This window comes from Rissa tridactyla, chromosome 5, assembly GCF_028500815.1.
Source record: "Rissa tridactyla isolate bRisTri1 chromosome 5, bRisTri1.patW.cur.20221130, whole genome shotgun sequence".
Lineage (NCBI taxonomy): Eukaryota > Metazoa > Chordata > Aves > Charadriiformes > Laridae > Rissa > Rissa tridactyla.
This window is the reverse complement of record NC_071470.1, coordinates 38,316,670-38,379,210: the sequence shown is the minus strand read 5'-3', so window position 1 is coordinate 38,379,210 and position 62,541 is coordinate 38,316,670. Positions and strand designations below refer to the sequence as shown.

General features: G+C 49.6%; 2 protein-coding genes across 10 annotated transcripts; one reads left to right on the top strand and one right to left on the bottom strand.

Moving 5' to 3' along the window:
- Positions 1-2,027: 2,027 nt before the first annotated feature.
- PANK2 (pantothenate kinase 2) lies at positions 2,028-21,275 on the top strand. Of its 4 annotated transcripts, none has more exons than XM_054202615.1 (7): positions 2,028-2,314; positions 11,984-12,336; positions 13,428-13,681; positions 14,706-14,882; positions 15,133-15,256; positions 17,121-17,246; positions 17,706-21,275. In XM_054202615.1, exons 1-7 carry the CDS (start codon positions 2,077-2,079, stop codon positions 17,754-17,756), a joined length of 1,323 nt encoding a protein of 440 aa, XP_054058590.1. In that variant the 5' UTR covers positions 2,028-2,076; the 3' UTR covers positions 17,757-21,275. The 4 variants fall into 4 exon arrangements, with proteins under 4 accessions (XP_054058590.1, XP_054058592.1, XP_054058591.1 ...); XM_054202617.1 differs by lacking the exon at positions 2,028-2,314 and adding an exon at positions 3,658-4,597; XM_054202616.1 differs by lacking the exon at positions 2,028-2,314 and adding an exon at positions 10,674-10,936.
- Positions 21,276-22,805: 1,530 nt separating this feature from the next.
- RNF24 (ring finger protein 24) lies at positions 22,806-55,077 on the bottom strand. Of its 6 annotated transcripts, XM_054203394.1 has the most exons (8): positions 55,009-55,077; positions 49,849-53,997; positions 47,352-47,434; positions 36,687-36,836; positions 30,078-30,120; positions 29,043-29,084; positions 25,975-26,054; positions 22,806-24,589 (listed from the first exon to the last, which is right to left on the bottom strand). In XM_054203394.1, the coding sequence occupies exons 4-8, from the start codon at positions 36,827-36,829 to the stop codon at positions 24,451-24,453; spliced, it is 447 nt and encodes a 148-aa protein (XP_054059369.1). In that variant the 5' UTR covers positions 36,830-36,836; positions 47,352-47,434; positions 49,849-53,997; positions 55,009-55,077; the 3' UTR covers positions 22,806-24,450. The 6 variants fall into 6 exon arrangements, with proteins under 6 accessions (XP_054059369.1, XP_054059373.1, XP_054059368.1 ...); XM_054203398.1 differs by lacking the exon at positions 49,849-53,997 and having other exon boundaries at positions 55,009-55,070; XM_054203393.1 differs by lacking the exon at positions 55,009-55,077 and having other exon boundaries at positions 49,849-54,870.
- Positions 55,078-62,541: the final 7,464 nt, after the last annotated feature.

Here is a 62,541-nt window from a genome sequence, read left to right as displayed (position 1 = left end):
AGCAGCATGATGGAAACAGCCCTTTTCAGTAGTGTTATGTGCCCTCTCCACGCTGCCTCTTACAGAAGAGGCTCCCAAGGGCTCTGCTGTGCGTTCACAGCTGAGACAGCCTGCTAGCTCTCCTCGCTTTCTGCTTTCCCAGCTAGAACTCTTGATGTACAACCCAGGTATATGAAACACACTCAGGGCTCAGTATTGACAGTGCTCTGAACTTCAGGCAGCAAAGCTCAGTGAGTTGTTTTTAACAAAATGAGGCCAACACTTTTATGAAGAAGGGTTATTTTTATTCAGTGAGGTTATGCTTATCTTATATTGGTACCAACATCATTTATATGCTTCCTGCACTTGCCCAACAGGATATTAAAATTATACAGATGAAATTTGACCCATCTCTTTGTCCTGTTTTCACCACAACAACCATAATTCAGCAAATTCTTACTGAAATTATTACACCTTTTTTGAATGTCAGTGGCTTATCCCTTTGGTATCGAATTAATGCCTGAGGATTGCGGTGAGCTGAGATTAATGCAATGCAGGTGAAGAGCACCATGGGTCACTGGGTTGCAGTTCCACGCTTGACTGTGCTCTAGGTATGTTAGACATCAATTATCATTCCACCTAGGAACCTCCATTGTGTTACAACAGGAGGTGTTATGGCATAATAGAGCCTGGCAGTCTGTTTTCCTCTTGAATGTCATGCTGTTGCTTGCTGCTTGCACCCTGTTTATGGTCACCTCAATTTTTCTGCTGCCTGGATGGCTTCTGCTGTAGTTGTTAGCATAGCATTGATAAACGTAGGGAGAGAGTTTAAAGAACAGGGTACATCAGCACTTAATTTACATCACAACTTAAATTACGTTGTGATTTGTAGGGGAGCTGGATTGGGTTGGATTGGGTCAGATGTATCCCAAATCCTTGACCCTTGTTTCTTTGTCTCTCCTTCTCAGTCTCCTGTCTTGGTTCCCATTTTGTTGTGACCGTCCTTTCTACTGCGCTTGCAAGATCTTTGGAGAACTCGAGTGTTTCCATCTGCCCTCACTGGAAGAGGGGGTTTGGATCCAGTCTGATCTCTGAGGCCTTGTGAAGGGGAACGGGACTTCTTTCTGCTGTCTGTCTGTCTGTTCCTCTGCAGGAGGGAAACCTTAGCTCTCCCCAACAAGGCCGGAGCCCTACTAGTCCAGGATGTGTTGAGCTCAGAAACATCTGATGCTGTTTTACTTCATGTTAGTGTCCTCATTGCAGCCCAGAGAGGCAGCCTCCCAAGACGAGTCTTTCCAGCATGGCTATGGGACGGAACGTCCTCACGGGCAGCATCAGCAGTGACAGTCTGGAGCTCCCCAGAGATGACTAACGAAGGAGGAGTTGGAGAGTTTTAGGTGGGGAACGGGGTCTACGCCCCAGGCCTACATGGCCTAAATGGTTCTGCCACCCCTTGGGGTGGCGGAGGCCCTGTGGTGCAGGCCCGACGTGGTGGGGGGCTGCGGAGCCGTCGCTCCGTGAGGGGATGAAGAAGGCCCCGCTATTTGCATATGCAAATAGTATGCAAATAAGCCCCCCCGCGCGGCCCAGCCCAACTGGGCCTACTGCGGTCTTCCTTACGGCCCCCTCCTGCGTTGCCATAGTTACCCGGCCTGTCAATCAGCCAGCCTTCTCCCGCCCCGACCGGGCAGCCGCATCACATCATTGGATAGCTGTCGCGTCATTCTCTTCCCAAAGGAAAACTATAGGCCAACGCTGCCGCATATCGGCCCGCCCCCGCGGGCGCCTGAATCCCCGTCCGTGCCGCGATCATGCATTCGGATTGGGTAGCCGTGCTTGTCACTCTCCGCGCCCGAGCGCGGGGGGAGGGCCTGGCGCCCCGCTTGCCCTCCAATCCCTCTCTCCCATTGGCGGAGCCGCTTGTCTTTCCGTGCGGCGGAGGGCGCGGATTGGGGGGTGGATGGGGGGGGGCCGCCGGGGCCGGGGGCGCGCGCGGCGCGCGGGGGGCCGTTTGGCGCAAGCGCGCTGCGAGGCGGTGGCTGCGGCGGTGGTGGCGGCTGCGGGGAGCGCGGCGCGGCGCGGCGGGGCGGGCGGCCCATGGGGCCGGGCCGCGCTGCGGGGATGGAGCCGCTGCGCAACGGCGGCGGCGCGGAGGAGCAGGAGGAGAAGAAGGAGAAGCCTCGGCGGAGGCCGGGGGCAGAGGGGGCCGGACCCCCGCGGCGGCGCAGCAGCGGCGCCACGGCGGGCGTTGACAGCACGGCGGGGCCGCAGCCCCGCGAACGGGGCGGCTCCGTCAGCCGCCAGCGGCGGGACTCGGTCCGCAAGAACCGCCCGCGTGAGTGCGGCGGGGAGCGGGGGGTGAACGAACGGGGGGGTGGTGGGGGGTGTCTGCGGCGGGGGCGGGGCTTGGAGGGGCGGGGCCGAGGGGGCGGGGCCGAGGGAGGGGTTTAGAGGGTGTCAGTGGGGAAGGGGCGCGGTCGGGGAGGTGGAATTATGCTAATGAGCCGGAGTGGGGCGGGGCTTGGATGGGTGGGGCCGGCAGGGGGCGGGGCCAGGCGGGCGGGGTGGGGCGGGGGGAAGGGGCCCAGGGTGCTCAGTTTGGGGACACCACCGTGGGGGTGGTGCATTGTCCTGCGTGGCCAGTTCTGGGAGAGGCCGGCGGGGACGTGGTGGGGCGAGGAGGCGCCTGGTGGGGCAGGAGGCAGAGGCTGGGGACCTTGGGCTGAGGGGGAGGGAAGGTCGCTGGCAGGGACACGGGGTGAGGAAAAGGAGGCAGAAGGACAGATGGAGGGTCCGGGGCGTGCAGCCAGAGCCAGGGGGTGATGGCGGCACGTCTGGGCTGGTAACTGGTGGGAGAAAAGCAATGAAGAGCAAAGAGAAGGGTGTAAATTTGGGTAGGGGGGAGCCCTGCGGGTTTGGCAGGGACCGGGCACAGACCCAACCAGGCTTTGTAAGGCAAAAAACCATCCCCTGAACCACGTTTTTAAATGCCGTATGGGGAGCGGTCTGTGGAGCGAGTTAGGCGCAAAATGGATGTCAGCCTTCATTTTGGCAGCAGCAGGAGCTGCCGCTCAGGTGGCTGTGGCTGGTGACTTCCTTCAGCCATGTCTGAAGTGGAACCGAGTGACTGTTTCATTACTCGCGCTGGAGCCCTTCCAGTTGGAAGGAAATTGCCATCCCCGGAAAATGAAATAGCGTCAATGTGGTTCCCCGTTACCTGCGCAGCTATTAAAGGACATTAGCAAATGAGTCCAGGAATCACAATTGTCCTGCATCTCCTAGCAAGACTTGGTTTGTTGGCTGGCAGTGCTGAGATGCTATATTTACCATAGTAATGTAATGTTTTAAATAGTATTCTTTCTGGGTTTTTTGGTTGCTAGAAAAAAAGGAAGCTTCTCTTTTGCCCTTAGTGTGAAAAATAGGAATTAGATCTTAAAAGACTTTCAGAGACATTTGCTGGACAGGATGCTGCTTGTGTTACTAATTTGAGGCAAGTGCAGCTCGGCAATGCTAACGTAGCGTCAGCGTGGCTGTGCGAACCTGTTCCCTTCGCCTCTCCCCTCCTTCCGTTGCCAGATCGTGCTGGATTACAGGAGTGATCCTGCACCAGGAAATGATTGTCGAGTTAATGTTGAATAACTGAGGTAATTGAGGGTTTTTCTGCTTACCCAAGAATTAATAGGATGGAAGAGAAATTTAGTAGGGGGGTGTAATGACACTAGCAGTGGTGAGCATCCTTGTGATTTAGATGCGGCAAAACCAGCTTTGTATGTGAAAGTCTGCTTGTGTGGCTATCATCGTGAGGAAATCACAGCAAAACATACCAATGGGATCTGTGGGGTTGTTAATTAGAGACATGCTAGTTAGTAGGTTGCAGCTAGCTGTAGGGAAACGAAGGAGATCTCCGGCGTGAAAATTAGGGTGGACTTAGATGGAGCTATCCATTAGGTGATAATACTCTCCTGCCTTGCTTGAGGGCAGTTTCTGTGTCTTCTATGGAAAATTTAGTTCAAAGTTGGGCATTAAGGTTCTGGTTTGCTATGGTAAAGTTCAATGCAGAGACTGGTGTGGGATACTTCTAAGAAAACAGGTGTTCTGGCAGCTTCCACGACAAGATTTGGGTCGAGTCTGGAAGGTCAGCAGAGTACAATTCGGGATTACGATGTAGCCTGTATTTCCTAAGTGATTTTTGTGTTAATTGGAAGAAAAATATGCTTGAGCGAGTACATCCCTTAATAGGGAAAACGTCTGATGTCAGAGTAAATTACGTTTTGAAGTTAAAATGCTCGATCCCACATTAAGGAAGATTCAAGCAAGCCTAAATGAAAGCAAACCGCTTAATGGGCGTATGATCAAAAATGTCCTACTTTAGCTCCCACTTGTCTGCTGCTGGTATGTGGCAAACAAGCTCGGTGACCTTGAGGCTTGTCTTGCTGCCTGTGCTGGCAGATGCCCTGGCAGATGAGCCCCGCTTCCCCAGGAATGAAAGGATTTCAGCGGGCTGTGGTTCAAGCTCGTGATCTTTCTTCCTCCGTAGTCGTCTGCCTGGACCAGCAATGTGTGGCGAGGACTGTTTCACTGCGGAGATCAGGGAAGGTCTGAGACTGAGGGGACTCAGGTCAGGTTGGATATATCAGAAATAACCCCACCTCCAGCAGTACAATCGATGTCCAAGCTGTGTGCTTTTGTGCGTCTCGGGCTATTAAATGTTTCTTGGTGCACTTCATAGGAACTGAAAGGCTTTATCGCAGACGCCGTGATTTTCAGTGTGCCACAGGCAAAAGGAGAAGAAGTCAAGGACGCTGTTGCTCTCAGAAGGGAGTGAGGAGTGTCCTTGAAAATGTTGTGAAGGAGAGATTTGTTGAAGTTCCGAGCTGCTTTGGTCTATTATGTTGGTGAAGAGGAGCTTGACAGGATTATTAGTACAGGCAGAAAATGCTTTATCAGCTCTAGAGACTACAGAAGAATTCCTTTCTGGTAATGAATTATCGGAACCATTATTGAAATCTACACTTAAAAACTGGACTGGAAATTCCCCAGATGAGCAAAGAGGATATTCACGTTTACATTTACTGTAACGTAATTGTGGGATACCAAATGGCATGCTGTGGGTAGGTTTAAGTGCCAGGCATAAAACCGATGATGATCAGATCGTAATGAGCAGGGGAATATTTTGTTGTAATGAATATTCCTTATGATAAGAGAAATAGGTCAGCGATTCAGTTCATCGGCTTCCTTCCTTTTCCCCTTCCCCCAGCCTCTCCTAGCTCTCCTGTGCTGCTGTACTGCTTTTCATGGAAACCTGGTTTCCTTGGTAGAGATGAGTTTAGGTTATTTCCCTGGGTAACAAAGTATGCTTCTCCTTTCTGTAGCCTGTTTGTTAGTTCTCTGAAGAAAAAAAAAAAAAAAAAAAAAGGCTTGTTTCGATGTTTTTGCTGGGCATCACCCATAATGTTTTACTGTTTGACAAAAGGGGAGGGAAAGTAAGTTACATAAAGTGTGTTTGTATTGTAGGCTATTCATGAATTCCAAAATAAAACCGATACCTAAAATGTCAAGAAGAACATCCTGCAAATAGTTTCTAAAAATGTATGCATGTGTGGTTTAAAAAAAAAAAAAAGAGACCCCCCCCCCAACAAAAACCACGTCCTCATCCTTTCTGTAGTCCTTTCAACGGATTTTTTTTTTTTTTTCTAAGTTTCGGTATCTTCTGCCAGAATTATGGAAAGGCATAATGTATGCATGGCTTTAAATTCTTAATATACACATTATCCAAGTAGAGGAACAAATAAAAGACTGTTTTGGCAGCTCTTTTGCAGTATAAAATTTAATCTTTGATTTTTTTAAATACCTTTTTATGTTTTGGAATTGTGTATGAAATGTGAATTCCTAGCAGAGCCTATTTTTAGAGATGGAAGGATATGTAGACTTAGTGTCGCTTTATGTTAAATGCTGATGAATGTTTTTTTCCCCATCTCCAAGTTTTTCATCGTGGTATAACACTATTAAAATATAACATTGAGTATTGTGGAGTAAGTGTAGAGATGCTGTCGTATGCTCAACTAAATCCTCAGTCTTCATTGCTCCTCTGCAGGCAGTTCTTTTAGCTTCTGGTATAATTGGCTCCTAACTTAAGGATCAGTCTGAAATACTACTTGAGCTGCTTGTCATATGAAGAAAATCCGCCGTGGAGATCTTTAATTATATCGCCTCTTTCATCTTGACACTTCTGTAGCTTTCGAAATAAGTCTGTTGAGGTTTGGTTGGTTTTTTTTTTTATTTATATAGTGTCCAGTTTTATAAAGTAATTTACATAACAAATAAAGTCGTCGTATTTTTCTTGCCCCAAAGAGCTTACAGTCTAACTCTAAAAGGGATTTGAAGATGAAGGGAGGGTGGCAGGGCTCTTGCTGTGGTAACACATAGTATCCTTGAGCTTTTCTGTGTGTGAGGTTATTCAGTGCTAGCTGATAGCCCTTAGTTTTGTTTGCAGGCTGCTCTTTTGTTTGTTGTTGGCGTATCCATAGATTAGCCCATTAGAAGAAGGTTTATTTTCAAGGCAAAGAGCTGTCTGTAAATTGTGGATGTGAAAATGTACGTATAGAGCTACTTTTTAAAAGCATCTGTGCTATGAGAAAACAATATTTTGTCAGGCCAAAAGATAAAGAAATTTTTTCTTGGAAAAAAATTGCTTTAAGATACTTTATAACTGCTGTTGCAGTGTGTTGCATTAGGGAGCAAGTGAAAATACGGCTCGTGGTTGTGTGCCTGATCTGCTGAGCGGTGCCATGTTCCATAAGTCACCTTCTTTGTATCCCTGCTACTTTTCACACTGAATACTGTTGGATATAATTTTTTGTCTTACACAATGTTTGAGAGTGGGGTTATTGGCTGTCATTGTGCTAACAGAGTAAATATAGAGTTTCTTCAAGGAAAAAGGCTGTAGAAGGTTTTGAATGGAGAGCAGTTCTGGTTTTGAGAAGAGGATTTCCTGCCTTTCTTGTGAATGTCCAAATACCCAGGGAGAAAGTAAACACTTCCCAGACGGTCACAGAATCACAGAACAGTTTGAGTTGGAAGGGACCTTTAAAGGTCATCTAGTCCAACCCCCCTGCAATGAGCAGGGACGTCTTCAACTAGATCGGGTTGCTCAAAGTCCAGTCCAACCTGACCTTGAATGTTTCCAGGGATGAGGTATCTACAGCCTCTCTGGGCAACCTGGTCCAGTGTTTCACCACCATCATTGTAAAAAATGTCTTCCTTCTATCTAGTCTGAATCTGCCCTCTTTTAGTTTAAAACCATTACCCCTTGTCCTATCACAGGCGCTACTAAAAAGTCTGTCCCAGCCCCAAGTGCTGGGTGAGAGGAGAGTCCAGAGCTTCACACTGTGATGCTCTTCCATGATCTGCCTGTGGGTTTCTCATCCTCCCTGTCGTTCTCTGGCTGTTGAGCGCTTGGAAAGGACAGAAGTGCGAGGCTCTTCCCCAGCAGGGAGGTGGTGAAGAGAGGCAGTGTTTGCATTTTTTGCCTTGGCCATTAAAGCTGGCATCTTCTTGCGCCGGTTATTTCAGCAGAACCTTCTGATGGGGAAAAATCAGCCTCTGGGCTGCCCAAAGGCTCCTGGATGCCACCAGCTCTCACCCTGCTCTAGGTCTGCTGTCTTCTGCAGCGACTTTTTTGGAAAAAAATGCTTTAGAGGCTTAAAAGGGAGAGATCTTTGGATGGCTTTCAACTGCACTGTAGATGTTGGGAAAAAATCAGTGTTTTAAGAGAAATCTCAGTAGCAGATGGTGATGGCATTCATCCAGGAGAGCTTCCTCCTTCCTTCCTTTGAAGGCATGGATTTTTCTAGTTCTCAGATATGGAAGAGCTGTCGCTGCCCTGCATGTTCGTGTTGGCTGACTTCCTGCAAGTGTAAGAAAAAAAAAACATTTCTCCATGTCGTTGAAATAATTTCCTCCTCTTTTTTGTGTGTGCCACACCCCTTTCCTACAAAAATGGGTTTATAGGGGAAGTTTTTTTCATGCCCCAGATCAAGCGCTGTGTGTGGGTTTTACTGCACGGAGAATCCTTTAAGATATGTTAGAGAAGTACTTAATTTTGAGCCAGCACGCTTCTTCCTTGGATTCTTAACCTGTGGCTGGGATGTATATAATGAGAGATCCATAATTAAGAATCGTTTGGTTCAAGTTAATTACTGTAATAGGCTATCTTTTAGAATTTATCCCTGGTGAGTTACTGAAGGTATAGCCGAGCTGTTGGCAGATTGCGAACACCAGCTGCTCCACGCAGAGGCTTTCTGCAGCTGGTGCTGCACGGATGGGTGAAGCCAGCTCTGGCCTGGGGCTGTGTCCCAGACTGGGAGGTTGGATGCTCTTCTTGGGGCCAGCTGGGATTTAGCAGGGCCAGTGCTGAGTGAAGACTGGTAAACCCCGACCCCAGCCTGACCAGTTTACACCAAGCTCCGCAGGCATCGCTCCTGTTTCCCCCTTAGCCACGTGTTCTGATGTGCCAGACAGTGGATAACTGGCGTGGTTTAACCCCACGCTTGGATGTTCTGCTAGTTCAGTGGCAGCTGACAACACCTGAATAAAAAGTAAATTTGTAGATATTACAAAACTGAAGGTCTTGAGGGCATCAAGAATGAGTTGGGATGAAGTTTCTAAGGAGCTGCTGTGTTTTTTCATGACTAGGAAAGCTTCCTAAACTGATGGACCGAGTTGGTGGTTCTCATGCCGTAAAATTTGGAAGGTTTGTGTCCCCGAATGTAGGAGTTTGGTGTGTGAACTTCATGGCCAACTTTAAAGTGAACTAGTGTTATTCTACTGAACAAAGGCTTATACTGCCAGCTGAATGTCTACTCTGGAGTGGAAGCCCATTATCTTGTGGTGAAGCAGCCCATATGGCGTTTTCAGTTACGTGGCTTTGGCAGGGCACCGTGCCTTAGTTTTTGGATGCTTTTCTGCTGCACCCCAATGAGGGCATCTCCAAGACCCCACCCTGTGCTCTCTCTCTGTTTTCACCCTCCTGTAGCCTGGCAAAGTGAGGCTGGGGAGAGGATTGCTGTCTCTAAATACAAGGGTGCGGATGCTTTAAAGAAAAAAAAAAAAAACAGCACAGGTTTCATAGTTCAGAAAACAAAATTACATGTCCTAACAGGAGCAAATATATTCCAGAAATCAAAAGGTTTCCCAGCACCAGGACAGGAGCTTTGTGGAACCAGTCCCTTCGTCAGAGCAGAGATGGCAAAGCAGCCGAGTGCTTTTAAGAGCGGGAAGTTTGTGAAAAGGGAGTCCAGGATGTTAGTGACCACAACAGGCAGGAGAAGACTTGGCTGAGTAACAGGAGAAGGCTCTTCCTGTTCCTTTTCTTCTGTAGAGCTTGCTAGTTCTACAACAGAATTTAAACAGTATTGAAAAGCACAGTGCGTGTGGCGAAACTGGTTTTAGTGATCCTGAACAGGAACTGGATATTAAAATAGAGTGGTGTTTAGCCTGGAGGGATGGGAGCAGCAGCAGAAGGCTCTGGTTTGGCTGCCAGTGCCCTGTTTTCACCCGTGTGTCTCTCAATAGCAGGGCACGATCTGTGTTCAAAGCATTTTTCTGCGGTAGTTAGTTGATAAGAATAGGACTTTGATTCAAAGAAAGACAAAATACTTTGAGGGCGTCCTATTCTGCCATTAATATGGGACTGCTGACTTATGGGTGTATATGCCATATTAGATGTGGCTTTAATATCACATCAGGTGGGCCTGTGTATGGATTTTTAAGTTTAAGGCATTGGGATGAGCAGGCGTGTGCAGGTGAGTGAAGCACGCAGACACTTGGTGTTTGCTGCCCAGATGCCCGCCGTGCACAAGTAGGGCGTCCGTCTCCCTGTTGGAGTGGTTGTGGTCTCTGTCACGTCTCTTTGCCGGCTCAGGTGCTTTTGCCACACTCCACAACAAGGCCATTTCTTTTACAAAACCCCTGAAGTTTGTCCTTTTACTTTCACTTATACTCTGGGGTCTTGGACTCCCCTTCCTATGAGGATGCTCCCCCTGGTCTGGTGTCCCCAGGGATATGGTTTTCCTCATGTTACGTGATGAGGCCCAGGCAGCCAGAATTCTTCTCTTGAGAAGTAACTTAACTGTTTAATTTAGCTATAGTAAGGTTTTCATGAGGGAAAGTCAGACACATGGGCTAAACTTTTTCCCAAGTAAAGCACTTGGTAGACTTTCCATCCTGAAATGCTGATAGAGTTTGCAATTTTGAATTCTGGAGTACAGAATGAGAAATTGTCATGAGAAAAGTCCTTGAATTGCTCCTGCTTTCTTTCCTCTGTTGGACTGTGATTCAGATTTCTCTCTCTCTCATTCATGAACAGTTATTTTTATGTCCGTTCTTGTTTGAAGTAAATGGATTAGAAATAGAGGATGATTGAGATCTGGACATGCCTCCTAAAATAGAGCTTGCATCTTCTTTCAAGATTTCTTTTGCTGATGGTTGGGGTGGCCTCTATGTAAATATATAAAAATAACTCGGTGATTTAAAAATAACGTGGGTAGCTGATGGCTGTAGCAGCTTCTGGGGAACTGTGGCGCTCTAAAAGGGCCTGTTTTACCTCTTCTCTGTACAGCAACCAATTTAACCTGCCGAGGAGAGGATACATCGTCTTCAAACACGTGCTTGCCTGTCGGGTTTGTGGCTTTTCAGAGGTGGTTTGGTCTGGGAGTGAGCTCCCCTCCTGCCCCTGGGTTGTTTTCTTTGTTGTTCAGCTTTCTTAAGTGCTGCCTCTGGGTATTTAGGTGTTGCTCTCTGACTCCTTAGTGCTCCTGCAGCTCGAGTGGCGGGGCCTCCGCCGGCACCTCCGGGACGAAGGGACAAGGAACATGCTCTGGCTTGGGCGGTTCTGCTTTCTGGAGGTGGCTGCTGCTCCCCTGAGTTTAACCGGAGGGACGCTCGCTTTCAAATGGCGGTAGGAAGGAGGGCTTCTTCGTGTTGCATGCTTATCTGTCTGCAGATAAGCAAACATATTTTGCAAAAGTAACAGTAGCATGTTATCATTCCTGTCTCTGATGTGTAAGAATTTTACTAAAACCTGAGATCCTTCTTTCCAGAGGAACGTTAGTAACATCTATGCTGCATTCAGGTTTATTTTCTAAACGTTCTTTTTTTTCTTTTGGAAAAAACGCAAGGGTTTAATCCCGGTGCCATAAGCCATAACATGTGGCTATGTTTTTCTCTTTGCTCTGGAGCCCATGTATCTTGTTAGCTCTAGTCTATCCTTTAGCTCATTAATAGTAATATTAATCTGTTCCAGCTCTCAGCTCTAATCGCAGATTCCATCTGATCAGGGTTTTCTCTTGATCTTTTCCAAGAAGCTCATTATCTAATACAGCTGTAAATGTTGCTGGGCCTGACAGTAATGCATATTTTGTACCATGGGGGAATTTGACTAATAAAATAATCCAATTAGACATTTGTTTTTGTCTCCCTGGGGCATCTTAGATTACTTGTCTACCTCAGTTATGTGTTGTAATTAGTTAACGTTTGTACATCCTTTTGATGTAAAAGCGGTGGTATTATCCTTGGCTCTGGCTCTGGCTCAGAAATTTATAAAAGAAATAGCGGGGGATTAAAATGGCAGCAGCGTCTAGCGGGTGTATGGATGCTGTCAGACCTGCGCTGTGTCTGTCTTCAGTGCTGCGTGGTGGTGTAAGTATTTTGAGGATTGCGTATCAAATGTTGGGGGAGCTCCTGAACACGAGGTATCTCAAAACAGGGGTTAAGTCCATGGACAGAGGAGTCTCAGCCACACTTGTCAAAGACAGATGAGACTGCTAACATTTTCTCTTGTGTTTTCCACTTTACAAATGAAAAGATCAAACAGGCCTGCATCTTGGAGTCCCTAGGGAATTGCGTGTATTAATTCAGTTCATAAGTATTTTGCCGGTGGTATGACAGTATCATACTCTCTTCCTCTTTTTTTTTTTTTCCTTGTTTTTTTTTCTCCTCTCTTTAGTCTTTCCTTGGTTTGGCTTGGATATTGGAGGGACCTTGGTGAAACTTGTTTATTTTGAACCAAAGGACATCACTGCTGAAGAAGAGGAGGAAGAAGTGGAAAACCTCAAAAGCATCCGCAAATACCTGACATCAAATGTAGCCTATGGATCTACAGGCATTCGGGATGTGCACCTTGAACTAAAGGACCTTACCCTGTGTGGACGTAAAGGCAATCTGCACTTTATACGCTTTCCTACTCATGACATGCCTGCTTTTATTCAAATGGGAAGCGAAAAACACTTCTCAAGCCTCCATACTACCTTATGTGCCACGGGAGGTGGAGCGTACAAATTTGAGCAGGACTTTCTCACAGTATGCATTTTTGGCTTCTATACAATTAGGATCTGGTAGTGAAATTTTCTTAAAGCTGAAAACTAGCAAACTTTCTCTGCAGGCTCTAAAACTTCTCTAAATCTTAGCTTTGGAAGAGTGTACCTAACTCAAATTGAACTTGGTTCAGGAAACAGCATGTGGAGTCAAGTTCCCATCTCCAGATTAGGAGACTTTCTTTCCTGAAAGTGCATGTAACATTCTTGTAACTCTAAAATTATTCTCTGACTTCCATGGCGTGGGCTCTTACAAGACTTTCTCTGTATTAATAATCTCTGATTATGCTGATGTCAGTCTTGTGGGGTTTTTTCTCATTGCTGTCTTTCACGTGCTTAATATTTGTTTTGTTTTTCCCTTGCGCATGTGGTTTCATTTCTAACACACGCGTGAGTGAGCTGATTGATTGAGGTGCAGTCAAATTTGGTGGTGAATTAACTGAAAGAGCGTTGGTAGCTGGAGTTTGACATCATCATGTGGCTTCATTCTAAGTTTGATTCTTGTTCATAGGTGAAAAACATATGTAATAAAAACTTTGTTTCACCAGGGCTTGAAAAAAATGCACCAAATAATGAGGCTTTTTGTGCGGTTGAGGCAGTGACATGAGGGGAAAACAGTTTCATAACTTCCTTTGTTTTCTGGGTGGTTTTTTGGCTGGGTTTTGGTTTTTCGATTTATTTAATTGATTATTTATTTATTTTTGTCCAACAGTGAAGTCCCTTCTCATTTTTCTTTGTCTTTTCATGCCAGTGCCTCAGAGTCAGGGCCTAAATCGGGCCCTTGGAAGATGATGGGATTCTCTTGGCGTCCATTTGTGGATCCAGTTGTTTGTTTCCCCCCTCTTCCATGTTTGCCCACTTTAGGGCCGGGGTAGTTAGCAGTCCGCGTGCATGGAGAAAGACAAGACGGAGCCCTCCTGTGATCTGTACTTCTCTCAGCCACCACAGGGAGTAGTGGAGATAGCTGAATTTAGCTGTCAGTGCATGCATTTTTCTAGCCCTGAGCATAAACACTTCAGATCCCTAGCTGCTTCTTGAATATTCTTCTTTTTCTTTTTTTTTTTTTTTTTCCGCCAGATGGGTGACCTCCAGCTTTGTAAGCTAGATGAACTCGATTGCCTTATTAAAGGAGTTTTGTACATTGATTCAGTTGGATTCAATGGACATTCAGAGTGCTACTATTTTGAAAACCCGACGGATGCTGAAAGATGTCAGAAGCTCCCATTCAACTTGGAGAATCCGTATCCTCTCCTTTTGGTGAACATTGGCTCAGGGGTCAGCATTTTGGCTGTATATTCGAAAGAAAACTATAAACGGGTAACGGGCACCAGGTGAGTGCCGTGAGGGGGTACATTCACGTTGAGTTTTATTTTAGAATCTGGAATGTGTTTCTTCATTGTAGATGACATTTTCAGGGACAAGCTTGAGCTGAATGACGGAGCGTCTGCTTTTACTGCAGTCCCTCATCTCTGCCAACAGAGATCCCTCCTGGAAGAGAAAATCTGAATTTCATGTTTTGGTTTGCTTACTGCAACCAGTCTCTTTAGTTCCTACAGCAGGGCAACTGAAAAAACAGCTTCTAAACTGTTCTATTTGCTATCAGAAAGATCCCATAGTTTGGGATTATCCCAAATATACTCATCGTGATCATATTAACAACTGTTAGCTTTGATTCTAGCAGTAGAGATTTGCATCCTGACTTCCAAAAGTTACCTTACTTTGGTGGAAGGGATGCTGGCGCGGCAGTAACTCCCCAGACAGTTGCTGGACCGCTGCAGCTACCCTTCCTGAAGATGTGACTCTTGTTGCCAGGCAAAGCCAAAGAGCTCTGTGGCTTTAAGCTTTCCTGAATTTCCTGAAAGTTATCAATGATAATAAAAAAACCCCACAGAACAGATTTCCTCTTACTATACATCATTATTGGCATGTGTGTACTGTGAAGTTAACAGGGATGTATTTTTTTTCCCCTAAGTTTTGAGTAGCTGTGCCCTAATACTCCAGTTATCCCTAAGGACTAATATTTATTTTAAGATTGACTTCTCTGAGTGCTGGGAGGAAGGTGGATATTGTAAAATAAGAAAATCAATTTGTCATTCAGAAACATGCCCTCTGCAGAAGGCTGTGAGGGCGTGGGATTCCTTACGGGCTGTAGGTTATTTGAAAGTAACAGATTTAAAGAAAACTGCTGCTCTTCCAAGATTGCTCTCACTGAAAAGAGAAGCAGCTGAAGGAATGGGGCAACCTGAGCTAACGGAGCATAGCTGAGTAATCCCAGCTTTCCCTGGAACAAGCCATTTTCTTTCTCTGTCTCTTTAGAAGCAAGGCAGGTGACTTTCATTTTGCCTTATGTTGCAGCCTTGGAGGTGGAACCTTTTTTGGTCTCTGCTGCCTTCTTACCGGTTGCTCCACCTTTGAAGAGGCCCTTGAGATGGCCTCCCATGGAGACAGTACCAAAGTGGACAAACTAGTGCGGGACATTTACGGAGGAGACTATGAGCGATTTGGATTGCCAGGCTGGGCTGTAGCATCCAGGTAATGACTTGATTGATATTTATTTTCACGGGAGATGCCGCAAGGATGAAAAACTGGATTTATGTCTCTTAGGAGAGCTGCCATTCCTCCTGCTGTTCTGTTTTACCTGATCTAGATTACTGGTAGCAATACTTTTTTGAAGTTAGAAAGAAATACTTGACAATTAATCACTTTGATTAAATTAGCGGTTCCCATTTCTCCTGGAATTCTGATGCAAATGAACTTTTAACCTGAAAAACTGTCTTTGCAGCTTTGGAAACATGATGAGCAAGGAGAAGCGGGAATCTGTCAGCAAAGAGGACCTCGCAAAGGCTACGTTAATAACCATCACTAATAACATTGGCTCCATAGCACGGATGTGTGCACTTAATGAGGTATTAAGGGGAAATTTGTTTCTTTGCTTCCTGTCTGAAGCATCGCCTGTGTGCTCCTGTCACGCAGAATCTCTTGTTCCCTGCATATGCTTCTGTAGATGCATGTTCATGCTAGTCTTTTTGGATGTTCAGTAAGCTGTAATCTGCTCGTTTTGGTTTCTTCAGTAAACTTTGTCTGTGTAGTTTGAGCCAGATCGTTGTGCTTGAATGAATTAGGGGTTGGCTGTTGGTCTCGTTAGGTCCCCTGCTTGGTCAGGGGTTAAAACAGCTTCTCTGCGATGGTTTGAGGAACAGAAGGTGTGTGATAAACTACAGCTCTTGGGACCGCTGAGAGAGAAGGCAAGGCAGGGTGGAGGGGTGTGGGGGCTGGATACCTTTCCTGTGTTGTTTTTACGAGTTTGCTCTCCCATTTCTTGGTCAGGCCCCACCGCTTCCACGGCCATTCCTGTATCTTTGTGCTTTCAGCTTCTTTACAGTGCTGCCTTGTTGCATTCATGTCAAGCAGCATTGTACAGGGCTATGAAAGAGCAGAGACATGCTCTCCACACGGAGCCTGGTCCCATGGGATGAGCTAATGGGGTGAAGCGTCCTCCTGACTCCTGTTGCTGTTGGCAGATGCTTGTTATTTACCTTTGTTTACTGCTGAAACTAAGCAAGATGTATTATAAAGAGTCCTGCCCACCATACATCTGCTGAGCGCTCACTCTATAGAGTACACAGCCGAATGCAGAGAGGATGCGGAGTGGTTAGGGGAAAGCGTTAATGCATGTGGGGATGGAAGGAAATCCGTAGAAGGGCGTGAGTGAAGGAGCAGATCTGATTCCTTATTAAGAGGAGGAAGTGAAAATTATTTTCTTGTTGGAGAACAAGAAAGGTTCAGAGTTCATCACTTGGCTCAGGAGAACTATTTTGGGATTGAAAAAGTTTGGCTGGAAGTCTGATTTAGATACGAAGTGTCACTACTTGGTTGGTCTTTTCCTTTCTTTCAGAATTGTGTTGGTTATGGGTTTCTAAATCTTTTTTCCTTTTTTTTTTCCCTCAGATTAACAGTATAGAGACATTCAGCTTTTTAAGTGATGAGTCAAAGGCCAGAGTTGGGGGGGAGAGAGGAGATGGCACTTGATGATCAGTGTTCCTCACCAGTATAAGAATCTCATAGCGAAAAATCAGCCGTTCTATTCAAACTCCTAAGCTAGAAAGGCTGTAGTTACACCTCTGGATTTCTGGGTAGTCTGGAAGAGCCTGTGTCTTAACATGACCTGGCTGCTACTGCTTTCTGGTAGAATTGTGGGTGCTTATAATGTTCTGCAGATCCTGCCTGACAGTTTCAGCATTTACTTGGGCTTTTTTGTGCGTATGTGTTTGGTTGCAGCCTCTGGCCCTTCCCAGTGCAGCTCCTGACCATCTCGGTGCACCCTTTTTGATCTCGCCTCGCTCTTTTGAACCGTCTCTTGCCGCTGCCAGACCCCAAGCGGACTCAGTGCCATCTCTTGCTTGCAGATCGGCTCTTTTGGGTCCAGTTTTAAAATTCTAAATTCAGAAAGCTGCGAGTGCATTCTAACCCTTCCCCACTCACCGAGGCAGTGACGCTCTTTAGCTGCCAGAACAGCTATTCGGGGCGACGCAGTTTCTCTGGACCTGGTTGCTTTAACGTCGACTGGTGGTTTCCCTCTGCTTTCGGCTGGTTGTTTTTCATCAAGTCTCACTGGAAAGTGTATTTGAAAAGCTGTGTGTGGCATTTTTAAAAGGCACTATAAGTGTAACCTTTTTCCTCTTACTTCAAGGTAGGGGTTTCATCGTTGCAAACGGAAAATGGCATTCAGCCTTAATGTTCCTTTTTTTTTTTTTTCCTTAATACTTGCAGAACATTAATCGAGTGGTGTTTGTTGGCAATTTCCTTCGGATCAATACAATCTCGATGAGGCTTCTGGCATACGCTTTGGACTACTGGTCAAAGGGACAGTTAAAAGCACTTTTCTTGGAACATGAGGTGAAATGACTTCTTAAATTTATTTTCTCATGCCAGATTTCAAAGCTTTCGTGAACCAGGTGTGTGGGGTCTGTAGCTGTTGATGATAAACGCTCTGCAGCAGGTTCCCCATGCTTTGTGACTACAGCCACAGTAACTGCCATGCCCAGTGTTGGGTCAGAAAAAACATGAATATTCTTCCAGTAGCTAATATTAGAATTGTTTGCTACCAATTTTGTCTTGCTTGTGAGCTTTCTATTAAGACTATTGACAGTGTAGATGATTCTGTGCAGCTCTGCTTTGCAAAACAGCGGTTATAGTTAGCATCTATTTTGTAATGTACCTGCCTATAGTTATTTCTTTCCACTGTCCTTTATAAGTTGTTAAAATTACACCACACATGTACTGTTACTGTTCTTGTGCCAGGTGCATGCCCACGTTTGAGTTTTTAATAGATATTCCTGTCTGTTTGCTCTTCAGGGTTATTTTGGTGCAGTCGGCGCTCTTCTGGAACTCCTGGATTCAGCCTGACTCCGTGCAGATCCTGTATGTTGGACCTACGAAGTCAGGGTGCTTCCTGGGTCACCCTTTCGCTTCAAAGCATCTGTTCCGTGACTGTTAAAATAATTGTGCATGAGCTGATGAGACAAGAAAAGGACTGTTGCGTTTCTGTCTGTAAACAGTTGAAACCAGTCTTCAGTTAGAACACAGGTTCGTTCAGAAGTATATATGCAAACACGCTGACCGAAGATGGCGGTTGTATGTGGAACATCTGTTGGGCATTAGTTGCTGACATCAAATAGCCCTTTTTATGTAGTCTTCTACATATGTTTAATGGTGGTGACATAATAGAAGACTTGCACTCTTATTCCCTCCATCGAGATTCCTTTGAGTGCTGGAATGTCCACCCACTTCACAGTTCATAGGGTTCAGCTGCAGCGTTTTACGTTCCGCAAAAAGAAGGGCATTGCGTTGGCATTAATTGTCTGTAAAGGGGAAAGAGCATCAGCACAGCCCCGGAGTGTGGAAATCGTATGGACCAGTTCTGCCTCCTCTGACCCGCGCAGTGGCCTCTCGAACACCGTTGTGCTTGCTATCAGTGAGGCTTTATTCCTGTTACCGCAGTCTCTTATCTATGTACGCAGATTTATTAGAGACGAAAGGTAAGGCGCAAATCCTGTGCCTCGGGTAGCCCAGATCTGCTCAGGTTGTTCCTGATTTCAGCCGGTAACGCTTCTATGCAGACCACAGTAACCTTCTGGTGTGCGCCATAGGGCTGGCACAGCATCAGGAGTGGCTGTCAGCCCCTGATCTTGACATCTGCTAAAAGCAAATTTGAAGATGAACGTAGTGGGGTTTTTGTTTGGGGTTTCTTTTCTCTGTTGTAATACTTGGCTGCGTATAACAATACCAAAGAGATTTCTTTTACTTTCAGTCATACACTTGGGTTCTTCTCTGCAATGTTCCATTTTATGTTTATTAATTGCTAAACTAGTAGTTTCCGGGGGAAATCTCTCCTTCCCGTATGCGTGCTGTAGTCTTCTGTTTTCTCTGTGCGTGGGGTCTTGCGTGCAGCCTGCAGACGGGCTTGCTGCAGTTTGGAACCCCTAAAGATCTCAGGCTGGGGGTTTAGAAATGGCGCATTGCACACTGAATAAACGCTCTCTCAAAACCGCGGAGATGCCGGTAGTGGGCAGCAGTTTGAAAAAGAGAAGCAGGAGGCATAGGGTTTGTGCCCTGACCTTCCTTCCTGGTATCTCCGCTTTGCCCTGCGCTTGGCAGAAGTCCTTCCCAGGCTCGGATCTTGCGTTACGAAGTGAACAAGATCTTTAGCAAGACGGGCGTTCGTGTTCTCTTTGCCGCGCTGCCGGCATCAAGTTATTTTGGTACAACTGCGCTCCAGCCGGGGAGCGTGGAAAAAGCTGCTTTTCTGAGGAGCCATCTGCACCTTCCCGTGATGATGTCAGCTGAACAGAGACGCCGCTTCCAAGCGCGCTCCGCAATGCGGTGCTCCGCCTTTCCAGCTGGGCAGCTCGGCTCCGTGTAGAAGCCGTCCCTTTGCGAGCGGGGCAACGCGGTCTGCCGTGGAACCCGAGTGCCGATGGCTTCAGTTCGTACTTGTTGGGGTTTATCTCAGGACATCGGAGCGACCGTCATCCTGACTCCAACACCTCTTTTAAAGTCGTGGGTTCTTCTCGGATAAGTTGATTTTCGTGCTCGTTTTGGTAGCTGCTGGCAGCGCTGGACGGCCCATGCCGGTTTGGCAGCTTGCGGTTTAGGTGCAGGAACGCGCAGTAAAATCGTGCCCGGCTCTACCCGTTGCTGCAGCCCGAAATCCGAGTACTCGCAAGGTGCTCCGCAGCTCGCTGGGTTCATTGCATGGTACCCGCCTCTCCTTTGGGCCAGAAACAGGAAGAAACTACAAATTTGGAAGACCTACTCTTTGCTAGATCAGATCCTGTGTGATATTTCTCTTGAAGCCTGCCCGGTCAGCTCTGCCGGGTAAGTGTTCCAGACAGCAGACATGGCGTAAAACAAGGCGTTTTCTAAACTTCAGTTCATTGTGGGCATGGAACTTCCTGAATGCGGCCAGTAGTTTGGCAACCACAAAAAAACGCGAGGTAGGAAGAGAGTAGTGTGCATGTGAAAGGTCCTCTTTGCTACGTGCCGTCTGCGGAAGAAAATTTTTTGTGCTTTTCCTGCAGTATAGTGCAGGGTTCGTATCCCGCTCTGCTTTCAACGTAACGTGTTATGGGGGTCAAGCAGGATAATACAGAGTCATAGCGTGGTTTGAGTCGGAAAGGACCTTCAAAGATCATCTAGTCCAACCCCCTGCCAGGGACAGGGACATCTTCCACTAGTCCAGGTTGCTCAGAGCCCCGTCCAACCTGACCTGGAATGTTTCCAGGGATGTGGGGCATCTGCCACCTCCCTGCGCAACCTGTTTGGGATCTATTGCATCTGAGACCTCATTTATTCTTCATTTCTTGTGAAATTGCGTGAAAGATACCCCAAGTAGGTGTATTAAACAACTCCACTTCTGAATTGCTGATTGCAGGTTTTCTAGAATTAACTTTATCTCTACCACATAAAAGGTAACTTACCTTTTTTACCTTACCTATAAAAGGTAACTGCCACTTCAGCCGGGTCACCCACCCTCACGGTCAAAACTCGGGCCGTGGTTCGACCCATGGAAAAGAAACAGAAACACACTTTGGCTCTTTAAAATCTCCTTGTGCCCAGGACCTGCGTCGCTCCTTGGTGTAATACCTCAGTGGTGGCGCTGGGCCCGTGCGGGCTTAGCAGCTTTAATTAGTCCCGGGGATTTGATACAGACCACATCAGTGTGCGGAGGGCATGTATAAACCTCCTCCGAATCCTCCTGCACAGAAGAGGGGCTGATTTTTTTTTTTAAATAGCAATAGCCTTGGAGCTGAAAACTGAGGGGAAGAAGCAGCTACCATGAAATGATGTTGTTAAGGGAGAGGGAAGGTGTGGAGAGCTGAGAAGCCCCTGCAGCAGCCCTTGCTCTGCAAGAAGTCCCTGCCCTGAGGCTGGAGTCTCTGGGAGCAGCGTCCCGCGCTATTCCCCGTGTTCGCTCTGCGCGCTTGTGTGTGTGTGTGTGCGCGTCACTCCTCTTTCTGTGGATTTCGAGTAGATCCTGTGTGGTCTGATGGCCGACACCAAAGTCCCTGATGTGTCGTGTGTATTTTTTTGTAAATTGTTGTTTGTTTTTTGTGTTTTTTTTCTTCTTGTAATAAAGTATTACAGTTATTTTTATATACTTGAAACTCTTACCTTTGCTTCTTGTCTCACTCTTCCTAGCTACAGAGCAAGGGATGAATGTTGATCTGAACAGGCATCAAGAACATGCCAGTGAAATGGGTGTAAATGAGTCCTTCACCTTTCAGTTGATTTTAGAAGCTTATTAACAATAACTGTCAGCAATCCTTAATTACTTTTCACTCCCTGTGCGTGTTCTGCTCTCTGGAAATGGCATTGCACAGCACATTAATGGATGGGGAAAAAATAAATCAGTATTTGGCTGTTGCTTGTGGTGAGAGAATCCCTTCCGGATGCTCGGTTGCTGCTTGGGCAATGCAGGGGGCAGTTCTTAACCAGGTACCTTAAAAACGGGGTTATATACCAGGTTTGACCAAAACCCAAATGCTAGCGGGGGTCTGTGCTTCCGAGGGAAGGGGGGTTTGTGCTCGACAGGAGTTGGGTCTGAGCTTCATTTTGCAGCTGGGCTTCAGGGCCCCGAGGCGGCCTGAGGGGTATCGCAAGGCTCTGTTGGCAGCAGTGGGCTCCCAGCACCAGTCAGTCCAGTCAGGTGGGTTTCTAACATCATTCCAGGGCAAATTGCAGCGTTTTAGGGTTTCATGAAAGACTTTGGTGGTAGATGATGATTGGTACTTTGGAGGCCCTTTGGCCTTTAATGTATGGATGATACAGGTTGGTATGGATGATACAGGCTGGACTGGAGGTCAAAGCGAGGATCTCTCCAGAGCAGGAACCGGGGGTGGAAGTAACAAAAATAATTGTGTTTTGTTGATCTTGGTGCTGGATCCAGACTGTGGCTTGGCCAGACTCTCTGCAGCTGTGTCCCACCAGCGGGAATCTTCACCCAGCAAGCTCTTCATGACCATGACTGTCTGGAGCTTCTAGAAGATGACTAGGAGGGCAGCGAGAATTTCACTTGTGTTTCCTTCTGGAGAAGGTGAAGCAGAACATCTCCAGGTGGGACCTGCCCCCAGCACCCAGCTTTGGGGGGTGCAGCCAGCACTAGAGGGCAGCAGCCCTCTGCAACTGGGCAGGGACGGTGAGACAGCAGGACAGGGGACAGCAGGACAAGGCAAGGTGGGAGCTCTGCTTCCTCCACACCAGGTTCCTGTAGGGACGGCCCCAGCTGAGCAGCCCAAACGTGGCCAGGCAGGGGTGGAGAGCAGAGATTTGAGAGGATGAAAGGGTGATTTTCCGCCCATCTGGTGGAGCCTGGAGGCGAGCAGGAGATGGGGTTTCAAGCTGGACCCCAGAAAATCCCATAGCATGGAGCCTGGGAGCTGAACGCCTCTAACTCCCATGGCCAGTGGGAGGTTGGCAATAGCCCAGTTAGGCCTTGCTGGCTGCCCCCGGGGTGGGAGCCCCTGCCCATGGGCTGGGGTCTGGGCTGGGAAGGTGGTTTGGTGGAAGGAGAAACCTCTTCCGGAGCCAGGCAGCCCAAGCTGTGCCTGGGACCTGCAAAATCCCCCTCAGCTGGGTATTTCCAGGGTGCGCTGGGCAGCGAGCGTGCCCCGACAGGGGAATTTCCCCGAGCCGCCGTCCAGGAGCCAAGCTCCCCTCTGGGGCAGGGAGACATGGACAATAGGACTCCCCCCCAGCCCCAAACCAGACCATTTCCCAGGCTTCCCCCCAAGAAAGGATTGGGGCCACACACGACACAGCGAGTCTCAGCCCCAGTGGGGACATCCCTGGGGTGACAGACACCTTGCTGAGCAATGAGGGATGCTCCCTTGTTCCCATGGCCGGGGTCTCCCAGGTGCAAACATCCCCCCTCCTCCCCCGCAAACACACCCCCACTTCCAAAACCTGCTTTTATTTACATTTCAAGTCAAATCACATGCAAACCGTTGGTTTTTTTTTTTCTTTCCTCGTTTTTCCTTAAGAATAGTGTGATTAGCAAAAAAGACGCATTATTAGAATTTTAAAATAGCAATTAAATATACAAAAATATAGCTTACAAAAAAAAAAAAAAACAACAACCCAAAACAAAACAGCGAATGTTTTAAAAAATATTCTGCTGCAGAATTCGTAGTGTACAAACACGTCTATGAGGCTCCACGCTCCATAAACAGTCTCGGGAGTCGCAAGGTATTTACAGGAGAGGGGATGACACCCGGAGCCTTTCCTGCCCTGCGCCCCATCCTGTGCCCCGAGGGGGGGCCAGGAAAGCCGCCGCTGTGTAATACTGACACCCCCCCCACCCACGTAAAAGGAAAAAAAAAAAACAGGAAGAAGAGTTGCAAAAAGACGGAGGGGGACACCAGGGCCTTTGCGACAGTACCTGAATTTGCCCCATGAGGTTGTCAGAGAGGCGAGGGGGTTGCCTCCGGCCCCAGCAGCTTTTGCACTCGATGATGGTTGGGCTTGGGGTGTTTTGGCAAGGCAAAATGCTGCCGGCTCACCTGTCCCTTGCCCAGCAACCCCCCCAGGGCCGGGCTGAAAGTGAGGGGATGAACGCAAAGGACAGGATTTTTGCAGCCCCCCCCCCCCAGGCCCCAGCAAGCCTGTGCTGTGGTTTCGAGGAGGTGGCAGCAGCCACCGTCTCTCACCATGGATGGTTTACGCCAGGATTGTGCCCATCAGAGGGACTCATGGCCCCGCTGAGGTAGCCCATCGGGGCAAGGAGGGGGGCAGCCATCCCTGGGGAGGGTGAGTGGGGTAACCAAAGCCCACGAGCCCCCATGCCACTATCACCCTGCCATCTCCCATGGGCAATGTCGGCTTCCCTGCCCTGGTTAGCCCTTTTGGAGGAGCAGCGGGGGCCAGGAGGCACCCAACCATGGCACAAACCCTGGCATCACTGCACCTGGCGTGCCGAGACCCAGTTTTCTAGGTAGGGATTGTAAAGGCAAAGGTAACCCCATGAAAATAATGGCAAAGAGGAGAAGGGGGCAGGGACCAGCTGTGATGCTCCAGGTCCACCCCCAGCACCCGCATTTTGGGCATCGTTTTCGGTGGTGGCGGAGGGGCGCCGGGGGCATCAGGGTCAGGAAGCGTACCAGGGCGTTTGAAGGGACATCATGGCCTTGCAGGAGGCTGATGGGCACCGTTGGGTTGCTCGATAACTGCTCCGTCATGCCCCATGCTGCTTCCCAGTGGACGTGGTGCTGGAGAAGGGATGTGCTGGAAGATGTCGTGCAGGGCACCCACGGAGGACCCCGCGTCCCCTCCTCGCCCCAGGAGAGGAATCAAGCCCGGACTCGAGTGTGCAACCCTTCATCCCGGCATGGTTCCACGGAGGCAGGATTTTGGGGCGCGAGGCTCTTCTGGTTCGGCCGGCAGGGACGTGGCCCCCTTATAAAGTGCTCTGGGCTCCACGCCCGGCCACCTGCATCCTCCTCTGTCCCTCCGTGCTGGTGCCGAAGTGCTTTGGTTGTCCCCGAGTCCCCCGGGCCAGCGGTAGGGTCCCCCCGGTGGCAGGGCAGTCCCTGGGGCGGTGGAGCTATACGATGTTCTCTGCGCCGGGGAGGGGGCCCTGGGGGGGGCCGGGGTCCTGCTTGCTGTGCAGCTGGGCCAGCTGCAGCACCGGCATGTTGCAGAGCGGGCACACTTTCCGCACCTCCAGCCACTTGATGAGGCACCTGGGGGGGGATACAGAAACAGGGGGGGGTCATTACAGGGGTGCTAGAAAAAAGCCACACATCCCCCCCTCCCCGACTCAGTGCCCTGTGCACAGCTTCAGGGTGGCAGCCACCCCTGCCCCTGCGTGGTGGGTGACAGGCTGTGGCCTGGGTGCCACACACCAGGTCTGATCCGTTGTCACCCTCCCTAGAGCGCTGATGCTGCCGAATTTTTAATTTGCCATTTAGATGCCTTTACATTTTACTAGGACATTTTTGGAGGTGCGTGTGTATACATACATGGGTTTTTGTGTATGTATAATATATTACATATATATAATTTATATGTACTTATAAAATAGATATAAAAATGTATACACATAGAATCATAGAATGGTTTGGGTTGGAAGGGACCTTAAAGATCATCTAGTTCCAACCCCCCTGCCATGGGCAGGGACACCTCCCACTAGACCGGGCTGCTCAAAGGCCCATCCAGCCTGGCACTTCCAGGGATTGGGCATCCACAACTTCTCTGGGCAACCTGTTCCGGTGTCTCACCATCCTCAGAATAAAAAATTTCTTCCTAACATCTCACTTAAATCTCCCCTCTTTCAGTTTAAAACCGTTATCCCTCACCCTATAAAGATCCCTGATAAAGAGTCCCTACACAAAAATATATAAAATACATATATACACAAAAAGGTATACAGGAATATATACATTTTATAAATGTATTTTTTATATTTTATAAATATATAAAATGTATACCTACATCATACATATATAATGTATATCTTTTATACCTACAAAATTCAGTGTTTTTATAACAAAAAAAATTTGTAAAAAAAAAAATTAATATTTATGCATACACATTTTTCACAGAATCTTAGACTGTCCTGAGTTGGAAAGGACCCATGAGGATCATGGGGGCCAACTTCGGACTCAGCACAGGGCAAGCTACACGTTAAATCCCTTATCCAAGAGCAATGTCCAAATGCGTCTTGAATATCAACAGGCTTCGGGCTGTGACCACTTCCCTGGGGCACTTGTTCCAGTGGTTCTGCATATATATTTTATAAATATATCTAAATTATGCATATATATGTGTAAATATATATATATACACACACACAAATGTACATACACATTTTGGAATAGGTAAAGTCTGTATGTATAAAAAGGGAAGTGGTTTTGCCAGCTCAAGAGTGGACCTTTGCTGCCCCAAATGCTCAAATTCATTTGATAAGGGGCTTTTGCCGCAACTCCCCTCCTCCTGGAATTAGGGTGGGAAGGAACCCTGGGCGAGGAGCAGCAGCACCAGCAGACCTCACGCCAAGAGCCTCCCCGGGGCTCACCGGGCAGGATTCGGGGCAGCCTAGCTTCAGTCTCCCGTTCCCTGCACTTACTTTCTGTGGAAGGCATGTTTACAGGGACAGATCCCCAGCTCATCCTTGGGCTTGAACTCCTCCAAGCAAACAGCGCAGATCTGAAAGACAGGAGAGGCACCGAGAGAAGGCAGTCAGCTGCTGGGAAGCAAAAAAAAAAAAACACAAACCAACGAAAACACAAACCCCAACCGCCTCCCTCTAAGCGATGCCCTCAGCCAGTTTCCTTCCATCTTCTCCCCAGTGCCTGCCTCGCCCCTGCCTTTGGCTGGGGGAAAAAAAGGGCAATTTGGCTTCTGAAGCCAGCGAGAATACACTAGGAGTGGGGAGAGAAATACCTCCCCGTACCAAAGGGAAAGCAAACTCCTCTTTTGCTATAAACCCTCTGTTTTGACCAAGAAGCTGCTTTTTTTTTTTTGACCCTGTGCTGCAGAAGAAACATTTGGGAGGTTTCTGCATCACAGAGGGGTGAAACTGCCCCCCTAAAGCCCTCCCAGATTTTGCTGCTCAGGCTTTGGGATCGCAGGCCAAGGCTTGGATCTCCCTTTCCTGGTGGAGGGGTCCTGGAACTTTCCTGGAGCAGCAGCCACAAGGCTGGGATGTGTTTTGACGTGCCAGGAGGCTTTAGGTGCAGGGGGATGGGTCCATGCTGCTGCTTGGTCCCTGGGACCGAGCTGCATCCACAGGGATAATTCTGGAAAGAGGAAAAGGCAAAGATTGCATCTCTGCCCTGGGGATGGGATAGTTGGCGGCTGTTTTCCTGGAGGGCAAGATACCCAGACGAAATCTCCTTCCCCCATGCTGACGGTTTTTCCTTACTCATTTTAGATATTCCTGGGGATTTTGGATATTCCCAGCTGGTTTTCTCAGCTCCCCTCCCCTGCCTCCCTTGGCCAGGAGTCTCTGTCAGTCCAAAAAAAGGGCCAGCCCTGCTGCCAAAAGCCCTCGGGACAAGGCAGGCGGCTGGCAAGCACCGCAGGAGGCTCCCGGCTTTCCCGGGAATGCGGCGCCCGTCGATACTTTCCAGTCACCCAAAGCTCATTGGAGACTTTTTTATTGGACAAGCAAATGTTGGCGTAGTTGCTCAGGCCAGCCCCCGAGGAATATACACATCTTGAGCCCCATGAAAAGCCTGGGAGAGGTGGCGTGATGAAAAAAAGGGGAAAAACAAATCCAGAAACATGGGGCTGAAGAGCTCGGCAGGGACTTTCCCCTCTGGAAGGCTCCGGGCAAGCCCTGGCAGCCGCTCTGTGATGTTGCAAAATTCCCCCCGTGCTCTGCTTTCCAGAACCGCTTACTGTAAATACCACAATCCAAATGCCCAAAAAGGGATACTTTAGAAGGAGCTGGAGCAAAACCCTTCCAGGCATTCCCAAATCCCAGGGAAGAGCTCAAGCTGTTCTATCCCCTTCCCCACAGACCCCTTGTCCTTCCCAAGAGTTTGGGCTGGGAGAGCTGCGGAGAGCTGGGAACAGAGGTGATGGAGGAAGAGGAGGACAGAGGGTTATTGCGGCTGTTTCTGGCTCTGGCGCAATCCCAAATCCCTCCTGCAACGAGCTTCTCAACCCGGGAAGTGCTTTTAAGTCTGCGTGCCAGCAAAACCCCCCACTAAAAGTCAATTTCATGCGAGTGAATCAGAAATAGGAGCCTCAAGCAGGGACTGCTCCATCCCTTCACTGCTCTCCTGCCCTTGGGATTTAGGCTGCAGGGAGCAGAGGGTGAGGATGAAACGTGGGATGGGTTCTTGTTGCTCAGCTCGGAGAATTAAAAAAAATAAAAGCGGTTTATAAACAAACGGAGCTGGTATTTAACAGACGAGTGGACTCGTGTCCGGGATGCGGGTGGGCATTTTTGTTGTCATGAGGGGAAATAAATCCAGCCTGTGTTTGAAGCAGGGTTCAAGCAGATTCCTGCTCAACTTCAGCATGAAAAATGGTCTGTAAATAGGGACACTCAGCCCCAAAACAGCCTGGAAACCTGTAGAGAACAAGTAATGGGTTTTGAACCTGAAGGGGCAGGTAGGCAGAGGTGGATTAGAGTAACATCGTTACTCTGAGCCATGTTTCAGCCCTCTCTTAACCCGTTAACGCAGAGGGACCCAGCAAGGACCCACTTCTGCGCCCACAACGTGGGGACGGGGCAGGCGCTGGCACAACTCCCTCCACAAAGTTTAAAAGCAAATTTGGCCAGGGTTTTGCTTTTTGGCTACCGCGGGCTCTGCCGCCCTCCTGAATTCAAAGAGGAAACCTCTGTGTTTTGGGGCCTGGAAAAAGGGGGTTTAATTCTTAACACATCCAAGCAGACACCCCTTTGCCTGCCTTTTCCAGCCAGCTCTTCTCGGAGAAGCACGAGTGTGAGGGGCAGAAGCCTGGGGAGCGTGTTTATCTTTGATTTCAATTAAATCCCAGCAGAGTTTACTCTGCCGGAGTAACGCGGGCAGCGAGATGTGCTGGATATCGTCATGCTCTGATGGTGGCAAGGCTGAGCGGGGCTGGAGGTGACGTAACCGTCAAGGGACACTGTTTTATACACAGCCCAGCCTGCCTCTGCTTCCCCTTTTATCCACAGCTTTTTATCACAGTGATAATAATAATTCAGTAAAAAATAAAAACAATAATGCAGTAAATAATAATACAATAAATAATAAATGCAAATAATGTTAATGCTAATAATAATAAATAATAATAATGATGGAGTAAAAGCTAAAGGGGACCCACGAGGAGGAGGGAGGTGGTTTAATCCAGACCCCCTTTGCAGATGTGCTTTTACTGGCTGCATTAACGAGCAATTAGACTTTCTGAAAGTGAAAAGCAGTGTCGGGGAGAGACGGAGCTGCCGGCGCAGCTGTTAACCTGCCCAGTCCACATTGCCTGTAATGGGGTAAGAGGCTGCAGAGCAAACCCCGCTGCCGGCAGCAAACGGGCAGCAGTGCCATCATATCCAGCTGTGTGTTTTGCTCCTAAAGGAGTTAAATTTGAGTTTTTGCATCCTCCTACCTGTGCCAGCCTTTGCCTGTCCCCCATCCGCTCCCCCCAGCTCAAGGAAGAGGAAGGTGAGGGAGTCTTTGCCTCTACCAGGGTTCTACTCACCTCATGTAGGTTCAGCTCCTTCACCTTTTCTTTGAGTATAACCTGTAAGACAGAGCGCCCGGGGTGAGGACACAGCTTCTGCCATGAGCACTTGCAGCAAAAATCTCCCTAAGGAGAGATCCCATTCAGAGGCCCAGTAGAACTAGAAACCCCCAATAAACCCAGCACAGACAGGGAAGCCATCAGGCCTTCACCCCTGTGCAGGAACAGGAGGAAGGCAGTGCTGGTACAGTTATAACCACTAACAGGATGACCAAATCCACAAGGTCTCCTCCCGAATTTAAACCTCCTGGTCTCCCACACTCTGCAACAAGCTCCTGCATGGATGTCTGCCACTTCATTTTCACTGCGTCCAGGCTAAACACCTGGAGAGAGCTATAAATCCAGGACGACCACCTGTTATCATATCGTATCAGCCAAACTCCACCCAGTTCCCTGCTCAAACAACAGATCAGAAGCAAAAAAATTACACAAGCCCCGGAAAAAACAGGATGTTGAAGCAGCAACCTGACACCGACCTCTTGGCTATGTTTATTTTAACACGGTCACCGGCACATGCAGAAAACAGCAGGGTTTGCCAAGGTGACATGGAGGTGGTCCCTACGAGAGGTCCCTATGAGAGCCCCATGGCTGCAGGTGGTTTGGAGCAGCCGGGTCCAACCCGGGGAGCAGATCTGGACCCCACAAAACATCATTTGATTGCTGGGGAAGCAATGGCATTACTCCTCACTAGCAGAAAATAAGGTGAGGGTTTGGAGAGGCTGCCCAGTTGAGGTGCTCCAGGGGTGGAGATGTCCCCACTGTTCAGTGAACTCATCTGAAAATGCAGAGACCTGCAGACTAACAGGTGAGAGATGCTCCTGGGGTGCCCAGCTGTCAGAAAAAAAAAATTAAATCAGCAGGGATAGAGGTTTGCCCAGGCATTACAACTTCTCTTTGAAGACCAAAAACCTCCCAAGGAGAACACCACCACTACGGAAACCTGCAGGAGTGGCTACTCTGATGAAGATGACAACTTACTGTGTATCACCTCACCTGTTTGTAGGCGTAAAGCTCTTTGTGTGCTTGATGCCTGAGCCTGCAATCAAAACAGGGAGAAATGTGAATACAGGCCAAAATGCCAGTCTTGCTGTAATACCCCAAACATTTCATTTCCCTCCTTTCCAGATTTAATCTTTTTTTTTTTTTTTTTTTTTTAGTTTTTCATTTCAGAAACAAGAATGGCCACACAGAACAACACATTTAAGCAACAGCCAGCTTTCCCTGTAGCTGGGGAGGCAACATCTCCATCCAGAAGCGCATGACTTCCTTCCATTTTCTTCTTTTGACCTCCCTAATTTTCCACACAGACATCACCTGCACTGTTAAGACCAGCAAAAGCTGTCGAGTAAATAATACCCCCAGTTTCCAACCACTTCTGCTGCCAACAATTTTTAGACTGGATGTGGGACCTTCTTCCAAGCGATGGGTATTCAGACCCAGGGAAAGCTCTGCTCCTGCTCAAGTGGGGATGGGGAAGGAGACCTCCCTGCTCAGAGGTTTCACAGCACAGCCCCCATCACTTAGGCAACGCCGAGTTCCTCAAATACAGCTTTATCTTCAGTTATAATATCAATTGTGCTGCTTCTGCCTCCCAAACTCTCAGAAAGAAGCATTCAAGAAGAGGTCATCCACCTGGTTAAGCAAGTAGAGGATGACTATTTATCCGAAGATGACACTGGAGCAGAAAGCTTTGGAAGAGAAGCAATGGCATGTCTTCCATCTCTCACCTCCTATCACAGGGGGCAATTTAATAACCAGAGAGATAACGAGCTGCCAAAAACCACAGAAAAATGAACCTTTATCTTGGGATTTTGGGTTGTTTTTTTTTTAATCAGGAGAGCAGATGGGGGTGTGCCACGTTAAAGCACGGGGTGACAAGCCCACACGATGACCCAGGGCACCCCCTGCCCCAGGGAAGGAGCCAGGGCCAGAGCCAACACCATGGTGGAGCAAAATCAGAATTATAAACTGCATAAGCTGCTTCCCCCAACCTACCTTTCGAAGCACTGTGCTCAGCACAATTTTGGGGGTTTTTTTGGATTTTTTCCCCAGTAGCCCATTCCTGGATGAAATCAAGTGATGGAGATAGAGGTGATGGAGCTATTCCAAAAACTCCTGCCGCAGTGGGAAGCCCAGCTGGTGGCAGCAGGAATTTGAGACCACAAGCAAAGGGCCAGTCCCATCCCCTCCCTCTCCAGCCTCCCCTCTCCAGGAGGCACAGGTGGGACCATTTGTCCCCATTACTGGGGACCAAGTGAAACAGCAAACAAAAGCACATCACATCTCTCCATAGTTTTCAGTTCAAACTATTATTAATAAAACACCTTCCCGCAGCAGAAGAAGCAGCAGCCCATTTTCCACAGCCCCGCAGAGCGCTTGCAGGCACCAGCTGGCCAGAGAAGCTCATTATGCTCCTGCAATAAATCCGTTTTTTAAAAAAATAATGAATATTGCTTCTTATTACAAGACATGGCGTTTAGTGAAATGCTCTGAAAACTCAAGAGGGAAGTCATCAAGGCTAAAGACTTGGCCAAGGACTTTAACAAGATGTCAGAGTATGTCTGCAGGGCTTGAACAGCCATAGGAATATTTTCCCCAGCCAGCCTCAAGTGTGATTTCAGATGGGAAACCCCCTTGCCTGTAATTTCACTTCTCCAAAAATATTCTGGGGGCTGTCTCAAACCCCATCTGTTTCACCCTGAGCTCACACAGGCTTTCTGATCCCACAAGACTGAAGTGGGTAAGTTATAAAAACAGGATGTAAAACTATATCCCTGTGCTTTTTACTCAAAAACACCACCACCCCACCCCCCCCCACCCCACCCCCCCACACACAATGTTGTGGGCCTTAGAAGTTGAGGAACAGGTAAAAATGCACTTTAATGCTGCAGAGAGAGCTTGGAGTTGGAGTAAGTCAGCTCATGAGCCCTGAATTTAGCGGGGAGCCATCCCTCCTCCTCTAATGATGCTGCCTGGCAGGGAACCTGCCTGCAGAATCACGGATAAAATTGCAGCACGCAGGAAGGAGAAGGCTGGGGTCGCATCCCTCCGCCAACAACCCCAAGCAGAAACACGAGGAGAAGATGCATGAACAATAGAGAAAACAGGATGAAACCGGCCTGATCTGCAGGGATCCCGGCGACTGGGAAACCGGTTATGAAACACAGATGGGGCAAAGCAAGATGGGTGGCTGGAGACCGCATACAAGGGGAGAAATTCTTCCAGCATGGGAAAAAGCATCTGTCTTATGGAGCACCAAGCAGCCGCTGAAGCTTTGGCTCTGATGAGCCAAAGCCAACAGAGGGAAGGTGTCATGCAGAACAAGCCCAAGCATCTGCGGACACGGTGGTGGCATCTGGACCAGCGATGGGGAAAAGGTGACCACCTGGCCACGAATCCCTGCAGCTCCGTGCTGCTCGAGGAGCATGGATGCTCAACAGCATGGGTTGGTGCTGAGCTATATGGCGAGACTGCCAAAAAAAAAAAAAAACCTCCCTGAAGGTTATGGGGAATGGCACGAGCACATCTGGTCCCTAAGCGTGCGAGCTCCGTCTGCTCCTCTGCGCTTTCCTTTCAAAGCCAGGATCCTGGGCCAGATGGATCCTGGTCGGACTTAGCGCAGCTGTCGTAATGAGACCCCGGATCCTGGCAAGCATTATTCCCCGTCAGACACAGGGCTTCATCCATCTCGTGTCAAGAGCTGTGACTCCGGAGGAATTTCTGGCAGATGGCTGATTTAGATAAGGGACCACACAGCGTCTTAAAAGCCAGTGTGTGGCAGGAGACCATACGTGCACGCACGCCGTCACCCATCTCTGAATTTAATAAATGCTTCTCATGGATTTTGCGATCTCTTCCCAAGCTTTTCACACCTCCCAAAGGAAAGGGAGCACCCCGTTTCTCTGGGTGACTGTGAATCATCTGTAGCAAGTGAATGATTAGGGGAATAAAATGCAAAAGAAAGAACTTTTTGTAGGTTTACCTCCAAGATCTGCTTATTATCTTACTTTGGAAGAGAAAGAGTAGAAAGGCACCAGTGCTGGCTCTTCTCACCATCACTGCATTGCTCTGCCCAGCCCAGCCGGGCTCCCTGGGGTCTCCAAACCCAATCACTGTGTTTGATCCTGGCAGGTTTGAACGCAGAAGGAAAGAGCCCTATAAAAAAGGGCTTTTTAAGAACTATGTACTCTGTGCCTCCTGTAGCTACTCTAGTCTGGGCAGAGATGAGCCCCACACAACCCACCGCAAAGCGCGGGTAGAGAGGATGTGGCAGCATCTACCCAGGGCGAGCACGCGTGCCATTCAAATGCTCGGAAAGTACAGCGTCACTCCATTCAGCATCCTTCTGAACTGGGTTTTAGGGGACAAAAGGCAAAATGAGGTGACTACTTTCATTAATTCAGCAGAGATCAGACACAAACAGCTGCCTGCAAAATTTAATTTCCTTTTTCTTCCCTTTCTTTTTCCCCCCACTTTTTCCAAGCAGAGGCAGCAGTCGTGAGGGTGGGACCCATGCTTTGTACCAGAGTGGTTTGTAGAGGCAGAAGAGCTCAAGATTTGCCTGGACTGCACACAGATGATGGTGTTGATCTTTGCTTTGCTTTTGTCTCAAAATTCCTATGGGACTCCCTTTTGAGCCAATCCGATTAAAAACATCACTTCTTCCTCCCGTTGGAGCAGAGGAATACAGCACACTCTGTATTGACACAGTTGCAAAGTGCAGCCCACGTGCCCCCCTCCCTGGCACATCCTTTATTTAATGCTGTCAGCTCTGCTATTAGGGGTAAATACACCAGATATTGGCTCTTCCATGCTCCGGATGCCTCCCCAGCCGGGGATGCAGAGGAGGGCTGCACGGAATGCTCTGATCTGGAGCAGGTGATGAGAACCAGGGCTTGGAGGACCGTGTCACGAGCTTTGCTTGTTATTTGCCAAATATTTGGAGCTATGTGAGTCATGAGAGAGAAGGGAGAGGGAGAAGATGGGCTGTGTTGCCTCTGCACCTAAGCAGCGCCTGGGGAAAGTCACCAGCCACTGTTACCTGCAAATAACCCCCGTGGGTGCAAGAGGAGCCCTGGAGCTCCTGAGGGGACTGTCCTTGCCCACAACCCTCTGCCCTGGGTTAGTTTCTCTGCGACGACATGGTGTGATCCCTGCTGCATCTGCTTGTTAAATTAACACCTCTCTTTTATACAGCCTCCAGATGCAACTCCGTATTAAAGCCACGCATCTCATTGCAGAAGGGGTCAGGAATGCATGGGGTAATCCAGGAGGTTTTAGCAGCTGATTCGGGAGGTGGGAAAATTAAATTTAAATTCAATATCTTACTTTGTATACCAAATCCTCCTGCCTCAGGGCTACAGGTATTTGCTTGCTATACAGCCAGGGACCAGCAATGCTTTGGCGTTAAATGGCATGGAAGGGGAGAAACATGGCAAACCCTTCCCAATCGTTTGTGATACTCCTTGCTTACAGGCACATGGTCCTTATCCCACTGTCCATCTACAAGGCTTTACAAACCACGATAAAGTTCAACCTTTGCTACCCCACACAAACTGAGATTACACAGCAATTTCAAAGGAGGCGGATGCTCCTGGGGCACATCGGCACAGCTAAAACCTGTGGCACGGTGAAACCCTCCAAAACAGGGGCTGGAGGATTCTTGTTTGGCTCTGTTTTGCCAATAATAGAGCTGGGGGCGGTGGTGTGAAGAGCAATTCATAGAGTCTCTACAGAGTTTAGGGCTATAAAGGGATCATTAGATGATCTAATCCAACCTCCCATCTATCATAGGTCGTTAAATATCACTTTGTTACTCCCGGGAATGGGAGCCAAAACGTCTCATCCAGAAAGGCGCTCTGTCTTGATTTAAAGACATGAAGAGACGAAGGACTTGCCACTTCCCTTGCTGGCTTATTTCAACGGTTACTCACCCTCTCTCTTACAACATGCCTCCAACTTCTAAATTTAAAGATTTTCTGGCTTGATCTTCCAGACATTACTACTTGTTATTTCTTCTTTGGGGCAGAACACACCCAGCAAGACCCGGTGCCCAGGAAAATACTCTGAAAGTCCAAACACCTCTTCATTTTGCAAGCAAGCCATATAGATTCAAGCTCAATCTGAGCAAAACATGTCCTTGAGCCTTCTGAACACCATTTGTCTACTTTTTTTGCATTCCCTCCCACTGGCCTCTCAGTTAAAATGGGAACACTGGAGGCATACACAACATCCCAGCACAGACCTTGTTAACATCAAGCACTGAGATACAAATCACATGGTCAGGAATGACCACTTGATCTGTTTCTGCCACTTCTGTGGAGGTGAACAGATGTGTTGCAACTTCAAACAACTTTTTCTTGTGCATAATTATGGGCAAAAGTGAAGATCTGATGCCCAGGCAGCCCAGATCACCCCTGGGTAAGCCTGGGTTTGGGCTCACCTGCAAATTTAACAGGCTTTGCTTCATACAGAGTTGAAAATAGGTGTAAATTATCAAATATTTAGAAGGTGATGCTGAAATTTTGCTTCCCTGGTCTACAAAAGCAGGACAAAACATTTTCAACACCCTCTGGATAGAAAGCCAAGTGGGACTGGCTGCTGTGAGCCAGCCAGACGCTGCCTCCGTGGTGCAAGATTACCATGTGTGTGTCTTACAGGCATGAAAGGAGGGGATGCCATAGAGGTACAGCTATCAGGGAGCTGGGGCCATCCAAAAATCCAGAAGGGAGGGAAAGGGGATGGAAAAGCTCTTCTGCAACTTGGCAGGAGAGCTCAGGGTACGCAGGATTTCAGTGGCCACTGCTGGCAGAACAATGCCCTCTGCTCCTGGCCACAGGGAAAGGCACAGCCAGCCCCGCATCCTGGGTTATCAGCACAACTTGCCCCCATCACTGCCTTGATTCCCAAGCATCATGCTTTTTCATACCTGCCTCTTGCTTTTCCTCCAGCTGGAAGAGTTCCTCCTCTCAATTAGTAGCCCACCTCTCTCCCCAATGGCCCATAAAATAATTAAAACAAGCCCCAAACTAGAACAACCTTTAACCCTCCTGTCCCACTCCCCATCGTTCAGATTAACAAATCAACTCTGCATCATTAATCTCTAAACTGCGCTGTTGAATGAGCAATTTGTGTACAATAACGAACGCAGCAGGTATTAAACATTTCTTAAGCACACAGTACGCAAGTTACTCATTAAAGAGAAAACGTGTTGAAACATTAAGCAGAAAGCAGGAACCATAAAATATCCCTTTCCAATCTTTTTGAGAAGCCAACCATGTTTTCATGACTGTTTGAGCATACACGTAAATATATCTCCTATTTTTAAAGTGGATAATGTAGTTGACTTGTGGGACTGTTAACTCGAAGATGTGTTGGGCAGACAGTGTTTGGTACTCACTGTGTTGCTCTGGATTTATTGGCTCTATTAAGGATGAAAGCTGGGCTGAGCATGACAATGAGGGAAAGTTAAACCTCTTCCATGGGCCACATCAGTTCGGCAAGACACAGTGATGCCATCCTTGTTTTGGGATGGAGGGATCAGTGCTGGGCTCAGTCTGAACCAAGGCACCTGTTGAAAGCAGCCGGGGAAAACTCCCTTACCTGATCAAGTAGCAACAGAAGAGCAAACTGAGGATGAAGACAAAGATGGCTGTGCCAAAAACCACGATGTATATGTTGAGAGGCAGGTTCTGGAACCCGATGTTCGGCATCCTGAAACTGTAATGCTGGAAGTCCGAGCTCATGGGTAGGCTGCAGAGACAGGGAGAAAACACAGGGACGTGAGGCTCCTTTGGCAGCATGGGATGGTCTCTCCAATGGTCTCTCCAACGGCAGGTGGCGGGGAAGGAAAGGGCAGGCAGCAGCGCTGCCTTCTTGCTCCTCGTCCTCCAGGGTGAAGGCATCCTTACCTAAAACAGAGCCCCCAGCTCACTAACCCTGAAAACAAAGCAAGGCTGTAACTGCCAGAGGTAGGATTTTTCTTCTCCCACTGTGAACTTCTCTTCCAGCTATTTTCCCCTCTTCCTTACACACATCATCCTTTACGTTAAATGTTGCATCAGATGGACAGTGGGGATTTGCATCCAAGCAGCCCCAGCTGCAGCCAGTGCCCCTAAACTCTCATTAATTAGGCCAAAATATTGAAAGCAGCCTGAAAGCCTTGTAGCAAGGAAGGTTTTTCTTCCCTTCCCCTCCTGTGGTTTCCAAGAATGATTCCTCATTCTGTAGAAATCCTCCCTCCAAAACCATCGAGCATGCACACGAACCAGTGCAGGTTCAACATGGTCCCAGCACGTCCCAGGCAGGATGGAAAGGACAAGGACATTCGCATGCCATATGGCAGTGAAACTGGAAATTATAGGGGCCATAAAAGATACTTGTTTTGCCACGTGAGATTCAGGTGGGGTGGTTTAAAAGGATTTTTGCAGGTTTCAGCTTTATTTCTTGGTAGAACCCCACGCTGCTTCCCCCCAGCAAAACCCCGAAGCAACCGCACGCAGCAGCAAAGAGGAAGATGCAACAATTTGGGCTGTCGACATACCATGTCTCGGACATGTGACCAAAACCTCCCTCCTCTCACAGAGACCCAATTAAATGACAAGCAGCTGCCTGGGATAACGGCTTTAGCATATGATCTCTCCCATGATTTTAGTTTTAACGCATGGGACACTAATATTTTACAATAACCCTCATGGAGTGTTTTTCAGGAGTCAGGCGGAAAAACAGCAGAATGTCTCTGTATCACTGTAAAAAACCCCCCACTGCCATAATGCCATGTTAATACTCAAAACCCTTAACTGAAGAGCACATATTTATTGTTGCTTATTATTATTCCTTTCCATTGTAAACATTCTCCGAGCCATTCACCCTTGAATGATCACAACCGTCTCCGGCCAGGCATAAAGTTCACCCACTCCCAGCTTAGAAAAGGAAGTTAAAAAATATGTCTTGTTTTCTTTTCTGCCCACGGGAGAGGGCTGGACGTGCAATTAAATTGCACAACAAGCTGGGAAATTACCTGAAGTCTGGACACCGTTTCCCAAATAAAATTACTGAGGGATAACAAAACCCTCCCCTGGACCGGGGAGTTTTCAACGCCGCATTTATTGCACGGCTCCCAGTTTTTGCACCGGGTGAGAATACATGACCTGAAGCCAAATATGCCAGGGACCCATACTCCAAAAATCAAAGCATCCTCTGAATGTCCCACTCCTCCAAGCAGCATCCCCGCTCCTGCATCTCCTTTCCCCCTTGAGACTTGGAGACTCCTTTTTTGCCAACTCCCCTGGGCTTTCCTCTATCCTCCCATCGTATATGCATTGCTCGTATATACATTGCACGGTCCTCGGCTGCTATGCAGGGAGCAGACTCACCTCTCATCCCGGCTGCTTCACCAACACTAGCCCTTCACCCGCACCCTTCTTGCGCCCCTCGCCAAAGGCAGCATCTCCGCTGGTGCCAAACGCCCGCCCGAGAGCCTCCTCGATCTGTCTGCTTTTGGTTTCCTCAGCTCGATGGAAGTTTCGAGGCGATTTCTGGTAAAGCCTGGATTTGATTAAAGCCTCCAGAGACCAACACGCATGTTCAGAAACTTTCCCGGCCAACGTGGAAATGCTACAAGAGCTCAGGGAGCCGGCACACCCCCCTGCGAGCACTGGTGGGGATGTGATTTTATAGCACAGCAACCACCCAGCAGCTCACACTCCTCCACCAATGCTTGCTCCGCTCAGCCAAGCTGTTTTGCTTTGTAAATAAATTAAAAAAAGCCAAAACCAGCCCCCAAACCTTTGTTCCCAGCTCCAGCAGAGTTAATGCGCAGCTCAGTGTTGCTGTGTAGGGTTGGGTTTGGTTTTCATCTCTGCGCCATTTGCTGGGTCAAAGGGATTTTAGACAGTTCAGGGACTCTCCCCTCGGTCACGCTCGTGTGACAAAAGGATGTTTCGGCTGAAGAATAAGGCTCTGGTTGTCCCCGCTCACCCTCGGGCTTGTATTGATAGTCACTGATGTTGGCCAAAGCATTGGCCAAGGCTAGCTGGCTCCAGCTCCTCAACCACCCAAGAGAAAGTCAAACATCCTCTATCTGTGAAAGCTTTGGGTGATTTTTTGCAAGGAAGGAGAGACGACTCTTAGAGAAGAGGCAACAAAACCAACCAGTACCGGGCTATTATTTTTCTTTCCTTTACAACTCCTTTAACTTGTGACGCTCTTCTTACCGGAGCTGGGGCCTTCGGTTCAGCTCTCCCACCAGGAGATGCCGCAGGAGACAAAAGCAGAGACAGCAGGTAAGGAAGATCCAGGCTGCATTCAGGGCAGCAAATTTCATTGAGCCAGAAAAACTCCTTACAGTTGTGTCCAGCTGGAGACATGCAGCTCTTCCACCAGTTCCCACAACGAGCTACAAACCACCGCAGCCCCCGGCAAACAAATGGTCAGTTCCATCCCACCACAGCATCCTACTCTCTTCTTCCAACGATACCATTTCCCTAATATTTAGCCCCAAAAGGATGGCACTGTTGCAGCCATGACCTACCTGCCAGCCATACTGCGGGGGCTCACCCTCCTGGGGACAACCCTTCGGTCCCCTACAGTGCAAGTCCAGCAAGTTCCACACCAGATTCATCCAGTCCCCGTGTGAAATAACCTTCTCCACATCAGAGCTACCCTGGTCCTCCCTCCCTCCTGCTGCAACAGCTGAGAAACGTTATGTCAAAAAACACAGAGGTTAGGGGGGAAAAAATAAGTTAGTCTGCACAGTATCCAGGAAACTGTTAACTTTAAAAGACTTCACTGAAATCTGATGATTTTAAGCAGCCAAGCTTTGGGTTTGGGGTTTTTTTTAGGAGAGTGCAGGGGGAGGAGGAACTGTATTTTAATCTGCTTCAGATTTGTGAGAGTGCAGCCAAAAGAAATAAAAAAGGAGCCATAAAGAAGAATGAAAACTTTCTGGTGCTTAACAAAAGCCTCCCTGTTGCTCTCTCCTTGGCTGAGGCATTTTAGCGCAGGCAGATGCCCCTCCTGGGGCACCCACCACCCCCTGGCAGGTCCCTGCAGCCCCTTGGGATGGGGGGCACGAGTTGCTTGGAGAAAAGGAGGTTGGTACCACAGAAACCCTACAGAGGGGAGGATTTCCCCAGGGCTGGATGCGACCACCTCTGCGGCTTAAGGTTATCAGGGAGGGGAGGAAGATGCTGACTTGCTCCTCATCTATAAAATGAGCTGCCACGATGGCAGGGATGAAGCTGAGGGAAATTTGGGCAGGCGCCTGCCTGATGCCCCATTTCTGCCGAGGTCTCTGACTGCGACTGGGTCCATCAAGTCTGTATGTCCTCACAGAGCGCGAAATTGCAGAGAGAGTACGGTGAAACATCAAGGGCCGGGAAAGATACCTGTCGGCCAGCAGCACTCAGGACAGAAGAAATAAGTTTGATGAAGAAAGATAAACCTATGGAAAGAGTGAGAAGAAAAAGCCCCGAACCAGGGAAGTCCTAATGAGAGTCTCAAGGGCTGGCTGGAGGAAGATCGTTTCAGTGCACATAAAAAAAAAGTTAACATATATATATACACACATATGCACGCATATTTCTTTGCAATATATATATTGCAATATATTTTACTGCAATATACCATATATAACATAGTATATTGCAAGCTATATAGATTTTTTTTTTTTTCCAAACAAAATCACCTTTGACTAAAGCAAAGGAGAGACAATCTGATCTTTCCAGGCTGCAGCATGGAAGGAACTGGAGCTTATTTATTTAACCATGCAACAGCTTGCAAAAGTAAAAAGGAACAACGGTGTCCTCACAATGGGGCCATATGCAGGGATGCAGAGAGAGCCAAACAAAGCAGAACAACCCAAGCTCCGCACCTCCTCCTTCATTACACTCTCCAATGAATTAGCCGCACGGGGCGGAGTGCATCACCCTTCTTCGACGACTACAAAAGCGAGCTTTAATTAAAAGCCAAGTTACGGTTCATGGCCTATCGAGAAGTCAGGAAGTGAAGTGTCACAGGTCAGCATTAACTTGCCAGCTTCGCAGTGCTTTGATTACAAGTTGGGCTGTTAAAGGCAAACCTAAATAAGCCACCTAGCCAAATTAATCCCTATTATAATCATAGCAAGCACTTAATGTGCTTAATAAGCAGGCCAACCTCTTACCCAGAGCTTTCATCAGGAGATCTCAAAGGGATTAATAAAGGAGGCAATTATCTTCTTACAGGCAGAGAAACTGAGGCAGGGAGGCGGGGAGCGAGGCAGGAGAGTCTCGGTCACCAGGGATGTTGCTGGTCCACTGCAGGTGACGCCATGAGCATCATTCACAGGCTGAAAGCTGCAAATTTTATCTTTCCTGCTGCTATGTCATGTGGATTTGAACTGTGCCCTCCTTCTCTGGGTTTTACTTACTAAAAGGAGCCACTTTCTCTTTTTTATTTATTTTATTATAATTTATTTATAACACCAGCGCATAAAGGGGCCATGTGAGCACCATGCATTGCACTTAAATATAGCCTACGTGCTGGGTGGAGGGGTGGTTTCCGCCTCTGCTGTCGTAAATAAAACCCCATTTTCAGAGGGATTTACCTTATGTTTTCGAGACAAACAACTTCCTCCACAGGGATTCAAATCAAACCCAGGCTGGTCTGAGCCTCCTGAACCATTAACTGGGAGAGCTGGAAGGAGCTGGTGGTCTGAGCCCCCACTGCATCCCACTGCCCTGCTGGAGAAGCCAACCCATCTCCAGGAAATATTGAGCTTTAAAAACTCAACAAATCCAGACACATTCAGGTTCCCATTGTCCAACCGAAACCACGGATCTCAGGCAAAAGAAATAGCTAAGCCGTGGCGAAACTCCAGGTTGAAATATTTTATCGATGGGAAAGATTTCAAGCGGGCGCGAACTGCATCTTGAGTTTCAAAGGCGTTACGCAAGTCCGCAACGTGTTTTATACAGGTTTAACCAAAATGGTTATTAACTCAGTTGAAAGTTAAACTGTGAGCAGCTGACAAGACCTTTCTGAAATACCCCAAGTTGTATTGCGAAGCGGGGTGTTCTCTCATGCAATAAATCCACAACGTAAAGGTTATTTAATGGGTATGCCTAATAGGATTTTTTTAAAAAAATAAGATTTTTCCAGGTGTTTAAGAAGCAGCAGTGAGAGACGCCTGCTTTTAACTTGCAAGCAAAAACCAAAACCCTCGTGAACCCCAAAAGAAAAATGAGACCTGGACCTCAAGCAGCTGGAAGAAATTTCCTTCAGCTCCAGCTCTGGAGCTGGTCCAGCGCGAGGATCCGCAGCGCAGCAGTGGGAAAATCGTAAGCAGCTGTAGCGCCAGCCCCCAAAACCAGCATTGCTGTCGCCCGAGAGACGCTGAGGTGCCACGCGGCTGCATCACGTTCACCTGGGATAGAGCTGGGGGAAATCTCAACACTGTTCCAGCCAAGAGCCATGCCCTTTGCTGTCCAAAACCAGGGGACAACAGGATTGAGAGTCGGGCGGGGAAATAATCTTGGCGTGCTGTGATTTTATTAAAGCTATGATGCTACTATGGGGATGGTGTCAGGCCACAGCCTGGCCACATCCAGCAGTGGCTCCAAGCATCCAAGCAGACCTACCTCCTTCACTGCAAAAAGCCAGCAGTGAGCAGAGGGGGAGCGGGAGCGACGGCGCACACCTCGTCAGCGTTATTGATTAGCAGGATTAACGACTGCGCAGCAGAGCGTGCCGTGAACAGAGAGCCTGGGGTGTTTTCACACATGACCGGTGACGTCAGCATCCCGAAAGGTCCCTCACGATCTGTTACACTACGGGGCAGAGTCGTACCAAGACCCAGCAAAGCTCGCCCAGGGCGATGCTGTACCACAGCTGGGGAACAGAGGAAAGTTTTGGGTGTCAAACGGAACAAAACCTGCTTATTTTACCCATTCCAGCTGCATGCAGGTTTGGGGGACAGAAGTGCATTTTTGTTGTGTGCCTGGACAACCAAGAAACCAAACTGACCTCCAATCAAGAACCGCTTTCAACCTTTGATCCCTTCTCCCTGAGAGCAAATCCGATGCTTTTTTTGAACTGGAATCAGGAAATTTCCTGGCTGTGTTCCCCAGCTGGCCAACACCAAGCACAAAACCTTAACCCTCTCCACTGCCTTTGGGCAGGGGGGACACGGATTGAGCAACATGACAACGTGACGAAGCAATCGGCCATTGGAAAAAAAAATAGAAAAGCCTTAATAACGAAAGAAATACCCGGCAGCGCAACTGGTAAGACTGTGATTTTCAGCAAGTGCTTTTGATTCTGGACAGTTTAACAGATACATGATCCCACAACCTTAATACCGAAGACCACCTTTAAATGTGAAAATGCTTTTGCTACCATTGGCAGCAAAATGTGTAGAAAATAGGTCAGCTGCAGCTCCCATTGCTGAGTTTAAAGTCAAGTGCTTTTGCCCAGCATCGTTGGGAAAGCAAACCAGAGGTTTGCTCAGGGCTGATTTTGCAAGTTCCAGGAAAAAAGGCAAAAATAAACATTAAAAAAAAAAAAAATCAATAGCGCTTTTTAATCTGGTCTGCAGGAGGGCGGAAAGGGAGTTTGCAGGAGAGCTCTGCTTGGGCTCCCATCAGATCACAGAAATGAGAAATGGAAATCACTTATCAGGAGGGTCTGAAGCGGAGTCGACAGCTTCTCACTTTGAAAAGCTCACACAAGCTGTCCAAGTACAGTTTAGTTTGCTTCTCGGCAATGGAATAACACTTGAGGAATTTTCTCCCTTTGGCCCTAGGAATTTTTAATTTTTTTTCCCCTTTTTCTGGCACACAGCCCCAGCCCAGATCCAACGTCACGACCCGCTGAGCTCACTCTTCCTCCTGAAAGCGTGGTGGGAACGGATCCGCTGCTGCCTTCTCCTGCCCCCAGCCCCATTTATACTCATGGTGGTGAAAGCAGAAGGCAGCAGCCCCACCGTACCCTGTACAGGGTCACAGTGTTGGGACCACATCACCCCTTCATTGCTTCCATCCCTGCCTGCCGCCACGGCACACAACGGAGCAGCATCACCCTGTACCATGAAGCTCAGGTGCTAAAAAATTTAGTAACACACATGTTACTAAAAACAGGAGTATTTTAGATCAAGCAAAGCACTGAGAGCCGGGACTGAAGTCAGACATCACCTTAGGGTAGGCAGCTTCATACTGCACATTGCAGCCCCCCTGTCCCTATTGCTGAATTTGGAAATAATCTTTTGCCCTTCATTTGTGGTTGCTTTTCCTCGTTTGCAGAGTCTTCCCCAATTAACGGGTTCCTTGGAGAAAGTGGATTGGAAACCCCATGAGAAATGCTCAGCCTAAACCCAGCCTAAGCCGTTAAAAGGACAGACCAGAGAATGTGATGCTAAACACTGTGGGGAACTTGCAAATTCCTGGGTGATGACACCGAGAGCCGGGGGAAGCAATGGGGGCCCCCGAAACATCACATCTGGAAGAAAATCTTGCTTTGATCAAGTCATCTTCAGGCTGAACAAATGCAAATTGCTTTCTGCGGAGCAGAAGAGCGACCAGCCTTCTCTGCTCTTTTATACTGAGAAGCAGATGGACTAAATGACCTCCTGAAACCCTTTTTTCCCTGTTTCCTAAGCTCCTCTAATGGGAAAAAAAATAATCAAAAAAAATCAGTGCAACATCCAGGGATCGATAATCCTTACAAAATCCTCCTGGAGGTAGGCACCCTGCACTGGCGATGGGAATTGCAGCTGCTAGCAGACATCCTACAAAGGCAGTAAGAGGAGCCAAGGGCAATTTGGGATGCAGGAAGGCATAATGCTCTCATTTACACTAAATAAGGTTGCTAGGTTATGGATTTTTTTGAGGGGGGACATAATCTGAAAGGGGATCCAGATGGCTGTAAAGCCTCGCAGTGGAAAAGCAGCATGAGGCCAGAAAGGGAAGAATTCCTCTTTATGCTGCTGCCGTCTGCTCCTGGATCCTGGATTTCAGTCCTCAGGAATGCTCTCCACAGACCCTTTTAATTGCACCATTTATATTTGTGGTAAAAATTAAGGAGAAGAGGTAGCTGGATGCAGAAGAGCAAAAAAGCTGGTGTCTGGATACCGGAAAAAACTCGCTGAAACAAATCCTAGAGAGGAGCCGTCCCCCAAAGCCCACACAGATTCTGCAAGGTTTGTATTTTAAGATGCTGACAGCATTAAAAAGCCTTCAGGAAAACCCAAACAAACCCAAACCTCAGACTGCTGGGAATTTACGCTACTGCCACGTCACCGCCATTTGCTGTTTTTCCTAATACTTACAGAAAAATGAGCTGCGCAGTCGGCTCGCCCTTCCTCTGCTTTTAACAAAAGTACTGGGTTTGGGGGGAGTATTTATTTTTATCGTTCCTTCTGCTCTGCTAACAGAGTCCGGGGGGATTTTGCAACGCTTTAGAGTCCAGCAAAAAAACCCTCCCCAGAGACATACGGATACGGGACCCAAACTGCTTCACTCCCACAGGATTGGCACAAGCAAAGGTAGCTGCAAGGATCACAAAAACCTCAAAATTTAGCTGGTAATGGAAAAATGAACTTTTCCACTCCCAGACTTGCATGTCCAAGCAAGGTGCTTGATGGAGATAAATATACGTTAACCCAACGTACACATATCCTCCTCTGTGGAGAGTTTAAGTACCAAAGGCAATGCCATGGGATACCGTTCTTCTCTCCTGTTCTCCCTGGCATCATGGGGAGAACCTCCCTGACCTTAGTGGGATGGAGAAAGTCACAGGACCTTAAAATTCAGGATTACCTGCAGCATACGGAGTCTGTAACCAGGGGGTGATGGATAGCCATGCATGAATTTTTAGCGTTACCTACCCAGAGCCCCGCTTCGCCGAAGGACGTCACTTTTTACACGGGTTTCTCATAAATTGAACCCTAAATAAGTAAAACCCCAAGTTACAGGTGTGTGCTGCTGATACAGGACTCGTTTAAAAAAACCAAACAACTTTTGAGAGAGTATCTTAAAGTTTGCATTTTTCATGCAACTGACTAAACACAACCTTCTAAATATTTTCTGACTGTTTCAAGGCTACTGGGACCTCCTTGAGCAGCAAAGCTAAAAAACACCAATGTGACTTTCACGCGTGTGAAAGTCAGATTTATACAAATTCCCAGGCACCGAATCACCTACTAGAAGGCAAAATATATGAGTGGCACTAACGAGTCGGCTTAGCAACGAGTAGTTAGGCTGCCTCAAGTGTCTTTTTAAAGGTCAAGAGAGCACATGATGCCTGGGAGCCCTTGCGTTCAGTTTTTACTACGAGTTAAAGATACTACCAGCAAGTCTGGTTATGAAATTGCAGCCGCACAATCTTTTAAAACCAGTCTTTAAAACCAAGACTTTCCCCCTCCTCAAATATCATTATCCGTCTTTCAACCCACTCCTATCCTTTCCCATCTTCACCAAAACGGTAGCATTTGCGGGGAAAACCCATGTTGAGATGGAACGCAAGGAAAGGTCCCACCACGACAGGGATTTTCGGGTAGCACCGCCAAGAAGCATCATTGAAATTCAGCAGGAGAAGCCAGTTTTCCTCCGCTCTGCAGGGGCTGCCATGTTAAATCACATTTGGATTCACAGTACAAGGCTGCTAAAATACCACCGCGGCGGCTATTGGCACATCTCAATGAAAACGCCATGGCCTCATTAGTATAGTGGAAATTATGAGCTTGTCTTTGTATATATTTAAAAGCTTGCCTCTAAAAGTATATTGGGTCGGGGCCAGAAATTCCTGGCTTGGAGCTCCTACCACTCAACAGCTCGGGATTGCCTCACTCACGCAGGTCAAGCGACCACACAGCCATTGACCCAGGAGAAAAGGCATTTAAAAAATACCCTGCAGGGAAAGGTGCGGGGCAATGTTGCAAGAGGAGGCAGAGCAACAAGGTTTGAACTAAATCCTCCTCCACATTGGCTCCGTGTGTAGTTTTCCCTGCAAGCCGGTTAGTGATCACATCCTAATGAAAGCACAGGTTTTAATTAAGAGGATGCAGGAATGTGGGGTGCATGGAGTTTCATCCCACTCCCATTGCTCCCGACAGCCAGCACAAGAGCATCCCATCAATCCAGAAGCGCCGTTCCCCTCTGGGAACAAAAGACCAAATCCTTTGCAATAAAGGGCAACCTCGTGAAACAACATCACTTTCAGGATCTGCTCAACTCAATATGTGATTTTGCAAGTCTCTATCAAGGAAAGCTTTTGGGTCAGCTCCCTACTTACCCGCACGGGTGCCGCAAACGCAGCCAAGCCACGCAAACCCAACGTATCTGCTGAACGGCTACTGTGGTTTGGTGCCAGGGATGCTGCAAAAAAAGAAAAAAACAAACCCTAATATTGCACAAAAAGCCAGAGTGAGTGAGGGAGAGGACAAAGATACTGTTTTTAAATGCTTTGATTCGCAAAGGCTCCTATAAATTGGTTCAGTTCTTAGTAACAGCACAGAGATCCTCTTTTAAAACGCAGTGATGACGTTACGCGGCACAGAAAGAGGGAAGGGGAAAAAAAAAAAGGCTCGGCTAATCCTTGCAATTTTATAAGCATCTGAGACACTAATCCGTTGATCTCATTGAAAAGGATTAGAATTACTCCCTCGCCACTAAATTTAAGAAGTTTTTGACCAGATGTAAACAAAAGCGAGAGCAGCCCATGGAGATGGCTGCCACACAGTGAGTCCTCGCCGAGAAATCCTCATTGGGGCTGAGTTTGGGGTGGAAAAAGGGAATTTCCATCCCAGTGCTGCAGATGGTTGTCTGGAGCGACGCCGGTGTCTGAGGAGACCCTGTCTGTCTCACTCAGCTGCAATCGAAAGGTGGGATCCCATCCCAGCCAAGCATCCCAATGGGGCATCACAACCCATTTTTGGGGTCCTACTCTAACAGGAATGATGCTCCAGCTAAAAAAAAATAAAAAAAAAATAATCCCCAAATCCCTGACTTGTTCTCCACTGGCTAAGGAAAACATTATTGTAACAGTAAGAAAAAAGAGGGCAAACTTCTAAGTGGCAAATTGGGTAATTCACACAGAACACAAGTTTTGCCCAGCTTCGCAGCAACCTTTGTCTGCACAGCTTTCCCACAAGGACCTGTGCTATTAAGGTGAAAAAATGTAACACAACATCCTCATGTAAACAGTCCAGCACCTGCTGCTACACTTGCGATGAATAATTTATAATATTCAAGAATATGTTATTTGATTTAGAAGATGAAGCAGGCAACGTGCAACCTGGTTTTCGATACCAAACACAGTTCACTCCTAAGTTTTATGTTCTGTCTCTTAAGAGAAATGTTAACCATTGGAATAAATCAAAACCTAAAGGAGGCTTCAGGCAAAAAGGATTCCAGTGATCGTTTAGCAAGGAAAAGTCACTCTTCTTAGAAAGCAAAAGTTTTCTAACAAAGAAAGCAAACTTTTGTTAGTGCTTACTTCTTTCCTCTTCTAAATTCCATTCAAAAAAGAAACATAAAGAGGTCTAATAGTTTCAACCTCAGTTTAAACCAGGACTCAATCTCATCAGGAGTTGTCTTAAATCCACTGCTTTCAGAGATGTTTGATGGGACGGCAGCAGAGCCCCTCTTCTCCAGCCCATTTTAATGGGCTACCATGGGTTTTTTTCTCCTTAGGCACAGAACAATATTCTCTTGGCTTCCCCATGAAGCCCAACTCCTAACTCTCTGCAGAACTGCTAAAGTTCCCAGCTTTAGCATCCAAAGTTCCTCCGGACTGGAATAAACCACCCAACACTGGGCTTGTCTCCAGCCCCATCCCTCTCACCCGCCTGCAACACATCCCAGCCCTTCGCTGTCACCCCCCAACCCCTTCCTCCTGCTGTGTCGACCACAGATGCGAGGGGGAGGAGACGCTGCAGGAGACGCGAGGAGGGGGGAGACGCTGTAGGAGGTGTGAGGTGGGGGGTGAGACGCTGTAGGAGATGCTGGTGGGGAGACGCTGCAGGAGATGCCGGGTGGGGGAGATGCAAGGAGGAAGCCCCGAGGGCGGATGGAAGTACATGACAACTCAGCATCCCCCAGGCAAAGCCGCAGCCTAAAGCGCCGCCCCCAAACAACGCTCAGTGCAACGCCCAGTGCAACCGTGAGGGTTTTTTTCCGTGCAAAGTGGGAGCGGGGTGGAGGGCTCAGCTGACAGCCAGCCAACCTACGCGAGTGCCAGCGGACGGGCTCCAGCCAGCTCTCAGGCGAGATTATCACTATTTACTCAGCCACAAAACCACCCAACACTGCACAATCCTGTCCCGCTTTGGATGCCCACCACATTCACAGAGTCTCCAAAAGCCTCATCTTTTATTTCAGATGCCAAGAGAGTGAGATGCTGGGTCTTAATCCGTCACTTCGAAGCTAAAAAGGAAAAGAATAAACCAACCCCGCAGTTGCGTTAATAACCAACGAACCAGGAAATCGCTCTGGGGGAAGCCCAGCCTGGCGACGGGTTTTTATACAGAACAATAGAAAAATGAGAGTCTTTAAAGCCCCGCGAAATATTTGCCTGCTTGCGAGAAAGCTCTGCATGAAGAGAAGTTTAATTTGATCCTTACGGTACGCCGGCAATTTAATTTTGTGCAGGCTGCAAGCATGAAGAGCCCGGTCGGGGGGAGAGGCACAACGCTTGGATGAATTTATTTTAGTTGGAAGCCATCAGAGGGGAGACTGTGCTCCCTGCCACACAATTTTGATGCGTAATTTGGCTTCACCCATCACCTTACCTCCCAGGCTGCTCCTCCTGGCTTCAAATGGATGGACTGAAGAGCCGAAACCTCCTGCTTCCACGCCTGTGGGTTCCCAGGATGGAAATCTGCATGGCCCCAGAGCTCTTATATTTTCCCCTAAATACTCCTCCCAGCCAAGAAGCCAGGAAACCCCCTGCTATTTCCAGGCAGGAAGAGCTGTAACAGCCCCGAGCTGGCCGATGGCTGAAATTGGGAGGGCGGCTGCTCTCCCCCCTCAGCACTTTCAGTTTCTCTCTTGCAAACACACTCCTGGCGTGGTTTCGTCTAAGGCGCTTTGCAAGTTAAAAGCTGCATTAGCGGCAAGATTAACCCTCCACCAGGATAAAAAAAATAAACCCGGAGAAGTTATTCCTGCTTGCTTCTCACATTCACAGTCCTGGAGCTGGAGAAGAAAAAGCAACTGGTCAAAGGACTTTTCTGCCTGGGCTTCCCGCAGCCCAGCCCTCGCTCCTCCTCCTGCTTCTCGCCATCTCCCCTGCTTTTTCCAAAGGCTGATCCAGTTTTAGCTCCAGCGTCGGAGCAACCCGAGACCTTGCAGCCTTTGGCTATGCCAAGGCAGCTGCTCACAACTAATTTGGTCCGTGGGCTCTGGCACCCGGCTCCTGCCGCCCACCCACGCAGTGGCATTGAGGCTTTTTGCTTCTCTCAGAGCAGCGAGGTCGGGCACCGGGTTGTCCATCCTCCCCAAGCGTGTCTCCTCCTCCCCTGCCACCGCTCATCCCTATCTTGGAGGCTTCACAGCCGCTCCGTCCTCACTGCTGATGCTATTGCTGGCATTCTTTCGAGGTGCTTTGGACGGCTGCTCTTTCCTCCCGTCGACATCCCTCTGGCACTGTAATCAGCTCATTAACAGGACACAGGAGCCCTTGGCACACGGTTGGAACTGTTTAAGTTTCTTTTTTTTTTTCTTATGGAAATTAAATGTGCCATACAGGTAGAAAAATAACACGGATGGCCCATGTCATACCTCCAGGAACGGAAAAGCATCCAGAAACTATGCAGCTCAGTCCCCAGCGAGCACTCGGGTACTGCTGCATCCTGGGATGGGGGAAACCGGGTACAGCTCCAACCCACTGTGCCCTGCAGAGAAGATGCTGAGGTTTTCCTGTTCCTCAGGTCAGGAAGCAAATTACCTCTGCCCATCACTATCATGAAATCACAGGGGTTTTGCATTCTCTCCTCAAGCATGTTTTCGATGGGATGACCTGCATTTCTCAATAAAGCAAGAGGCACCACTGGGGTCTTGCAGATAAGCCCCACATCACATCATCGCTGATGTCATTTTAAAGCAGTCAATGAGTCAAGGCAGGGATGCAGGCAGGGCGACCGCTCCCGATGCAAAGTCTGAGCAGCTTCAGGGCAACGTCGTTATGAAGGGACAGGAGAGGGAAGTCCATGCAAGGCAGACATTATCTTATGTCAACAAGACTCAGCTTTATGATGAATGATCACAGGAAACAAAAATAAACAGAAACCCAGCTCTGTGACACCAACCACAGCTGAGACTGAGACACCCAAAGAAGCTTTAAAACCAAAAAAACACCTTCTGGGTGTTGACACCAACAGTTCCAAGGTGGCTGAAGACCATCAGAAGCATCTGCATGTCCTACCCCGGCCTGAGGGATGATTGCCTGGGTTTACAGAGCATCTGGGTGAGACAGTGGGAGTCTGACCCAGGGACAGGACCTTGTCTCAGCTGTGCCAAGCCCTGCCATCCCATGGCAGAAGCATTTCAGGTCACGGTGGTGGGAGCAGGAGGAGATGAACGCTCACAGCTGTGCCTCTCCCCACCTTTTCAACATCCAGGTGGTGTTTTCTGTCTACGAGATAATCACTCACAACATGTCTTCTGCCATACAACCAATGTGGAGGCAACAGCTAGACTGTTGGGAGGGATGACACAAGAGGGAATGTGTGGAGAGGTGGTCCATAAGCACGAAAGCCCTCCTAGCAAAGCCAGGTGTCCTTGTATCATCCAACACATCATTTAGTCCAGGTGACCAGCTGAAAACACTAGTCCTTCCTGGGTAAAACCTCCAGGCTCGGTTCAGTCCCACAGTCTGGAGACATCCCATGAGCAGCTCTGCTGCTTCCTCGACGCATAATCCTCAACCTCCTCCTCCCCATCACCTGCCACTCCTGCAGGACATAATCAGGACCACCCTTCAGCCAAGAACGGCAGTAGCAACCAGCAGTCATCATCTTATTTCCCATTTGGCACATACAGTCTTCCTTATTTGAAGGTCAGACAGATGCCACTAAAACGCAGAGCATGTTGACCTAGGTGTCCTTCACAGCTGGTCCATCACAAGTATCCCCAGTCATGCTTGGAGGCGAGTGGACCGGAGCCTGGTCTGCACAAGCAAGAGGTCCCACCGCAGCTAACACACCTCCACATCTTCTCTCCCCAAATCTGAGACAGCCTTTGACCAAATGATAACACCAGTGACCCAACCAGCAGATCCAGAGTGTCCAAACCCAGCTGCAGATGAGAAGGAAGGTCCTAGCCAGCGGCTCAGCCTTGGCATAAACTTTTACTGGGCTGAGCTGGAATAAAGTAAGCAAACCTGAGCTGAGCAGGTGCTCAAGTGGAGCTTTGGAAGGTTGTGGAGGCGATTTCCTTTGACAGCAAGACTGGGAAACCCAGGAGGGCACCAGCACACTCACCTCCAGCTGATCTACCATCCACTCAGGACCAGGACCTTAACCTGCAGGCATCAGCCCCATGACATTGTAACTGGATCACACCATCCCTCCTGACTGCTTTTGGCACGCAGGGCTGGAAGGATTTCTTTTTCTTTTTTTTTTTTTTTTTTTTTTTGTGTGTGTTTCAAATACCTCAATTAGTGCATTTTGGGTTCCTTCCATGTTACCCCCAAGCATTTCTTCTGTCAGGGGCTATACTCTTCTGCCGCCAGTTATTGGAGGCAAAAGCTTGTTATTTTTCCAGGCTGAGGGCCAAATTTGTATTTAATTTTTGCTCCAGATGGCACAGCACTCTAGATGCATCAGCTGGAGCATCTAACCTGTATGAATAAAGTAATAGAGCAAATAACCTGATTTACTCAGGGGCTGTTTGACACGCTCAAGGTAGCTCTGTTTACACCCGTCATAAAAAAGAAGCGTTAATATGAATTCAGGCTACAGTCTCGCTATCAAACCGAACACCCATAGGAACTGAAACAACAACAGGAACCTAAAAAATAGTAATAATACAAAAACTTGTATTTTGCCTTCTTGCAAGTCAAGCATAAAAAAAGGCTTATTTCAGCCATCAAAGCAGTTGGGTCTGAGCCTGGACCTGGGTTTTGTTCACCTTCCTCTGTCCTCACTGGCCCCAAAGCTGCTGTCGGCAGAGGGTTATGCAAACTGGGGTCAAACTTCTCATCCTATGAGCAAGGAGAAGGGATGGTGAATCCGGATTGTAGTGTATGGCGCTGAGAGCTTATGGCCCTGCTCGCCAGAGGAGATGCGAGGAGGACACGAGAGTTCAACCATGAGATGCTCCAGTTACACTTCTGGCTAATTCACCCCATTTCTAGGAAGGTGCCGCATTCCTCCAGCACAGCCTGCAGCTGGAATATGTTCCCTGCAAACTAAATCACACAAAATAACCCAGAAAAATAATAATAATAAAAAAAAACAGATGTGAGCAGTCGGTTTATCTGCCTGGGTGCACGAAACGCTGCATAAAATCAGCTGAGCCCACAAGCGTCTGGAAACAAAGGAACAGGGGTGTTTTTTGTGCTTGTCTTAGCTCTGTTCAGAGCATCCTCTGGCTGCAAAAGCCCGTCCTGGTGGCAGCCGAGACAAAGGAAAACCAGGAGCTGTCAGCAGGAGTCAGCCGGGGAAAACCGGGGAGAGGAGGCACCCGTATCGCCCTCCCCAGCAGCCGCGGAGCTGGGTTCGCGTGTTGCCGAACACGTTATACATGGCAGGAAACTCGAGATCAAAGGAGAGGAGCGTGCCAGAGCAAGATGTCATCCAAACCTCCTGCCAAAGGTGCACAAGGGAGGGGGGAAATAACCCCCGACACACACGCTGGCACATCCGAAGGATCCAGCACTGCTTGTAGGTGCATGGGGCAGCAGGACCCACGGAGATGCTCTCCTCCACGAACCCAGGCTAAAACAAAGACAGGCTAAACTAAATAAAAAAAACCCCAAAACCACAGGAGGTGCATTTTTACCTGTCGGCTTTCAGTCCTGTGGGACTCACACGCGTCCCCTGCCAAAGCGGGCGAAGAGGCGGATGCTGGGAGGGCTCTGTACGTGCCTGTACGGCAGGAACAGCCACCGCGTTTAACTCCAAAAAAGCAGCTTTTCCCATTTCTGGGTGTTTTGCTTGGTTTTTTTTTTAAGCTGAAGAAAGCTGTAGCATCCTGTCTTGGCCCCAGGAAAGTGAGGCAATGTGCCTGATTCCAAGCTAGCGGCTACAGGGAATGGGGTGACCCAGGGATGCCGAGCCGAGCATGCGGTGGGACCCCCAGGAACTCCCTCTCATAAAGGGGGGGTCCAGGCGGGATCCGCACGGGGTGGGGACATGTCCCCTGTTCCTTTGCACTGCCCCAGCCCCCACCTCTGTCAGTCCTGGGTGATGCGGTCCCAGGCCACGGTCCAGCCTCCACTGCCCCCTTCTCTGGGCTGTCCACTCTGCCCCACAAGTGGGGACCTTACGGCATCCCCACAGCGCTGCCAGCCACCCCGAAGGCACATGCCGGTCACCCTGAATAGGGCTTGCCCTACCCGGGTTTGTGTGGGGAGCAGCAGGGACAGGCCTTGCCCTGCAGGGCCCTGTGTCCCTGTGGAGGTCCTTGCCCCATAGGGGACTATGGAGCTGAGAGGGAGGGAAGCCCGTCCCCCACGAGGGCTGCTGAGGAGGGGGTGTCCCTGCCCCAGAGAGCGGTGCACAGGGACAGGCCCCTGCCCCACAGCGGTGCTGAAGGAGGGTCCCTGCCCCACAGAGCGGTGCACAAGGAGGGGCCCTGCCCCACAGAACAAGGCACAAGGAGAGGCCCTGCCCCACAGGGCTGCCGGAGGGGGGTCCCTGCCCCACAGAGCGGTGTGCGGGGAGGGGGCGCCCGGTCCTCCGGCCCCCCAGGGGGCTCCCGCCCCGCCGCGGCCGCCCCGCACTCACCCGCCGCTGTCCCGCCGAGGCGCGCGCCGCCCGCACTGCCCGGCGGCGGGGAGGGACCCGGATGGAGGCGGCCCCGCCCCGCCCCGCCCCGCCCGGCGCCGCGCTCCGCCCCCGGCGGGCCCCCCCGCACTGCGCCTGCGCCGGGGGCGGAGCCGCGCCGTGACGTCACGGCGGGTGGAGGGGCCGGGGGGGTGGTGGAGGTGTCATTGCTGGGGGGAGCCGGGACGGGGGCGACATGGGCACGGGGGCTGCGGGGACAGGGGGTGACACTGTGGCCGCTGGAGAGGTGGCGGGGGAGGTGTAGTGGGGACGTGAGGTGGCCCTGGGGAGAGGGGCTGTGGGGAGCTGCGGTGACAGTGGGGACATGGGGTGGCACTGAGGGCAAGGGGATGATGTAGTGGGGACAGGAGGTGACTGTGGGGACGGGGAGATGTGTGGGGGCAGGAGGTGGCACTGGGGACGAGGGGATGGTGTGGGGACAGCAGGTGATGGGACGTGCTCATGGGGTGACATTGGGGACATCAGGTGTCAGTGGGGACAGGGATGGGGGTGGCAGTGGGTGAAAATGGGGACAGGACATGGCAGCAGGGTCAGGGTGATGGTGGTGACAAGGCAGGTGACGTGGGGGGTGGTGGCAGTGGGGATGGGGCAGCAGTAGGTCTCCGCAGGGCCCCAGCTCTTCAGTCTCCTTCGTCGAGCCGGGCCAAGCATGGTGGCGCAGAAGGGACAGGGGGTGGCACTGGGGAGGGGGTGTGTGAGCAAGGGCTGGCCTGCTCTGGTCATCGCCAGCATCTACACCCAGCCAGCTGCGCCAGGGGAGAAGGACCTGTCCCTGTCCCCATCCCTGTCCCCATCCCCAGGGACTTGACATCACTTGGGAGAGAAATGGCGTCACCCCCTGGCGCAGGGATGTCAGCAGGCCGGCATCACCTCGTTGGGATGAGCTCTCGTCGTCCCGAGGACTATGTGTTTTCCCTCCTCACCCTTTGAAGACGACCCGGGCGGGCAGGGGGAGAGGGGAGAGGGACCGGCAGGGCCTCCGTGTCCCAGCCCAGCAGGAGCCGTGTGACTCCCGGCGTGATGGCAGCCTGCGCGCTGCCTGGCCGCACGCGCGTCACCAGACACAGCGACGTACTGAGCGCTGGATCTCGGGTACATCGGTGACTCACCTCAACCTTATCAGGGCTCCTCGCAAGGTCTGAGGCGCTCGGGCTCGTCTGGAGGATGTTATTAATGTGCAAGGAAAGGCTTATCTTCCTTCTCCCTTCCCAGCCGGGCGGGTGAAGCCCGGCAAAGCCAGATCCAGCGGTGGGCAAGCCCGGGAGAGGAGGCAGAGCTGTAATTAGCTGCCAGGCTGTAATGAGAAACCTGTGAAATACAGTTCATCTGTGGTGTTTCCATCTCTCAGCCCCACGCACCGGGCTGTGGGGTGGCAGCAGCCGCATCCCGGTGAAATCGGGTAGCCTTGGCCAGCACGTGGTGGTAGGAAACTCCTCCTGCAGCAGGGAGCGACGCCGCGTTCCTGCCTCGCCTCGCTCCGGGCTCTGCCCAGGGCTGAGACACGAGGGTCCCCAGGCGCTGTGGGAGCGTGAACTAATCCCAGCTGTGACCTCGTCCCCCCCAGCCAGCGTCAGAACGCAGCGTCGTCAGTGTGGGATGCCCTAACGAGCTGTCGTGGGAAGACTTGCAGCATCTTTGAAGACAACGCTGGCCCTGACCTTGGGATGCCTGAGCGATGAGACAGTTTGCTGGGTGTTTTCACTGAGTGAAGCCTTATTCCCACTGTGGGAATCCCCACTTTGCATGGGAGGGATTTGCCTGAACACGCTGGAGCTGCCTTTAGCTGGGAGTCCTGGTGTCAACAAAGAGACTGAAGAGCCGGGGCCCTGCGGGGACCTACTGCCAGCAGCTGACAGGATGAATTTGGGAAGCAAATGCTCTCAGAGATCAGGTTCTACTGTTCCTCCCACGCCGGCCAGCCTTCAGCACCCTGGGGCAAAGCTCGGAGCCACGGCTGGTGGAGAGGAACAGCGCTGGCTGTGCATGCAGCCATTGTCCTTGGCACGTAGAGAATCATAGAATGATTGGGTTGGAAGGGACCTTAAAGATCATCCAGTTCCAACCCCCCTGCCATGGGCAGGGACACCTCCCACTAGAGCAGATTGCTCAAAGCCTCGTCCAGCCTGGTCTTGAACACCTTTAGGGACTGGGCATCCACAACTTCTCTGGGCAACCTGTTCCAGTGTCTCGCCACCCTCAGAATAAAGAATTTCTTCCTAATATCTAATCTAAATCCACATTCTTTCAATTTAAAACCATTACCTCTCTTCCTATCATTACACTCCCCAATGAAGAATCCCTCGCCATCTTCCCTGTAGGCTCCCTTTAAGTACTGGAAGGCTGCTATAAGGTCTCCCTGGAGCCTTGTCCAGGCTGAACAACCCCAACTCTCTCAGCCTGTCCTCAAAGGAGAGGTGCTTCACCCCTCCGATCATTTTTGTGGCCCTCCTCTGGACTCGTTCAACAGGTCCATGTCCTTCTTATGTTGAGGGGCCCCAAAGCTGGACGCGGTGGTCCAGGTGGGGTCTCACCAGTGCAGAGCAGAGAGGCAGAATCACTGCTCTCAACCTGCTTCTTTTGATGCAGCCCAGGACACGGTTGGCTTTCTGGGCTGCGAGCACACATTGTCAGCTCATGTCCAGCTTTTCATCCACCAGTACCCCCAAGTCCTTCTCGGCAGGGCTGCTCTCAATCCACTCATCACGACTGGCTGTGGCAACGCATGAAGGCAGGTGATGTGCTGCATCGCATGGCCCTCTCTGTGACCCATGTTCAGGGAAGAGACAGTTTGGCCCTTATTAATGAATTGTTATTCTTGAGTTGGTCAGTGGAGCTGGTGTGGAGCTGCAGGGATGTCTACTGATTCCAGTGCCTCGCTGGGCTTCGCGTGAGGGGCTGGAGAGGGAAAAACCGTCCAGCCCAAATTCGCCATCAGGGTTTGGGCAGAGGATGCTGCCAGCTGGATGGTGTGTGAGCAAGGATTTTACATGGATCCAGAGCAGCCCCATGGCATGGCCCTGCTCACTGTCACCGTAGTCCAAGGATGCATGGGGCAGGGTGTCCCCACAGGCTGCTCCTGGGACATCTACAAGGACTGATGGATCGGCGGCTGCACTGGGGCAGGGGTTTGCATGCGGGAGAGTAGGATTTCAGCTCCATCTGACTGACCATCAGCGACCAGAGGGAGCTGAGGACTGGCATGCTGGGTTCATGGCTCCTTAAATGCCACCTCCTCCTCCAGCTTGTCATGAGCTGCTGGGATCTGAGAGGAGCTGACGTCCACTCTGAGGAGCTGACAAACAGGGGCACGAAGGAGTTTGGAGTGCAGGGGAAACCAGGCTGTGACATTTCACCAGAGGGAGAAGTTCCCTGGAAAGCAGAAAAAAATCCCAAACCAGCCCCACAGCCAGGGACCTTCCGCCTCTGGATATCAGTTCCCTGCCAAGCAGGGTGGCCAGGATGGTGGGGTGGCCATTGGGACTCCCAGTGCTGGCACAGGGCTCCCAGACACAGCCCTGTGTCCAAGTTCTGCCACCGGTTATAGCAAACGGCTCCCTGTGGTGTACTGTCCCCCTTGATGGGGAAATGCTGCTGCCTCCATGGGGACATGGCGAAGAAGGTCCCTGTGGTGGATCAGGGAGGTCCCTGTGGTGGATCCCTGTGAAGGATCAGATGAGCCGTGTCCTCCTTGCAGGCTGGTGGTGTGAGGCTTGTGGGACAGGGGCACCCAAAACTGGCTCATCTAGGGGAGCGGGGACGCGTCTCTGAGCTCTGATTCACCACCCTGACTGCGGGGGAAACCACACTGTTCACTTTCTCCCTGCTCTGTGCACACCTGCTAATAACATCCCACTTTATGTATGAGAAGATCCAGTTTTTCCTACTGGATGAGCGAAGGTGGCTAAGATGCAGCACGGCTGCATGCCCGGACCTTATGGCAGAGAGATGAGGTGATAAGGAAGGGTGGGTCTGTCTTGTTGGGAAGGTGGAAGATGTCTCCTTTCTCCTCTTATTCTTCTCTGGGATGTTTTTGCTTTGGGATAATCACCTATCCTCTGTTGTAGGAGGGCTTGCAGGCTGGCTGGTGGACCTCCACCGCCTCCTTCCATCCCATTGCAAAGCTGCTTCTGCGCCGCACAAGCATAGCCCCTGCTGGCAAAATCCATAAAGCAGACGGAGCAGAGGCTGCCTTCTCCTGGGCAACGGATCTCCTGCTCCTGTTAGGATGCACATGATGCTCCTCTGCACTGATCCAGCCTGCAGACATACCACAAAGTCTTTGTTCTGATTTTGGGGAGGAAGCAGAGGGGGTTAAGGAGGGGGGGAAGGGGGTGTTATAGGAGCAGCTTGTCTTTGGGAAGCTTTTCTCATGGCATGTGAACCAAGCCAGCTGCAAAGCTCTCCTCCTAGCCCAGTCTTGAGTTCAGGTGGTGCTGGACCATGAATGCCACAGCAGATCTGTTGTCATCCTAAGACAAACAGGGTGACAAGCCCAGGGATGGGACCTGTGTGTCCCTGTGAAGCAGGTGGAGGCTGGAGTGGTGGCAGCAGCCAGGGAGCCTCCCTGATTCACCACCTCCTGCAGCCTGCCAGCATCTCCTGCTCCTCTGAGGTTGTTTGGGTGGATCATGACAGGGAAAAGCTCTTTTCCGATGGCATTTCAGCCTTACTTGAGGGTGGTGGCAGAGTTTTGGGTTCCTTGTGGTGAGTTAAACCTACATCCGCCCATGCATCCCAAAAGCTATGGTCTGCTCCATGGGCCTAGATGGGCCCAGTGTGGTCCCAATAGAGAAGTCAGCTGGGTGAACCCAGTGAGGTACCTCCACTTTTCGTGCTCTCAAGCCCTGTGAAAGCAAATGCTGATAACCAACTTGTCTCTGCCCAAGGGCCTCATTTGAGCAGAAAATCCCAAATTTGTACAGTAGGCAGGGGAACACCTATCTCATCAAGGCTTGGGTGTAATTTTCCCTTTTGGGATGAAAACTAATTAAGTGGCTGTGGGGAGAGACACCCTCTGATTTCCAGCACAGAGGAGGTGATGGGAGGTGTAGATCCATAATGTTGTCACTGCCCGATGACATGTGGCCCCCTGAAACCCTCCCCAGCTGCAGCAGAGATTTCACAGGGCTTCTCAAAGACTGATCCTTGGCTGAGGCCTCGATGAAATGGGGCAGAAGAAGGTGTTAGTGGGTCTTACAGCAGGACTCCTGTTTCACCTTCCCTTCTCATCACTGAGACTGACCCTCAGGCTTTTTCCTGCGCTGTGTTACTGGGTGAGGTCACTCTGCTGAAATCTCAGCCCACCCATCAGTGGCAGAAGGTGTGGTGTGGGATAAAGTCTGCCATCAGAAACGGGCTTTGGTCATCGTAGCATGTGTCAGTGTTAAAGAGGACATAAAACCAGCCTAATCGGACCACCTATCTCCATATTTTGTCTGCCCATTCAAGGGGCCTTTCAGCCTCACCAACCTGTCCAAGCCAATCATACAGGTGTTGTGGACGGGAGACCTGGGGGGCAGAGGAAGAGATTGGCGCTTGTAGACCATCCCCTTCTCTGGTCCCAGCACCCATGGCTTATTACTGTCAGGTCCTGGACACCTTCTCAGTCAAAGGGTCCTCCTCCGGCTCCTTCGCTGGAAACAATCTCCCTCACTCTGCCCCTTTTTCCTTTTTCATCCACCATGACCGTTTGATCTCTCTGCTCCTTGTCTACCCTTCTCCCTTCTTTCACTTGATGTCTATGGGGTGGCCTTGCTGGCCGATCTGAGAGGGAGCATGGCCAGCAAAGGACACTTGGTGAACACTGGACGTCTGCAGAGTGTGCCCATCCCATCTCTGCCTCCGAAGCGGGATGTGGGGAACCTCCCTCCCTCCATCCCTGCTGTGGCAGTGTTGTTCAGCCGGTAGCACAGGTGTTGTTCCACGCTTGGGGTGCATGATTGCTTTCTCAGACCTCTTCTCCACCCCTTTCACGGCGTCAGAAGGACTTTGATTTTGCCCCTTGCCAGACTGATGTGGAGCGGGGCGAGGCAGGGCAGACTCTTCCTCTTCCTTGTAGCAGGGCGCGATTACCCGGGAGCTTTGACTCATGAATGACTTTGTGAGTCAAGGAACAACGCTGCTTTTGCAGGGCTTGCCCAAGGGTGACCCACCTCCTTGTGACCCACCTCCTCGGTCCTTGCACCCACCCAGGGCAATCTCGCTCTGAGCACCACGTCCAGCTTAACGAGCGGAACAGGTATTGCTCCTGGGTGGCAACCTGAACCCCGCGGCTCTTCCTCTCTGTCGTCGTGCTGTGGGGCTCAGCTGCAGTGCAGGATCCTGCCAGTCCAAATAGGAAAGGGGAATTTGGGTAGTCACTGCTCGCATGCAAGCTGGGAAATAAATGGGGTCGGGGCCTGTTTTCAGGTGCTTGGAGGTGGCATGGCACAGCCTATGTCTGCATGGATCCATCCTTGTCCTCCTCCTCTGCCCCAGACCATGCCAAAAACGTTGCCAGTGAAAAATAAACAACCTGGACATTTCTGGGCAGTGCTGTAAGCTTAAACTGGGGGAGTCATGGCTGTAGGGCTCGGAGCTACAGGCAGGGACTGATCCTGCCAGGAGTGCCCAGTTCCTGGCAGTTTGGGATGTCTGGCATGGCCTGGAGCTGGGCTCAGCCCGGTCAGGATGGAGAGCCGATTGCCAAGGGTGTTATCCTGCCACTAAGGTCAGAAGAACTTTTCAAGTGCCGCCTTCTGGAGCAGGGACCATTTGTTGGTGGATGCAGGCGGTTTCCTGAGAAATGAGGAAGTGCTTGGGAATTCCCGTCAGGCAGACAGATCCTCCCTCACCCCACTAACACCACAGGGCTCTGCCTGCAGCCTCCCCTCCTGCCTCCGGGAAAATGACCCTCATCAAGTGCCTTTGTCCTGTGCAGGATCCAGCACCGACACAAGGACGGAAGGGCAAAGCAAAGCCCACAAAGCTTCCACGATCATATCTCTACAGGACTGGGCATCCAGGGCAGCTCCGCACCCTTGGTGATGTACAGACCATGGAGGGATGAGGATTGGGAAGGATGGGGGGGAGGGATGTCTTTGGAATGAAAAAAAAAAAGAATCTATAAATAGTAAATGAGAAAGTTCCCTAAATGGAGGTTGAACCGGTTTGTCCGAGACAGCGTGTGCATGGGCTGCACGGTGACTAATGCATGGAAAATGTCGTGCCCTGCTACATCGATGCTGCTGGGGACCCGCCACATCCCTCTTGGGGATGGGGCGTTTGCCAACAGGGACCAAGCTGAGAACTGCCACACTTGTTGCCTACAGGGACCAAACCAGAGCCGAGAGCTGAAGGAGGGAAACCAAATTCCCCCTTATCCCTTAGGAGTGCACCAAGCACATCATTCCGCCCTCAGAAGACACAGGCAGAGAATGAAACTGGCCGGGTCTTTGGTTGAAACCTCCACTCATTCAACAAAATCCATTGAAA

Bases quoted from the DNA above. Each gene is read 5' to 3' on its own strand.
- RNF24 (XM_054203394.1), bottom strand. From the start codon at position 36,829: ATGAGCTCGGACTTCCAGCATTACAGTTTCAGGATGCCGAACATCGGG. The intron at 26,055-29,042 runs GTGAGTAGAACC...CCTGTCTTTCAG, and splicing joins AGGAGCTGAACCTACATGAG to ATCTGCGCTGTTTGCTTGGA. The intron at 24,590-25,974 runs GTAAGTGCAGGG...ATCCCCCCCCAG, and splicing joins AAACATGCCTTCCACAGAAA to GTGCCTCATCAAGTGGCTGG.
- PANK2 (XM_054202615.1), top strand. From the start codon at position 2,077: ATGGGGCCGGGCCGCGCTGCGGGGATGGAGCCGCTGCGCAACGGCGGC. The intron at 13,682-14,705 runs GTGAGTGCCGTG...CTTATGTTGCAG, and splicing joins AAACGGGTAACGGGCACCAG to CCTTGGAGGTGGAACCTTTT. The intron at 17,247-17,705 runs GTGAAATGACTT...TTTGCTCTTCAG, and splicing joins CACTTTTCTTGGAACATGAG to GGTTATTTTGGTGCAGTCGG.